Below are 72,089 nucleotides of genomic sequence, written 5' to 3' on the forward strand. Positions count from 1 at the left end.
CGGAGAGGCTTTATGCCAAATTCTCCAAGTGTGATTTCTGGTTACGAGAGGTCCGGTTCCTAGGGCACCTCGTTAACCAGAATGGGCTTTTGGTCGATCCGGCCAAGATTGAGGCAGTGATGAGTTGGGAGGTGCCGAGATCCCCCACCGAGATCAGGAGTTTCCTCGGGTTGGCCGGCTATTATAGGAGATTTATCAGGGATTTCTCCAAGATCGTCGTGCCACTCACCAGATTGACCTGGAAGGGTGTTGCTTTTTCATGGGGCCCAGAGCAGCAGGCCTCCTTCGAGACACTTCGCCAGAGACTGTGCGAAGCCCCGGTGTTAGCCCTTCCGGAGGGAATGGAGGACTTTGTGGTGTATTGTGACGCATCGATATCGGGGCTGGGAGTGGTGCTAATGCAGAGAGGGCATGTGATAGCATACGCATCGAGACAGCTGAAGCCTCACGAGGTGAGGTATCCCACCCACGATCTGGAGCTGGGGGCAGTAGTGTTCGCCCTCAAGATCTGGCGTCACTACATGTACGGGGTTCGGTGTACCATATACACGGACCATAAGAGCTTGAAGTATTTGATGGATCAGCCCAACCTGAACATGTGTCAGAGGAGATGGTTGGATGTGGTGAAGGACTATGATTGCGAGATCCTGTACCACCCGGGCAAAGCTAATGTTGTAGCTGATGCCCTGAGTCGTAGGGCGGAGAGTGCCCCGATACGAGATGTTTGTATGAGATTGACAGTGATGACTCCGGTGTTGGACACCATTCGAGGGGCGCAGGCTGAGGCCATTAGGCCGGAGAACCGGAAGAGAGAGCGGGTTATCGGACGGGTATCGGAGTTCGTTACCGATGGTCGAGGACTTATGACCTTTCAGGGTCGGATTTGGGTACCGTTCGTGGGTGGAACGCGTACCATCTTGATGGAGGAGGCGCATAGATCGAGGTTCTCGATCCATCCCGGGGCCACTAAGATGTATTTGGACCTGAAGAGAGAGTATTGGTGGCCCTGTATGAAGAGGGATGTTGCATGGTTCGTAGAGAGGTGCTTGACCTGTCGCAGAGTTAAGGCCGAGCACCAGAGACCGCATGGTAAATTGCAGCCGTTGGAGGTTCCCGAATGGAAATGGGAACAGATTACCATGGATTTTATCACCAAATTGTCGAGGACTGCTAGGGACGTCGATGCAATTTGGGTGATTGTGGACAGGTTGACGAAGAGCGCTCACTTCCTTGCTATCAGTGAGAGCTTTTCCGCTGAGAGGTTGGCAGAGTTGTACGTGAGGGAGGTGGTATCACGGCATGGAGTGCCGATCTCGATCGTCTCAGATCGAGATGTGCGTTTCACTTCCAGATTCTGGAAGAAGTTTCATGAGGAGTTGGGTACGAGGCTGCATTTTAGTACCGCATACCACCCACAGACAGACGGGCAGAGTGAGCGGACGATTCAGACGCTCGAGGACATGCTTCGGGCATGTGTATTGGACTTTGGAGGGAGTTGGGACACATATTTACCCTTGGCAGAGTTTTCCTACAACAACAGCCATCATTCGAGCATCGGTATGCCACCCTTTGAGCTGTTGTATGGGAGGAGGTGTCGGACTCCCATTTGCTTGGGTGAGGTCGGGCAACGTGTGATGGGTAGTACGGAGATTGTGCTTCAGACGACCTAGCAGATTCAGCAGGTCAGGCAGAGGTTACTGACGGCCCAGAGCCGTCAGAAGAGTTATGCGGATAGACGATGGTCCGAGCTCGAATTTCAGGTTGGTGACTTCGTCCTCCTGAAGGTATCTCCTTGGAAAGGAGTGATCCGATTTAGGAAGAGAGGCAAGTTGGGGCCTCGGTATATTGGTCCTTTCAGGGTGATCGCCAGGGTGGGCAGAGTAGCGTATTGTTTGGAACTACCTGCGGAGTTGAGTCAGATTCATGATACAATCCACGTATCTCAGTTGAGGAAGTGTATCGCCGATGAGTCGGCAGTGGTTCCCCTTGAGGACATTCAGGTGGATGCGAGCCTGAACTATGTTGAGAGGCCGATCGCGATTCGGGATAGGAGGATCAAGGTTTTGAGAAACAAGGAGGTGTCATTGGTTCAGGTCCAGTGGCAACATCGGAAGGGGTCCGAGCTGACTTCGGAGCCGGAGTTAGAGATGCGTGAACAGTACCCAGAGTTATTTGCTGAGAGAGACTTCGAGGGCGAAGTCTGATTCTAGTGGGGGAGAATTGTAACATCCGGATTTCTAGGTACTGTATTTATCTAATTATTTTTGAGTTTTGGAGAGGGACTCGACGAGTAGGCGCTTAGACTCGCCGAGTAGAGTCGCGCATTGTTGGACTTGATTAATGACTGGACTCGGCGAGTCCATACGTGGACTCGGCGAGTCCACGCTGTTTAGTGAAACCCTAATTTCTTGGGTTTGGGACCTATTTAAAGGCCCTTAGGGCCGTTACTTGCGGCTACCAAACCCCAGAGAGAAACCCTAAAAGAGCTAGAGCGTTTGTGAGAGGAAAGGAGCCATTTCTTGATCTTTGTGATTGATTCTTACAAGAAGGAGGTGATTCCAGCTTGGAGGGGACCAAGGAGGTTGTGCATCTGGGGATTTCGAGCAAAAGACTTCATCTTTGAGGTATTATGTCGCCCCTTTATCTATTTTGTTGAAGGAATCCATAGATGTAGAGTTTTTATGTCTTTTATTGGAAGGAGTTGTGAGAATATGGCCCCTATTCACTTTGAGACTTCGGATCTGGACCCATAGTGGTCTAAAGAGCTTATTCCAGCTTGCTTTATGTTGAGCTATGGAGGCAATGAGCTCAGGTTGTTGTTTTTGGGGCTAAATCACCAAGTAAAGCCTCCTAGGCGTCACATGAGTGTCAAGATCCAAGCTTTACATGATTATCAGGCTTGGGAAGGTCAGATCTATGGTTCTAAGGAACAGATCTGACCTCAGGAGGTCAATTGAGTTTGTGCATGACATGAACTCGCCGAGTCCAAGGGCAGACTCGGCGAGTAGGGTTAGGGTTTCCCGTGAATCACACAGTGAGTGACTTGCCGAATTGGGGGAATGACTCAGTGAGTCAGAAGGGGGATAGAGGACTCGAGTTCACGACTGAACTCGCCGAGTCACATTTGTGCACTCGGCGAGTCTGGTCAAGGGTTGACCGTTGACTTTTGTTGACTTTTTGGGTTTGGTCAACAATGGAACTTGTGGACTGTTTGAAGGGTAAAATAGCCTTTTAGCCTTCTTAGAGGACATGTAAGAGTCTAGTCTAGCCTAGAGAGTCGTGATTGATTGAGATGATTATGTTATGTGTATAGGCAGAGGCTAGATCAGTATATACACGGGCGGGATATTATCCGAGACATCCGAGGTGAGTCTTCTCACTATACATTACCTAGAGTGGTATTTATGTGTAGACCAGAGGGTCTTGTATGCTATGTGTATGTATGAGATTATGTGCATTGTGTTATATGTATGCTATGTTTTGTATAGACCGGACCGAAGGGTCCAACGATATAGACCGGACCGAAGGGTCCAACGAGCTATGACCGGACCAGAGGGTCCAACGAGCTACGGGACTGGAGGGTCCCGCTGAGACACATCGGACCGGAGGGTCGTATTATAGCCTCGAGTGGCGTATGTGTTGTATGTGGTATATTGGGGAACTCACTAAGCTTTTATGCTTACAGTTGTTGTGTGATGTGTTTCAGGTACTAGTGAGGATCGCGGGAAGGTGCCGGCATGATTCGTACACACGAGAGAGGATTTATTTATATGAGATCTTGGGACATGTTTTGTGATGATACAGAGATTTATTATGATTTTGTGATTTTTATGTGGTGGAAAGTATGTTTTGAAATGAAAAATTGTTTTGAAAATTTGGGTGTTACAAGTTGGTATCAGAGCCTTGGTTTGAGGGATTCGAGTGCATCTTCGGATGAATCCGAACTCAAACTGAGGAGATGAGAAAGTTTTCATAAAATAAACAATTTTTCTAAAAGAATAAAAGATTTTGAGAAAGGCAGAAGGAAGCAATGTATACGATCAGCCAGCGCCCGAACAGTGATTTCCCAAAATACCCTTACCTTATGTGTTATGAGATATTATGCATGCTAGAGTAGGCTAGGTGATCATATTAGGACTAGAGTGGCCTGATCTGTGATGCCTTAGCCTAGGAATGATTTTGCTGCTATATGATGCTTGAGAGCGAATAGGTAGCAGTGAGGAGCTGTTGGGAGGCCTACCGAAGGGTAGCCTATGCCAGTGAGATGTAGTGTACTTGTGATCTGGAATCCAAGGAGGAGGACTTAGAGTGAATGCTGATGCAGTGTGGACGGTAGTATAGGGCCCGTACTACTGAAGACACCGGAGCAGTGTGCACCATAAGTAAGAATCCATTGGGTACTAAGGAGCAAGTAGGGTTGAGTTATCGAGTGCGAGTATACTCGAGCGAGTCTCTGATATCTTGTGAGAGACATCATGGTTGGGACGCGCCACCGGCCAGGGACTAGCGAGGAGGTTGTGAGCGATGAGGAGCTCCGCCAGATGATTCATGATGAGGTGGCTGCTGCCATCCGCGCTGAGATTCCAGAGATGTTCGGGTCTATCAAGACCACGATGATGGAGGCTTTTGATGAGCGGTACGCCGCTCTTACTGATGCAGCAGTTGCTGCGGCCACCGCAGTCGTTGCTGCTGCCAGGCCGCAGGGGGGTGACTCGTTGCTGTACAGAGAGTTCAGCAACACGAAGCCACCAGAGTTTGATGGGACGCAAGATCCGATTGCTGCTATGAGATGGATTACTGATGTTGAGGGTTGTTTCTATACCTGCTCGTGTCCAGAGCATCTGAGGGTTCGGTTTGCGCTGAACCAGCTTCGCTTGGGAGCGAAGGACTGGTGGAAGTTTGTGACGGCAGACTTCACTACTGCAGAGCTGATTGCGGTGACCTGGGAGAGGTTCACCACGATGTTTTGAGATGAGTATGTTCCTCCGGTGGAGAGGGAGCGATTGGCTCAGGAGTTCTTGACCCTCAAACAGGGTACTGATTCGGTTACTGTGGTTACCCGGAAGTTTCATGAGAGGGCGATGTTCTGCCCTGAGCAGGTGTCTACTGAGCAGGCACGTATGAGCCGGTACTTGGGTGTTTTGAGGAGGGATATACGGGAGTTCGTGTCGAACTCGACTTATCGGACATTTGCTGAGCTCCAGGCAAATGCCCGGAAGAGGGAGATTGAGCTAGAGACGCAGGCCAGGGAGGAGGCCGAGTCTCAGAGGGTGGATCGGCGACCGGCACAGTCTCAGCCGGCAGCCAAGCGGGCAAAGCCTGCTGATTCGAGATCTGGGGGTCCGAAGGGCCGCACTTGTGGAAAGTGCGGCAAGAGCCACGAGGGGACATGCAGAGCCGGGGTGTGTTATAAGTGTGGGAAGGAGGGGCATTATGCGAGGGACTGCCCCAAGGGATTCACGGTTTTCTTTCATTGCAACTAGACCTGCCATCGCAAGGCCGAGTGCCCACAGCTACTGCAGACCGGACCGAAGGGTCCAACAATATAGACTGGACCGAATGGTCCAACGATATAGACCGGACCGAAGGGTCCAACGATACAGACCGGACCGAAGGGTCCAACGAGCTATGACCGGACCAGAGGGTCCAACGAGCTACGGGACTGGAGGGTCCCGCTAAGACACATCGGACCGGAGGGTCGTATTGTAGCCTCGAGTGGCGTATGTGTTGTATGTGGTATATTGGGGAACTCACTAAGCTTTTATGCTTACAGTTGTTGTGTGATGTGTTTCAGGTACTAGTGAGGATCACGGGAAGGCGTCGGCATGATTCGTACACACGAGAGAGGATTTATTTATATGAGATCTTGGGACATGTTTTGTGATGATATAGAGATTTATTATGATTTTGTGATTTTTATGTGGTGGAAAGTATGTTTTGAAATGAAAAATTGTTTTGAAAATTTGGGTGTTACAAGGGAGGAGTATATTAGCGACGGAAAAGTTGGTTCAGTTCTGGTCTTGGGAGTTTTGTGTGGTTTCAGGTGTCCATAGAGAAAGATATTGGGGTAGTATGAGATCCTTTCGGTGGTGCCTTTTGGGTTGATGATTTCATTATGTGAGTGGTTAAGGAGTGATTTCAAGGGCGAAATCTAATTCAAGTGGGGGAGAATTGTAACATCCGGATTTTCAGAGGTATTATGGTGTAGGTTAATCTTGTGATTAAAGGAGGGACTCGACGAGTTGAGGGTCCAACTCGCCGAGTCGATTCGGGTTTCTCCCGTGGATTTAATAAGTGGACTCGATGAGTCCGAGGAGAGGGACTCGCCGAGTAGGCGCTGATTAGAGAAACCCTAATTTTCGGGGTTTGAGACCTATTTAAAGGAACTTATAGCCTCATTTGCGGCTACCCTTCCTTGAGAGCAAACCCTAAACGTGTATGGAGAGCCATGAGTCTTAGAAGCTAAAACTTGGAGTAAACTAGTGCATCTCTTGAGGAGAAGAGGAGATCACCCATCAAGGGAGCTAGAGAATCAGTGGATCTGGTGTAACTTCGTGCAAGGTCTTGAGTAAGAGGTAAAAGCTTGCACCTTTCTTGTTATTTTGCTTAGATCTTGTAGATATGGAAGATTAGGGTTTCTTCCACCGTTGTTGGGACTTTGTATGCATAAGGTCTCTCATGAGGCCTAGACTTCAGATCTGGACCTTGTGAGGTCCAGAGAGTCCAAAGATTATAGCTTTAGTTAACCATAGAAAAGTTATTGTGGTTAATCGTCCTTGATAGAGTTATATTGGCATTATGAGCTTTATATGCCATGTTTAAACGTAAAGCTTGCAGCTTTACGTGACAATCGACCCTCAGGATGGTAGATCTAGTGTTTGGGGTGATGGATCTGCCTTAAATCGTCTGAATGAACATTTGGTCTGAATGAACTCGCCGAGTCGATGAGCCGACTCGACGAGTTGGTTAGGGTTTGTCCCGAAGAACTGAATCAGGCGATAGCTCGACGAGTTGAGCTGGACTGTCACGAGAATTCTGAGGAAAGTAAGTGGACTCGACGAGTCGCAAGGGTGCACTCGACGAGTCGGGTCAAACATGGACTGTTGACTCGAGTTTGACTTCTGTTGACTTTGGGGCTTTGATCAACATAAGTAGTAGGGACCATGGAGGGGTAAGATGGTCTTTTATCCACTTCAAAGAGTTAAAGAGAGGAAGAATAGCCTTCGGTCATTAGAGTTGTGATTAGGGTATCACTTAGAGATATTCATCCCTTGTGTTAGGTGGAGGCTAGTTCGAGATCCGGGAGCGGGGTCTTTACTTGCTGCTGGTCAGGTGAGTCTTCTCACTATACATTACCTAGAGTGGTATTTATGTGTAGACCAGAGGGTCTTGTATGCTATGTGTATATATATGAGTTATGTGCATTGTGTTGTATGTACGCTATGTGTTGAACAGACCGGGTCGGAGGGCCCAACGATATAGACCGGACCGAAGGGTCCAACGACACAGACTGGACCGAAGGGTCCGACGAGCTATGACCGGACCAGAGGGTCCAACGAGCTACGGGACTGGAGGGTCCCGCTGAGACACATCGACCAGAGGGTCGTATTGTAGCCTCGAGTGGCGTATGTGTTGCATGTGGTATTTTGGGGAACTCACTAAGCTTCGTGCTTACCGTGTTATGTGTTATGTGTTTCAGGTATCTCAGAGGATCGCGGGAAGGCACCGGCTTGATTGTACACACCAGAGAAAAAGTTATGTTTTGAGGATCCTGGATTTTTAATGGAGCTGTGTTTTGTAATTTGAATAAACGAGATTTCCATACAATATGTTATGAAAAGTATGCGATTTTAAAATGAAAAATCTGTTTCAAAAATTACGGTGTTACATTTGTTTTTATAAAATCATTTTCTTTAAAAACATTTCCTTTTTGAAAATTTTTACCAAATCCTCAGTTTGAGTTCAGACACACCCAGTAGTATGTCCGAATCCCTCAAATTAAGGCTCTGATACCAACTTGTAACAACCCAAAATTATGAGGTAAAAATTTTCATTTCAATTCAACCAAAACATTAAGTATCTTTAAGTCAACATTCAGTATCCGTTATCTAAATATTCAAAAGTACTTTATAAGAAAACAGTTATCAGAGTACAATCTCAAAAGCGTCATAATATGGAAACATAGGTGGATGCTCTGCGATTAAGTCGAGCCCTTCCCTTTCGAGCCGAAAGTACCTGAAACCATAACCATAAAAACCGTAAGCACAAAGCTTAGTGAGTTCCCCGAAATACCACATACCATACATATCAAACACATAATGGGCCCCTGTCCTTCATCGGTCCCCGTCCGACATCAAGTACTACCCGGCCTCGGGTCCCGCCCGGCATCGAGTCCCGCTCGGCTTACAGATCTGTCAATCATCAGGCCCCGCCTGATACACATATAAACATATAATCCTACTAACACATGCGATAATCACAAAGATAATAGCATACAATACAGTCATCGGGCCTCGCCCGGCATCAAGCCTTGCTCGGTATACATACCAACGCATACACATGCAAGACTCACGCAAACATCTAGCATCCTAACTTAATAAACCATGGGCCGACATTGGTGCCTTCGACCCGCTAAACAAAGTGAGGAAACTCGCCTTAGAATCTGAACAATAGTTGATGAGGTCCCGACTCCAAATCTCAACTCTAACCGACGCCTAACCATCAAAAAGACCAATTCTCAAACATAATCCAGAATACCCAAAATACCCCCATGGGTCAAACTAGGACAAACGGTCAAAAAGTCAAGAAGAGCCAACTCAACTGGCTGCCACGTCATGGTAGCCCTTTACCATGTCGTGGTGTCGAAAACGACAAAATAGTTGCGACCAGTCCCGCCACCACGTCATGATGGCCTTGCCACGCCGTGGTAACAGGGTTTTCAGCAGCTTAACGCATTCAACCAATTCCTTCGATTCTACAGGGCCTCCAACTTAGATCTGGTCCATAATAGGGTCTAGATGGATAAAGTTTCCAACTTTATCTAATAGAACCCTCCAAAGTGTATAGATCTCAACTTTAAGGTCCAAAACACTACATGACTTAAGCAATAATCACTCAATCCATAAGGTTACTTGTCCAAAAGCTCCAAAAGAGTCTCCAACACCAAACACATCATAAAGATCGGTGCTTTTCATACAATGCATGACCAATGCATGTCTTGAACTCTTATTAGGCCAAAATAGGGCAAAAAGGCCAAGATTCCATGCATGGCCTCAAAACTCAATCTAAATCAGATCCAAAGAGCCAAATGATCCAAATGGCCTAGAGATTCATAAAGTTGCAAGCTTTATGAGATTCAACTTTCCAAAGCAACAAGGGAAAGAGAAAATTGGACAAAATCCATAGATCTAACAACTAACTCATCAAGATAAAGACTTTATACCTCCTTGAGATGCTTGAGGAAGATAAACTCTAGAACCCACGTTGCTTTGGACTCCCAATATGATCTTCCACCACCTTCTTCCTTCATAAGCACCAAACACACACACTCTAAGGCTAAAAACTCACACAGATAGGCTATGAGAGGTTAAGGAGTTTAAATAGGGCCCAGCCCCTAAACTTTAGGGTTTTCTCCAACAGCGACGTCATGGCCAAAAATCACCATGCCGTGATGGTTCATTAAACTCTCACGGCCCAAAAGCTTATCGCCACGTCGTGGTGAGGCTCACCACACCGTGGACAAAAAGAAACCATCACAATCAGAAACAATTTCATACCTGGAATCGAGTGTTACAAATGATAATTTGGTTTATCAAGGGTATAATTTCCGTCGACGGTTCCGAATGCACAAACCTTTATTTCTACGCATTGTAACATCCGAGTTCTGACTATGTTTTTCCATCCTTAAGGTGGGGGTTTTATAGTCCAAAAGAAAGTAGAAGGATGAGGCAAAGTAAAAAACCATTAATCGTACTTGTTGAAAATCTAAAAAATCTGGAACTTATCAGAGAGGACACGACGCGGCCTTTAAAATACGCGACATGTCCAACCCATTGGGATAAACGGTTTTATTATGGTTTTGAGACTATTTAAAGGCCATTAACCCCTAGGGTTTCATCATTCTTAGCCTCCAACACCCTTAGAACTTTCCTTGAGAAACCCTAACCTCATCTCTTTTCTTTTTGAGCTTTTGGACCATTTGTAAAGCTTATTTCTTCATTTTTTTTAGTGAAGCTTGAAGATCAAGAAGTTTCTATTGTTGCATGGAAGGAAGATTCAAGTTTAGATCCAACAAAGTTGCATCATTTTTGAACCTTTGTGACTAAAAACTTATCAGATGCTCTTTGGTTCATTAGATCTTGTTACTTCTTGTTTTATGCACTTTTTGGTCCATTTTGCTTGTGTTCTTGGAGTTGAGAGAACTCCAACACCTTTTATGCACTTTGGAATGTTCCTTGGACCTTTTAAGCTAGGAAAGTTAGGACCTTTTACCTTCCCATTAAGTTATGCAAGTTATATGGTCCTTTAGGTCATGTTTTAGTATTAAAGTTTAGATCCTGCATGTTGGGAGTGTCTTAATGGATAAAGTTCGAAAATTTTATCCATTAATACATTGTTAAAAATCAGATCTAAGAAGTGGAGCCTTCACTTAATGGATTAAGTCGGATTTACCCTTTGGAAGTAGCCGAGACGCGTCGCGTCTTCTTAGGGTGTGACACGACTTTATGAAAATATGAAACGCAATTGTTTTTGGAGCTAAATCCCGACTATTTTGTCATGCAGTGGGCGCAGGGCGCCTTCTGACCAGAAGTTGGACTTTTTGACTTTTTGGATAAGTTTGACCTCGGGTTAAACTTTAGGGTTTTAGGTCATAGACTGAGTTTTGGCATTTATTCAATGATTAGATGGTTCATATAACCAGCCTTCTACATTATTTAAGCATAGATGTGATTTTCGAATTTCTGAGAGGCGAGTCTTCTTATTATACTATATAGGACACGGGGTGCCATGATATGCTTGTTGTCTCTATGACTCCTGTATGATTGTTGCGTGGGGCCGGTTATTCAGGATGGGGCCCATCATTCAAGTTGAGGCCCATATTATGTGCTATATGTGGAATTTTGGGGATCTCACTAAGCTTTGTGCTTACAGTTGTGGAATAAATGTTTTCATGTACTTATTTGGATCGTGGGGAGGTGAAGGTGCGACTGTACACACATACATCAGCATTTTGATGATTCTATGATGTTTTATTTACAACTCTTGTTTTAGATTATGTTTATGAACAAATGGTTTTATCTTGATTATGACTTATGAAAATGGGTGTTTACCTTTATTTAAATTCAAAAATTATATTAAGAAAATTAGGAAGTTAAACGTATAATCGATGATTTGACAAGAGTGAGTATTTTAGACAATTTTATGATGCAAGAGCTGCAAAAGCATTACTCCAATACAGAAACATGTGGTCATAACTCATCAATTAGCATACGGTGCGTATCTGATTCATAGGATGAGTATTTCCAAATGTTTAAATGGACCGCACAGGAAAGTCTTAAGGACTTTTACAAATATATCATTATGTTGTATGGTCCACGATATTTGTGTAAGCACTACTTCAATGATGTTCAACGGTTGTATGCTCATCATACAGACATATATGACTTTCCTTGAATGCTAGAAAGTTTGAATTGCCTCCATTGGTTATGGGGTAATTGCCTTAATGCATATTATGGTCAATATAGTTGGGTTATAAAGGACACCCGACATTAATACTTGAAGAAATAGCATCAAAAAATCTTTAGATCTGGCATGCCTACTTTGATGTTCATGGTTCAAACTTCAAACAATAACCTCAACGTTCTAAACATATCACTAGTAGTCGACAACATTTGTAACAAGACTACACCTAACTGTTCTTCTAAAGTAAACAGAATGTATACAAGTACGAGTATTATCTTGTTGATGGAATTTATTTTGTTTGTTGTTTTTGTATAATCATTGACACGGTGATGGTAAACATAAAAAATTTAAAAGAGCTCAAGAAAGAACTAGAAAATATCTAAAATGGGCATTTGGAGCTCTTAAGACTACACCATCTGGAACGACCGAGCAAGGTGGTAAAACTTACAGCCATAATGTGTATATGCATCGTATTATACAATATGACTTTAAATACAAGGGTAAAACAATATGATAATATTACGAAAACGAAAACGCTCTCCCAATTATGTCAATAGAGGTGGTACCCCACTGTATGTGGCAAGAAGAATAGAGATACATGACTCAGGAAAAACATTACGAGTTTGGCAATGACTTGGAGGAACATATTTATAGAATTAATTATATTTTTTTTATTTAGAAAGGCTAAAATATATTAAAACTAGCAAGAAATTAGAAAAGAAAACAATTACATAAAAATAGTAGCTGAAGGAGAGTTATGAAGCCAAGCAATCCACCCTATCTTAGTTTTGCCACATTTATTCGAAACCCAAAAGAAAGACTTATCTACATATCATCAAATAACAAAGCCTATTTTAGGGGTAACCTTTCCAAAAATAGTGAGATTCCTAAAATTCAAAGACCTCACGGACAATTCCAACAACAAATTTTTGGATTGAATAACTTTATTTTATTTCTATTGTAATCTTTATTTTTCCGTTGTTATTGCTTTGTTTTGAATTTTGAATTTATTGTTATGCTTTTTCAACATATTTAACGATTTTTTAAAAAAATTATCAAAATTAAATAAAAAAAATAGAAATGTGGCAAACCATTACATCATTGGTGTCATATACAAAAATAAAGTAAAGTAGAAAAATAAAGGGACACCTATATTACAAGCAATAATCATGGCAATGAGTTTCACCAATTCTTGCAATCTAATCTAAGGCTATAAGATATGTTCACATCTTTTTTACGGGTGAAAATGATTACACATCATCATCATATATTTTCACAATACATTTACTATTGTTTAAGGGTGGTGTTCACTAGTAAACAAGAGATATAAAGAGAGAAACATAATAGAGAGATACAGAGAAATGTTTTTGATTGGATGTGAGAACCCATGACCACCTTCAATCCTCACCACCACTACACCTATTGGGGGCGGTGTTCACTAGTAAACATCTCCTCCACATAAGATCCTCACCACCACTACACCTATTGGGGGCAGTGTTCACTAGTAAACATCTCCTCCATATAAGATCCACATAGGGTTTTTACGCGTTAGAAAACATCCATAACTCATGGCCTAAGGGAGGGAGTAGTGTTGCCATTGCCCAGTGTCACTTCACTTTGTGCATATATATATATATATATATATATATATATATATATATATATATATATATAGAGAGAGAGAGAGAGAGAGAGAGAGAGATTCTTTGTTATTTTTTCATGCCATAAACGTATGAAAAAAATTTGAAACTTAAATTGAATTGTTATTTTTTTCTAAAATAACTAAAAACATATTCTTACTATAATTTTATTTTATGATTAGATGGTATTTATTTATTTATTTTTATTTTGTGAACATTTTTTAAATGATATATAACTCTTTTTATACTTTTTTAAAATATAAGTAGCATGTATTTTAAACAAGTATGCTTATACGTAATTTACTTTGTGATATACTTTATTTTTTAAAAGTTTATTTTTCTAAGACAAACTTTTTTTGTTATTTATCAATTTAATTTAATTTACTTTTCTATTTTATGTATACATAACAGAGAACATGTTTCAAATGACTTGTATCTATCATCCGGAATAACCAAACATATTAATTTAGTATAAGTCTACACGGTGTCATGGGGTTTTTGGCGATGAAATGTTGATGTCGATTAGTTTGTCAGTAGCAAACACCACTCCTTGATTAGTTTTTTTTTTGCCAGTGTCAATTTGCCGCTAAAAAGTTATGATATGTAAAGATGGCACCACACCACACTTGTAGAAAGAAAAATTGTAAGAATTACAAAAGCTTATGTGACATCAAATTTTGGTGGACAAAGACATCGTCACACCCTTTAGCCTAATGATTAATTAGGCTTATCTTAGTTATTTAATTATGTCATTTGTTTTTGTTGATTATCTTTCATCATATCAAAATGATAAGTCTTGTTTTTTTTACTACATAAAAATAAAGGGTAAAAAATGAAAATGAAAATAATATTTTTAACGAAGAATCAAGTAAATTCAAGATTTGAAGCACAAAATATTACCATTATTTCAAACTTATGGAGTAAAAATGTCATGGGTGACAATTCGTCACGTATTTTTGTTTACCACAAAAAAAGTAAATTTATTTTTTTCTTAACCCGAACACGATGCTATAGCGTTTTTTTTTTTTCGTTAACATGAACGTCACCCAATAAAAACATGGAAAACACGATAGCATGACAAGAATACCAAAAAATAACCATTTGTATAATGTCAATAAATTCTTGATAAAACATTAATCTAAATACGAATAACATGACAAGAATAACATAAAATAACATAGGATGCTATTAAATATATATGGTTTTTGAACACAAACACGAACACGACATACCGCGGTGTGTTTCTTATACACGACACGAACATGAATTTGAAATTGAATTTCGTCCAAATTTCGTATTGTATCGTGTATTTATGTCATGTCGACTTTTGTCACCCCTAAAAAATGTACCTTGATCAGTATTTGTTGTTTTGCTTTTCATTTTCTAATATCAATAAGTTTAATAATAAAAAACTCATATATATATATATATATATATATATATATATATATGTTTGTAAAAATTATCTAAGGTGCTAAAAATAATGTCTTTTTTTTTCTTTTTTCATACCCTCAAACTTTTTTAAATAATTAATCAACAGATAATGTTAGTATTTGTCAAATTTGATTATTACTTTTTTTCGGATTATCATTATTAAAGGTAATCTCTGTTAAGATAAAGGCAAGGGTTGGTTTTCGTTTGCTCTTTATCACTTGGTTATTCCTCGTAAAAAGAGTTTGGAGAGGGACTTAAAAGTGTATGCACTAGACTATTAGGGAAACAACAAAAAAGCAAAACTACAGACAAAGTTAAATTTAACCTACTTGACTAACAAAGTGTATAAGATGTTTCTAACAATGAGATCATGGTTCAATCTCAGACATATAATAATTCATTCTAATGAAAATCTAAAAATATGGATTAATCGCTTATATTTTATTTTTTCCAATCAAACCATTGAACTTTCTAGATTAACTATTTTAACCTAGTTTTAAAAATCCAAATGGATAATTAGAAAAATTATAGAATAAACCTAATATATCATGGTTAATTTGGAAAATACTAACTCGTCGTTCTAAAAAAAATAGAAAAACCAATATTTTAGAAAAAAAATATGGATTAAACACTTGTCTTGTCTTTTATTTTTTCCAGGTTAACCATTTTAACCTAATATAAAAAAAATCCAAATGGATAATTAGAAAAATTATAGAATAAACCTAGCACATCATGATTAATTTGGAAACTACTAACTCGTTCTAAAAAAAACTATAGAAAAACCTATATATTTAGAAAAGTATGGATTAGCCACTTATATTTTATTTTTTCCAATCAAACCATTAAACTTTCTAGATTAACCATTTTAACCAAATTTAAAAAAAAAAAAAAAAAAAAAAAGCCAAATGGATAATTAGAAAAATCATAGAATAAACCTAATATATCATGGTTAATTTGGAAAAATATCTAAAATTACGTTTGGGTTAATTAAAAAATATATATATATTATTGGTTAAAACAAAAAAGTACCAAATATATAATGATTTATTGTAAATTGGCAAAAACAAAACAAAATAATTTTTTGTACATAATAACAATAATAATAAAAAATCTTTTTTTGTGATTGGGTCTGTAAAAGAAAGCCTGATCAGAGAGCTCAAAAATAAGCTTTGTTTTTCCCCTATATATTTCCAAAAATGCCCCAAGAACTAATGATTAATAAATAAATAAAATAAAACTAAAAATGAGCCTTACATAATACAGAATAAAGCAGGTCTACAAGCACCTGAGCTGAAACTTTTCTCTGCATCAATGTATGAAGTGGGCCCCTCTCCCTACATGGGCACAGATTTTCTAATGCTGACATGTCATATTCATCTTTCCATTTTTTTTTTTAAATTTAATTTCAAATTCATGCTCTGAATCTTTCTGCCCATGTTATCTTACTACCAATCATGAATCAACATCAAGTTATTAAAATCACACAGAAAAAGTAGGATTCATTTTCTTCACATTTCAAGATTCTCATAAAAAATTTGACCAAAAGTTTTTCTTTTTTGGAGTATTAAAAATCAGCAGTTAAATTTGAAACAGACCCCCACCCATATCTTGGGGTGGAATGACATCAATTTCATATTTCCAGAATTGCCCTTTTTCAAAAACATCACCATACAATAATACAGTGTGTGCGTTCGTGCAATGACAGCAACTTCATAACAATTTCCTATATTTCCAAAATTACCCTTTTCAAAAACATTAACATACAGTGTGTACATTGGTGCAATGACAGCAATTTCATAATAATTTCTCATATTTCCAAAATTACCCTTTTCAGAAACATCAACATACATACAGTGTGTGTGTGGGTGTGTATTGGTGTAGCATTGACATCAATTTTATAATAACTTCTCATATTTCCATAATTCCCTATTCAAAAACATCAACAACATACAGTCGATGCAATGACAGCAACTTCATGACAATTTTCTATATTTCCAAAATTACCCTTTTCAAAAACATCAACATACATACACTCTGTGCATCGGTGCAATGACAGCAAATCCATATAAATTTCTCATATTTCCATAATTGGTCTTTTTTCAGAAACATCGACACATATACAATGTATGCATTGATGCAATGAAAGCAATTTCATAATAATTTTTGATATTTCCAAATTTACCCTTTTCAAAAACATCAGCATTCAGTGAGTGTGTGCAAATAATTGCTCTGCAATGAACTGAGAAAGAAGAAAAACCAGTACCTTTTGTCTGCACAAACCATCAATGTAATTTAAAGCATTTGCAGTGATACAATAACAACCTGTTAAAAAGGAAGTTTATTTTATAGATCACAAATAAAGACTTCATTTATTTTTTCCTTCAAATCATTTTAGTGACAAGACCTAAAAAGCTAAAAAGTCATAATAATGTAAGGTTACAAATGTCTTTAATGCCCTTAATACCATGTTATAACAGTTAACAACAAAATGATGCATATAAAAATTAGAGTCAAAAAAATGTACCAAACTATTCCAGTACCATTTATTAAATGACAGCTAAATGTTTTGGGACCATTTCATAATTCAAATATACAAATTATACAAGACTTATTATCACCAGAAATTTGATTAGGCTATGGACCACATAAGTTTTTATTTTCTGTAAATTTACAGTCAAAATAGGTAGAGATATTAGTATTTAGTAGCACCCTATATTATGTGGGACATCTAGATTAAAGAAGCTTTGTATATTATATATATACATGGCTTTATTGATGTAGGACACAAAGGTAAAAGAACCCTAAGGGAAAACATATAAGCACCCCACACATCAACTCAAGATTCATGGAGAAAAAAGGTTCACACCTCATTTTGATAGAATGTGTTCCCAAATTCAAAAGCATATCAACAATAATGAACATTGAATCAATGTATGCATAGAGACTACAGAGGCGTTTCTTTACAATGGCACATTAAGATGTTTCATTGAATTCGAAATTCAGAAGATATGTAAAATCCAAAGCAGATTCAATAAGAATATATTTGAAAGCATGCTAGTGAATTTGTAGATCTGTAAGATAGAGGATTCGACAAATCACTCACGAAATTCTAACTACGAAAACTATACAACAGTAAGATGGCGACATCTTTGATATATAAATTTGTAGCAAATACGATTCGAAACAATGATTTTTTTCATATAAATTGGACATCGTAGGAAACAAAAATATCGATGACAATTATTGCGACTAAGGTAAAAAGAAAAAACTCACAATTCAGAATGTGAAAGATGAATGACGCATTAAGAACACCCAATCCAGCGATCGCAGCAACATCAAACACGAAATGTCGTCGAAGCAAACCCTAGAAGAAGGACTAGTAGTTGCCAAAGCTATAACACCATCAAATTGAAGCTCTTAACACTCTCAAATTCATCCAATTTTAAGATATCAAAATGCTTTGAATTAAATCGGATGAAATATACAATAGGGAAGAGTGAAGCAAACTCTAGAATTTTGAAACGGATTTTTTTATTTATGTTTTATATTTGTCTATTAAAATTTAAAGAATTTGACAAATCTTTCTTCGATTAAAATAAAATTATAGTTAAAACATATTGTTTTTAAATAGATAAATAAAATAATAAATTTCAAATAATATTATATAAAAAATAAATATATTTATATAAAAAATAAAAAGATAAATTTTGAAAATAATATCATATAAAAATTAAAAATAAATAAAATAATGTTTTTATACTTCAAATATTTTGTAGATAAAAAATAGAAAATGAAAAATATTTAATAATGTGTTGTAGTTTCAATATTCTATCTCGGTATTTTGCCTTTTTACTTGATTTTTGGTAATTAATACAAGGTTGCGTTTACAGAGAAATGAAATTAAAGTAGAGAATAGAAATAGAAAAAAAGAGAATTAAATTAGAAAAAAAAGAAATAATTCCCTTGTTTGGTACAATAGAGATCATGAGAGAAATATATATGAGAATCAATTCCCTTGTTTGGTTGTAGCAAGTAACAACAATAAATGAAAATGATTTTTTTACTATGTTTATCTTTTTCAAACACTTTTTTTTAATAACATCATTGTTGTTTGCGTATTAATTTATTACATTTTATATTTTATAGTTCCAATTTTTCAATTTCTGGTTTACTTTTTACCAATTAGCTTTTATAATTTTCACTCCATTTTGTATCTTGTATGATAAAAATATCTTGAACTTATGTAAGTATATCTTTTTTTTTCAATATTTTTGCAACAATCACATGAACAAACATCATTGTAATAAAAATAAAGTGTTTCGAATCTTATAAAATACGAATTACAATGACCCAATTAACAAAAAAATTGTTGAACTCAAGAGTGTATTGATGCTCCATAATTTCCACTGTTTTAAAGAAAATTGAATAAGTGTAACAAATGGTGTTGTACACATATTGTTCTTTTCATTTCAAGACCGTTTAAACTCGTCCACAGCTTCAAAACTCCATTAATGCCACCTGAAGCTATTTTCGCTACCTTCTCACCATCTAGACTCCAATCCACTGCAAAACCCTTAAACATATGCACAAAAAATAGCCCAAAATCAATTTAATCAGGTTTTTCTATAAACTATTAAAAAACTATCAAACATGTGCAGAGGATATGAAATCTTAACAAAAAGGGAATTCGGGAATTCAAAAAAGGATCAGGGAATGAATAGATAAACACAATCACATATTCACTTACATTACATAAGGAAAAAGATTCAATCTTTTATCATCTCGCAGATTGTATTACAAGCTTCAATCTTTTTTGTGTGTGAGAGATAAAATAGCAGGAACCTATCGATGTGAACATGTGTGTTAGGTATGAAGGAAGTCGACGAGAATACCTTAATCACATAATGGAGCCATTATCGATCGGAGAAGAAGCCCAAATGGATCTCGATTGGAGAAGAAAGATGTTGAAATCGCCTGTGAGAGAAGCGTAGCTGAAAGCCTGAAACCGTGACATGTGAGAGAGAGGGAGAGAACCCATTTCCGTTTTCATTTCTCCGCCTCTTTTTTCATTTCTCCGTGTCAGCTCATTTTTTCAAATTCTCGCCATTTCTCCTTAAAAATTTAGAGAATGAAATAGATGGAAAATGAAACAATTTTTTTTCTCATTTCTTTATTCCACTGATTAAACAAACAAGAGAAACGGAATTAATTCCATTTCTCTAGCTTTATTTCTCTATACCAAACACAGCCCAAGAGTTAATAGACTTTTTGTAAATTTCACAAATGATTTTTAGACAAAGTTTCATAAAATGTCAAAACCGTTCATCATCCAAAATTTTATCAACTTAAGAGATTCACATAACGAACATCTATCATGAGGATCATTGGAGTGCAAAATTTTATCAAATGGGGCCATTCATGAAAAAAAAAGTTTCATAAAGACTGTTTTGAGGACAAAATTAAAACATAAGGACCATTACTAAAATTTTGTCCAATGGGACCATTTATGTTTTGATCTCACACAATTTTTTTTTATAGTTTTTGATTTTATAAGGTTACAACGTTGTGAGGTGATTTAAATACTAGTTTCTATAAAAATTACTAAATACATAATGTGGATTATGTTATTATTATATTTATGTTTTAATATTTTTAGATTTTAAAACCACAAGAAAAACATAACGTATTATCTTCTTGATGTTCAAAAAAAACTATTATGTTATATTTTTATCCATTAAAACCGTGATATGATTGATTTTGCCTAAATAAATGTTTTGTAACCATTTTATGGCAACTTGCTTTCATTAAAACCATAATACAACAATATGTATTCATTCAAATGTCCATTAAACCAATGTAATTGAGGGTGATTTTAAAATTTATTTAATAGACCCGGACAAAATGGTCATGAAGCATTAATTTAGGCAAGATCATAACATAAAACGGTTTTATTGTACAAAGTATAACTAAAATGATCTTAAAAAATGAAAATGATAAATCGCACTATCTGAGTCTCCCACGTAAATACGTCTCAAAATCCGCGTGTGATGTCAATCATGAAACACTAGCAATATTTCAGGTGTGTCAGGTTTTAAAACATGGACCTCTTGTGTGGAATTTTGCACTTCAACCATTAAGCTCACATCGTAGGGACAAAGATATAACATGATAATTTCTTTTAGCATTAAAAGATAATGTGTTGGGTTTTTTCTAAGACTCTCCTGATATAAGTTATAAATTTGAAATGTGTTCATATCGTGATAGTTATGTAATTTCATGTAAATTTTAATCAAATTAAGTGACATCGGGAATTAATTTTAGACAAGACAAGATGGTAGCAAAAAGAAAGACGTATTTGAAGTATAAAATTGAATATAAGTCATTTATCTTGGAAAAAAATTATGTTGTGCAGAATATTCTGAAACTTAAACATTATTATTATTATTATTATTATTATGATTTGGATAAAAGGATGAATAGAAAAAGATAGAAGGATATTTAAATTTTCTTTAAAACAAACCCATGTGAAATACATATAGACTAAAAAGCAAATAGAATTCTCGTGATCTACAAAAGAAATAATAAGTTTTTAAGAATCAAACAGAAAAAATCAACTATTTGAGGTTGATGAGGTCATCATAATGATTACATTGAAATATCATTGTAATTGTCAAATTGTTAACAAATAATACAAAAAAAAAAAAAAAAAAAAAAAAGAACTAATTATGATTCAATAAGATATAAGTTAAAATTTACATTTGAAAAATATCAACTTGCACTTCAAAAACATGAAATTGCTAATTGAAAAAGTTTTTGAAAGAAATCGTCCCATTGAGAATGATAGACCTATGAATCCATCATCCCCAAAACAAATACAACATGCCAAAATATAATCAAAGACAAAGGAATGAAATGATTGAATTTTTTTTAAATTCTTTACATTTTAACATTTTAACTTCATTTGCGATTAAATTATGATTATTTTTTCTAAAAAATAAAGCCTAAAAAAGTTACAGTTGTATTTGAATTTTGGTAATTACTCGATGGATATCTAGTCATCCTCCTTATGCGGTAAGGGAAATCTTCTTTAAAATCTTTGTATTCTGTCTTCTGACCTCATATACTAGGCATGCACAAACCGGTTCATTTTTCAAACTGAACCGGTTCTTTAAACCGATTCGGTTCACTCCCTAGCCAAGCAAAACCGGTTCAGCCTCAAACCGGTTCGGTTCAAACCGGTTCACTCAAAAAATTAGTCGAACCTATCTAAACCGGTTCAATCGGTTCTAAACCGGTTCGGTTCGGTTCCATACCGGTTCCAAACCGGTTCACACGATATAAACCGGTTCTAAACCGGTTTCAACGACTAAAATCTCGAACGGGTGTAAACCGGTGGTTCGGTTCTCAAACCGGTTCGGTTCACTGTGGACCGGTTCAGCGTAAACCGGTCTACCGGTTCTTTGACCGGTTCGGATCTTGAACCGGTTTTTTTGTGCATGCCTATCATATACGATTAAGCATTGATTCTTTTTTTGAACAATAAAGCCCAAAAAAACTTGCACCGGTATTCGACTTTAAGAAATTACTCGCTTATCATGTTTCTTTCTTTCTGGTGGCATCAGTGAGATGGAGTCCAGATAGATAAGATACATGCTTAGTAAGCGTTTGTGGAGTTAAATATGAAAATAATACTAGCTTGTATCCCCAAAATGTTATTTTGAAATCAATGGTTTTGTCTTCTTCAATCACTTCAAATGTACAGAGTCTCCATGAATAAGCTTCGCAAGGTGTTAGCGTTAGGTTCAATTGTAAAGGTGATTGTGGTATGTAAACTTCTTGGACTCCAAAGAAAACCTAGGGCAAAAATTCACAGACTACCCCATTTTCATGGTAAAGCTACTCAAGTCCCCCATTTTCCATTACTTGCTTATGTTGTAGGGTATAAAAGTGGAAATCTTTGTAAATGTTATACTTTTCTATCATGTAGAATGACCCACCATTGCCTAACAAGGAGTAACCGTGCATATTTCCAAAGTCGTATACAATTGCAAGTATCTTGTGCTTTATTGTTAAAAAAGAGTTATGGCTTAATCGTAAATAAAGTTAGAATATATGGACTTTAATGAAGATTTCATTTGCCACATAAGAAAGATGACCGGGTGTCCACCAAATAACAAGATAATTACCCAAACTTGGATATAATTACAAGTTTTTTGGCTTTATTATTCAAAAAAACACAATCGCATTAGCGGCCATTAGTTTCATGTTTCATGGGTAGTTAACACTGTGACTAAGTTATAGTGATTTGAAGTGCATAACTTCACACAAGATGTCCAAAATTCAAATCTAGGCATACAAAAATATTACCTGCGATTTACTTCTACGTGATGATCTTTGGACAGGTTCAACATAGGTTTTCCCTTATTGAATTAAATAGAATTATTCCTTTTAATTATCTGACCAAAATACCCTCATTATATACATACGTACACACACATCCGTTACTGAATCACATTTTATTTTTTACCAACCAGACATACAACAATCATGATTCTTTCATATTCCAATTCATGTATTCTTTTGACATATTTCATTCATTCTACAAACCATACACCCCTTGACAACTTAGCATTAGGTTAGGGGACCAAAATTTTGATTTTTGACCCCATAGGCCATAACCAATTAAGGAAAGGACAATCTAATTACCCTACACCTCGGTTCCTTTCAACGTTTGGCTTATCAATTATCATGCATATCACAACACAACCACTATTTAGTCTCAAAATATACGTAGAAACATCAATTTCTTAACGACACTATGGACCCTTTTACAATAACTAATACAATAAACCACATTGTGATCCTAACCTCCTAATTCTAAACCAATTCATTTTGTCCAAATTATATTTTTGTTTCATTTTTGGAATAATAAACTTTACAAATCTTGGATTCCAATTATGTGAAATGTGGGGGGAAATGATAAAAAGGAAATGGACCTACAACATGCTTATGTGTTTTCATGGTCAATGTGGAGATGTGATCGTTGTATCAGAAATAAACATGGAATTTTACAACAAAAAAATAAATATATAAATAAATGAAATAAGAGACAGCATAGGACTATTTTTTGAAGAACATGCGCATGGACAGAGAAAGTGCACAGAAACTTTTAATTATGGCCATTGGATTGGATTGGATCCGATCATGGGATTGTTCTAGTGATCTTAGGTACTATTATTTACTGCACATTGGGGACATTTTTTGTAACAATGATCAAGTCTTGTTTTTTGTACTATAAAGAATATTTTAGAAACTTTTTTTTTTTTTGTTTAATAAAAGCAAAAGGGTAAAAGTGAAAAATAAAAGAAAATCGTCTATCTTTTTTTCGTGATTAAGAATCGAGCTAATTCAAGATTCGAGAAACAAGAATATTACGGTTGGTTCGTGTTTGTTGATTTCTGTTTTCATTTTTAAATTAAATAAATATTGAAGGAGAAGAAAAATCATTTTATTTTATTTATGTTCTAAAACAAGATCTGGTTACAACTAAAAAATTGTCATTTTCAATTCTAAATTAAGTTAAATGGGTTTACCCGTTTACTCATTTCAACATTTTGGATAGGATTAGCAAGTTGGATTGATTTTTGACGGCTTAAAAAAACATGTTTAAAATAAATAAATACAAAAAAAATTAATTTAAAAAAAATAAATAAACTTTTATGTTTTCGAGTTTAAATCATGTCTTTTTTCTATACCAGAAAAAAACTACAACTTTCCCAAAACAGATTTTAGTAGAAAACCACATAATAAATTTGGGTATTTTTCTCATAAAGTTAAAAAAACATTAAAAAAATATCTTTTTTTGTGATAGGTCAGGAAAATAAAGTCTGAAAGTCTGATGAGAGAACTCAAAAATAAGCTTTGTTTTTCCGCTATATGTTTCCAAAAATACCTCAAGTAATGATTAATGAATTAAATAAAATAAAATTAAAGAGCCTTACAGAATAAATAAAGCAGATATACAAGCACCTGGGCTTTAAATTTTAACCTTTTTCTCTGCATCTAATTTGTACCAAAGTGGGGCCCACAGATTTTCTAATGCTGATCTGTCATCTTCATCTCTCCATTTTTTTTAAAATAAATTTCCTGCACATCTCTTTCAAAACTGTCAGTCTAAATTAACCTCTGAATCCCTCTGCCCATGTTATATCTACCATCAATCATGAATCAACATTGAGTTATTAAAATCACACAGAAAAAGTAGATTCATTTTCTTCTAAATTTTATATATATATATATATATATATATATATATATATATATGTATATGTATATTTGGTCAAAATTTCCAGATGTGGTCCTCTTTTGCTGCAACCCAATAAAGTATAAGAAATGAAACTCATAATGATTCATTCACATTTCAAGATTTGATCAAATTTGACTAATGAATGAATGTATTCACATTTCAAGATTCTGACCAAGTTTGACCAAAATCAGTATTCAGTACTCCACTTTAAAACAGACCCCTACCCATCTCTTGGATGCAAATGACACCAATTCCATCATATTTCCGAAATTACCCTTTTCACATTAAGAGCCACAAGAAGAAAATTCAGTTATAGAACACAAGTAAAGACTGCATTTCCTTAAAAAACTTCTCACTGATAAGACTTAAAAAGTTAGAAATGTCATTAATGCCCTTACCCCTTATTATACCATGTTAAAAATGTGCCAGAAATTAAATATAAAAAAAAATCAGTGAATATAGGTAGAGAGGTTAAGGGAACCCTATGTAGGGCACAATGGTAAAAAATATGAATTAAGATTTGTAGCAAATAGGATTCTCAATGAGGTCTAAATTGCTAAGGTCTATATTTAGATAATTATGAAACTTTCTAACATTAATGGCATAGAGTGGCATAACTGAAATAAAAATAGCATTATTGCATAAAATAAATTAATAAAAAGAGAATAAATGTGCACAAGATAAGAAAAGGCCATCATATCAACTCCTATAAGTGGAAATTACATATAATAAAATTTACTTTTTTCACTACATAGAATTTTATAGACAAAGTACCCAAAGACATGCTATTAAAAAGCCTATATTGATAAAAGGGTGATATCTAAAATCATTATTAAAAGAAACATCTTATATTTATTGTAGTTGCAAATTTTTATGCAAGATAAGTGAAATTTCAGTAGACAGTTATAATTCCCAAAAGGGTACAGAAATTCAACTCAAGAGCTGCATATTTAAAGTAAATAGCTACAATTGTCAAATAGTTAACTGTTTATTGGCATCTGAAGGTAGTTGCTAATCATCAATGATCAATGTCTACATATAAATTTCTAAAGAGAAAATAATAATTTAGTAAAAAATGTGTGACACATCAACATGTAATTGGGCCATATTCTATAACTCAATCATTTACAGCTCAAAAGGCTAACAATTCTACATGGTGCATTCATATCAACATCATGGGAAGATCAAATAATGCAGAATGGCATCCACTAAGTAGACTACAATGATAGGCCTTGAGAACCCATACTGCAAATGATTGCTAATTTATAATTGAAATATATTCAAGTACTTGTCTGCAGTTGGTTATTGGTATAATGGTTTATTATAGAAATATGTCTAGATTGAGTTGAAAATTGATCAATAGCTGCTTAAAGTATTTACTGATAGATAATTTCATTATTACTGATGTGTAAGATTCCACTTTGATTCCTCATTAAAGATCATACACCATCTACTGCATCAATTCCTGAATGCAATAAGCAAATCTTTGAAAGAATGGAGATGGTTTAGTTTAATCTGAGGAAGAGTTTTTCTAAGAATGCAGTTTCCAAACATACACATTGAGCTGGTGAATTTGTAAGTTTATCATCAGTATAAGAGATAGAAAGATCAACAGAACCTGAAGATGTTGTTATCATCATGAAAGATTCAACAAATCACTCAACCAATTCAAATTACTACTACCTACGAATACTATACAACAATGAGATCTCTACAATTTTGTGATGAAAATGTAGCAAATACGATTCCAATGAATTCTCATATGAATTGTACACCATAAAAAACAGAACAGAAATTAGATTTACCACGACAATTTCCTGGAAAGGATCGAGCTAAAAAACTCACAATTCAGGAAGTGAAAGACGAATGACGCATTAAGAACACCCAATCCAGCTCCCGCAGCAACATCAAACACGAAATGCCGTCCAAGCAAAACCCTAGAAACCGACGTAGCAGTTGCCCAAGCTATTACCAACACATTTAAACGCTTAACACTCTCAAATTCATCCAATCCTAACATGCCAGACTTCAATTGAAGGAAAATACTTGGGATTAAATCAGAGGAAAGATAAAACAAGGAAGCGGTGAAGCAAACTCTAGAAGCATGGCCGCTGGGGAAGGACCAGTGGTCAACGGCAAAGGTGAGGAACATGTGTTTGTTATAGACGGGGCGGGGGCGGCGAACGAGATGTTTGATGAGACCGATAAGAATAAGATCGAGCAGAGATCCGATGAGAAGGTTAACAAGTAAGGTCAGGAGTAGCGGAGAAGCGGATCGGAGAGGAGAGAGAAGGAGGGAAAGGAGGATAGGGAAGAAGAGACGGCCGTCGCCGGAGATTTCAAGAAGTTTGAGGAAGGGACGAGGCAGGATGGGTTGAGTGAGGTTGTAGAGAGTGAGGGAAACAGCTGTATCAAAGTTGATTAGGTGGCGGAGGAGCGATGTTGACGGTGGTGGTGGCGGCCGCGATGGTTTCTCCATGGCGGATTATTCCGATCGACCGTCTAGACAACAGTTGTTGTGTCAGTTGCGGTTGCCGGCGGAAATTGGATTTTACATTTTAGCATAAACTACATTGGGCTTTAAATTTGTAGGCCCATGAGATTTTTTTAAGCCCATTAATCTCTACGTCAATCCAAATACTTTTTCAAAAACATAATAAAAAATTTAAACTTGTTCATACAATTAAGAATTCATAAAATCGCCAGGTTTATCAAACTTAACTTGTAATTAAACATATGATCAAGCTTTCAAATACATATTTATAATGTCAAGATACAGAAATCAAGCTATAAAACTAAATACTACATATTAACATACTGTTTCAAAAAAAAAAAAAAAGTAAATTACAGTTTAGGTCCTTGTGGATTACATGGATTCACATTTTTTGTTCAACCTTTGAAAAATAGATAAGACGCGTGCTTGTGGTTTCCGAATCTTCCTGTTTTGGTCCTTGATCCATATAAATAGACAATATTGCATTTCCTAATTTCTTTACTCAATTATAAATTTTGATAACAAAAATAAAAATAAAAAATATACACCACCCGCCCAACCTCAACCCCACCCTCACTCCCTCCCTACCCCCACCACAACCGATCATGTTCATCTCTCTCATTCACCACCGGAAACATCCTCAGAGCTTTAGTCTTCACCGCTGCTTCATCTCTTACCATCATCGATTGACACCTCCATGAGAAAATCGGAGCACATTTATTCCAGTTCGTCTACTCCATCTGGGCTAAAGGAGATCCAATGGCAGTGATCATGGCTAGTGATTTATTCGTTCCTTTGTCATTTGATTCGTCACCTGTAGATATCACATATCCTCCTGCTCCCTTTGATTCATCGGCTTATGATTTCATAGATCCTATGTCTCCCTTTTTAGTGTCTCATCCTCTCTCCCTCTGACGACCTGTAGACATGTCATCTCCCGCCAATTTCTATTTCTAACCCTAGTAACATACCAATGATGACAAATGGATCATCAACTCAAACTCACCTCATACAAACTCAGAAAGTATCATATCCTCGATATTGTATCAGACATGTTCTCCATCGTTGTCATCCTACTCTTCATCGTGGTTCCCCCCCCCCCCCCCACCCCTACCCCATCTTGGTGACTTCGCTGCTTCCTATAGCAACCAAACACTCATATGCTCCACTACGACCAATTTCAAACATCTACCAATACTATGATTTTATGTCAATTAGGAAGAAGAATGAAGAAATAAATATGAAGAATAAATGTGCGATAGAGCAACACTCTTGAACGGGGTGAAAGAAGAACGAGGAGGGAAGAAGAAGGGGAGAGAGACAGTGAGGTTGGGGTAGAGGGTGAGGGGAGGTGGGTGGTTGGTGTATATTTTTTATTTTTTATGATATAAAAATTTATAAGTGAGTAAAAGAAAATAGAAAAAAAGATTAGAAAGAGCAATATAGTCTATTTATATGGATTAAGGACCAAAACTTCAAGATTGGGAAACTATAGGGATACGTCTTGTCCATTTTTCCATGGTTGGACCAAAAGTGTGAATCCACGTAAACCATAGGGACCAAAACTATAATTTACAAAAAAAAAAAAAAGATTTCATTACAATACAAGGAAAAGATCATATGTTCTTACAACCAATTGAGGTTCCATATGTATCTTAGTAATCTCGATCTTGCTATGGGTCAACATCTTTGAAAGACACAAAGGACTTTATGTAGTGACGATGTGACACTGCGATCTTGCTATGGGTCAGCATCTTTGAAGATAAGTTATGTGCTCCATTAATATCTCAATGCCTTTAGTTGGATGGTCATGATTTTCATGTGACGATGAAAGGATGACATAAACGTCATAGTTCCTTTTTAAAATACGATTTTCTAGGTTATTTTTGTGGAGATGCTTTTACATTAATATAGAAAAGATGATTATAAATTATATAAACAAGGTCTAATGATTCCTTAGTTATTATATAGTAGCGAGTCAAGTAGAACTTAGGTGGATCTTAGGAGCCACCTAATTTTTAAAATTTATTTACAATTTATATAAACAAGGGCTAATGATTCCTTAGTTATTATATATTTGGGTGTGTGCGCGCTATAGGCAATAGAAGACATCATATTTGGTAGCAAGAAGAAACCAACATCCTTTTCCAAAAAGAAAGTGGTGTGGAGGATTCATTATAAATAACTGTTGCATCTTTCATATTTTAACACCATGAATTTGTTTAGGTCTAGTTTTTGACCGGCTTACTCCAAATTTATGTTGGTTTTAGTAAATAAAAGGAATGACCTTGGATTCGGTCCTCTCACCATCAGTTTTTATACATGTTGAAACTGTTTTTTTTTTCTAATTAAACTGACGTGGTTGAACCCCGTTATAGATCCACGTAGTTTTATATTTTAGATTCCTTATATATATATATATATATATATATATATATATATATATATATATATATATATATATAACCAGCATAATGGTAAAAAGATGGAAACATATACATCAACTTCTTCATTTTCTAGACAAACTATGGGATATGGTTATTAGAGAAAATGGATTTTGGCGCTACTTTGGGCTTTAAAATTATGGGTCAATGATGTCTTGAACTTTAGGCCACTAAGTTTAGGGCCCAACTGCGCTTCACCGGCCCACTTCTCTATTATACTGTCCATCGGTCTATGTATTTGTGAGCATGTTTATATTTCTGGTTACTTTTTCCATGAAAGGCTTTATTTTTTTATATATTTTCTGAACAAATTACAATGTTTTAAGTTAAACTTATAATTCTGAATTTTGATATTACCTTTTGATTTGGCAATTTTAATCTGGCGAAATTATCGAAATAACATGTTTGTTCTCATTTTTGTTAATAAATACACTATGTCTTCAAAAAAGTGTATGATCGGACCTAACCTTCAATCCTCCTTTGAATTTATGTGTGAGCAATTTGAAGCCTTGTCTATCATATTTGAATACTCTTAGCCAAACAATCTGTTGAATCATCAGTTCATGTCCTTATTCAAGAAAATTGAGTCTTTCAACTCGTCTTTTGAATCTCACTATGTCACAATCCAAGAGTTTAATACTATATATATATATATATATATATATATATATATATATATATATATATATATATATATATAGTATACGTATACATATACCAAAATAATGTAGAATAACTTGTCATCTTGATGTAACTTGAAATGTTTTCTTGCCTAAATGAAAATATTCAGAAATACAAAAAGCTAGAAATGCAAAAGTACAAAAAATCTCAAATGAGACATGCATTATTTGTTGGTTATTAGTTATAGTTTTGTCAACATAAAAATTTGAGGGATTGTTAGCCCCATAATTTGTATTAGATTTAATGATGACACTTAGTGATTAAATGTCAATTTAAAAAACTGATCTTCTATAAGTCTACAAGATTTGTCTCGTTAGCAAATCTCATGACATCTATTTTAGATTTTTTTTTATATAGTTCTTTAATTAGAATATGGGTAGTTGGTTTTCTATCACAATCTTTTTTAGTATGTCTAAGCTAATTACAAATTTGACCCTTGAAGGATATGAAGATTATTATTAATGATTTCAATATCCTAATGAAAGAGATAAAGTTAAAGCAAACATGCATGTCTCAAGGTATGGTACATTCCTTTATAAGGACTTTATAAAGTTAAAGCAAACAGACAACCGACAACCTAACAAAATCTGTAAATATCATTAAACTTCATACATTCAAGAATTATTAGTGTATCACACATATCAGTGTAATACAGTCTTTTATTGTATTGTATGTCTGTATATATTGGAGTGTTCATCTCTCAATAAGGACTTCTTTTGAAGATTAACCACATATATGTTACAACAACCAAACAACACACGCAGAGATAAGTAGATTAAAAATCGTAATTGATTGCAAAGAAAAGATGCATTAACCAATAGTGTATATGAATCCACTCATCCACCCACATAAAAAGAATCAAGTCAGAAATCGAGTTTTAGCACCAAAATTTACCACTTGATTGGGACGAAAAAGAGAGTTATGGCCCAAAGAAAGACCCCTCTAATGTACACTTTTTTTTTTTTTTTTTTTTTCCATAGTACAGGAAAGTTATGATTGTTTAGTTGGCTCAAACTGCGACTCAACAAGTACGTACAATTCCTTCCCATGCGATCTCAATCGCTCCCGACCCTACAACAATTTATTCATATTTATTTCAGTAAATTACACTTTTCGTCCCTCAGTTTAGTTAAGTTTTGCAATTTTAGTTATAGCTTATTTTTGCAATTTTGGTCTTTATTGATGTTCTTGTGACATTTTTGGTCCATATTCTAAACGAAATGACTACGTTTGGTCCCCGAATATAGTTGATTTTTGCAATTTTGGTCCCACAAATTTCTCTTGTAACGTTTTTGGTCCACGTTGCAAATAAAGTGACTATTTTTGGTCCTTTGGTATTGCTGATTTTTGCAATTTTGGTTCTGGAAAAAATTTATTACAATTTTGGTCCTTATTTGAGATTCTTGAACACTTTTGGTCCAAGTTCCAAGTAAAATGACCAATAGTTGATTTTTTTTCAATTTTGATCCCAAACTTAATAATAATTTTACTTGGAATAGGGACCAAAACAATTACTAAAAACCTGAAATAAGGACCAAAATTACAATAGAAAAACTTTTGGGCCAAAATTGAAAAAACCAGCTACACTCAAAGACCTAAAATGTAGTTATTTTATATATATTTCAAATAATCCAATTTAGATTTATAAAGTCTTGAAGTCATGTGTAGTACCTTCAAGTCTGGTACTTCAATTACACAAGCACACCCCACCACTTCAGCTTCAGCACGCTCTGTGATATTAAAAGAAAAAAAAAATCAAACATGTTCATAAGTATTATTTATTTTATATTTATATATTAAATACTAATAATTATTATCACATATAAATAAATTAATTAATTAATTACCGAGTAAGTTGATTGCAGCACAAATGGTACCACCAGTAGCAATTAAATCATCAACAACAAGAGCTCTGTCTCCAGATTTAACTGCTCCAACATGCATTTCAAGGCAATCTGATCCGTATTCTAATATATATTTTTCTGATATCACTTCACCTGTATTATTTATAAAACAAAAAAATAAAATTAATTTTTGAATTTATGTAAAAATAGAATAAAGGGAGGAATATTATTAATGTACCTGGTAACTTTTTTGGCTTCCTTAATGGAACAAACTTTGCTCCTATTGCAAGTGCAATTGGTGGACCAAATATAAAACCCCTTGCCTCAATTCCTGAAATTAATCAACCATTTTTTTTAAAAAATTTTATCACTAAAAGATGCCAAAAAAAAACAATTTTATTGTGACAAAAAATGAAGTGTAACTACTTTTATAAAAATTATTATGCGATGAAAAGACAATCTGTTTATAAATTTAATATGTGTGACATAATTTTATCGGGTTTGGTTCAAGGGCAAAACGGTCATTTTGAAAAAAAAAATGACCGGCGTCAATGAGAAGGGCTGAAGTTGGTCCAAGGAGGAAATGGTCTTTTTTTTTTTTTTTAATACTGAAGTAAATTGAAATTAATTAAGAATACAAAGGTGATGTAAAGCGGTAAAGATAATAATTATAATTATGAGTAACTGTAAAGTAGTTAGAAACAAACAAATGTAAATACTAAAGAAATTGAACTTTTATTTTTTTTTATCTTTTTATTTTTAAGTATTTAAGACTCACCCATATTAATCATATGTAACAATAAAAAATGAATGGTTAATTTAGTGGCAGGTATCTAGAAGCCCACTCACATTAAAGACAGGGTGTTTTTTTTTGATAAAATATTAGGGAACATTACACAAAAACTATTATATTCTGGGTATTTAACTATTTTTTTTTGTTTAAACGCTAATATTTTATTTTTCCATAAAAGTTTCAAATTCCTTTCCAAATTAACCATTTTGACAAGATACTCAAAATGGTTAATTTGGAAAATTACCAGTGAAATTTATATAGAAAATTTGTATGAAACTTTTCAGAAAAAAAAAATATTAGTGGTTAAACTGCAAAATTACCCAAAATTTAATGGGTTTTTTTTTTGTAGTTTGGCTTAAATATAACTTAGAAAAACTGTAGTTACCATTTTTTTTTTCCATTTTAACAACCACAAAAATTATTTTTCTGATTTAACCAATGAGATTTTGATTTTTTTTTTTTTTAAATCCACTCCATAACTCTTCGAATTCTATAAAAACCACTATTGTTTGAAATTTGTTATTTGTTCGTGTTTATGCACCCGACTTTTTTTATAACTAAACCTTAAATTGTTTTATAAAAAAAACAACTTTAGCCATAAAAATATTCTTCCAAAGATTTTTTTTTATAATTCATTATCAAGGAACACTTCCACTGTTTTTTTTAAAACAAACTCTACTAGTTAAAAAATATATTTCAGTGGTTAAACTAAGAAAACTAAACTATTGTGATTTTTATGAAATTTCGCCAATATGGTTTGAAAAATTTTGAGATGTTTGATGTACATGAGTTTAGCTTGAGGGATGGGTTGTTATTACTTATTACTACATGGGACAATTTAATAAAAGATGCAACATGGCCCATTCCTTAAAGTTAAAAAGAATACAAAAATGTCATTATATGGCAAAAGTTAAAAGAGACAACAAGTTAACAAGTGATGGTACCTAACCTAACATGGTTGTACAGTTATACATATACTTTTGTTTGCACCCAAAATCCAATTTTTTTAAATTGTTTTTATTTAGTTAGGATTTTCATTGGAATTTACAAGAAGAATTTGTAAGCCTTAAGGTTTGTCAAAAAAAAAAAAAAAAAAACTAATGTGCCAAAAGTTTATATGCATACTTTGGTTTTATCATGCATACTTTGATAGTCTCACTAGCATAAAGACATGTTTAATTAATCCCCACAAGTTAAAAAAATAAAAAGACTAAAAGCTTTACTTCAACAAAATTGAGCTTAATATCCAACTTAACAAATATCATATTGAGGACATGATTAATTGAGTAGTATAGATTTTTTTTTTATATGTTTGTGCTTTTCATACATTATTTACCTTCTTATCAAACAAATCAAAAATAAGACAATCCTTATCTCTTTTATTGAGAATCTTTATCCATTTTTTTTAATTTACTTTTAGGCATATCCTTTTGATTGACTTTCTTTTCTCTAAAAGGTTCTTTCCCTTTACTCCTTTAGCTTAGGTTCCTTGTTAATTATTAGGAAGGATTACTTTTTTTTTTAACTTTAGGTTTCCTTGTAATTCTCAAACTATGAATAGGCCTTATTATCCATTGAATAAAAGCATCTAGAATTTGGTTGATAAAATTATGAGTATTGTCAGAAATCCTAACAAAAAAAAGCCCATGCTATGCAATTTGAGGAGAAAATGAGAAATCTAACTATAAAAAAGTAGAAACCTTTGAACACCAATGATTGGTTTAAATTCAGATCAAAGTAAACAAATAATTATATATTCCTTGACCCACAAAAAATAAAGCTCCTAAATTTTCATGCTACTAGACAAGAGATGGCAGAAGTGCACACACTGAGCAACTAAACATAGTTTCAAAAATGATAAAATTTTAGTTTTTTTTTTTTTTAAGAAAACCAAACAAAGCCCAATTGATTACACTAGCCAATCCACCTTTTATAATGATCTACCCAACAATAATTGATCAACAGAATATGACACCAAGATACATACAATCATGATCCATAAAGAGAGTGTAAGCGTGTGGGGGTGAAGAGATGAGGATAAAATCAGTATATAGTATATACTATATATATGCACACACATTTAGAAAAGTGAAAAGGAATTGAGGCTCAAAATTGAAAGCATCTCATCCAAACAATGGAAAATCTTTAAAAAAATCCACAATCTGATGAAATGAAATCCAACAAAATTAAAAAGGATCTGTCCCCATATTCAAATAATCCATCATCACACCCCTATGGACCCCACTTGCCTTCCCCCTCAACAACAAGAACCACCATTATATTATCCCACCCAAAATTTGGATCTTGAAAGAGAGAGATTCACATGCTTAACAAACAAAGACCACTCTTAGCCGCTCATACACATTCATAGCAAGTAATCAATGACAAAACTCCCTCCCCTCAATTTCCCACTACCTATCAACCACTGAAATATAAATATTGAATGCTCATGTCATTTCACTCCAAAACAAAAGAAAAAAAAAAGTTTCATATAATGCCACTTGAAGATTTTGTGTTGTAGCTTAAAGGCATAAATAAAGGTATCCACAAACTTACCAAAAAACAAATTTTACAGTATATTTTGTTCTGAATCAAACTTGTTTTCATTGGTGTTAGGGATTGACCTTCCATCACGTCACGTCTAGGCAAGCTATTTTCCACTTATATCTAGTGCAAATAGTACGATATAGGTTTTGAAGATAACAAAAACAAAAACAGTAAACAGTGCACATCAAAATCCATGGCAGAGTAAGATCACAATGCATATTGCCACACAACAGAGCCTGTTATAATGTTACCCTAGGGTTTTTTGTTTGTTTTTATTTTTGTGTGTAAAGTGCAGCATTTGACCCTACCTCGAAATAAATAAACGGCGAAAAGGTTAAGCACGATGAATTTACTCGATTTCACAACGGAAGTGGACAAAATTCTAAAAATAAATAAATAATTACCTGCAATTACAGAAATGTTTTCATGTTTGTAATGCTCAACGAACAAATCAATCGTGTCTTTGAATGCCTTCGGATCAAGCAACAATGTAGTGATGTCTTGAAACATTATACCTGTAAATCATATAAACAAAAAAAAATTCCTTCACGATTCATGAATGTGTGAGTCTGTGAGATTATGTATGCTCTCACAAGTCACAAACACAACGAGAGAGAGAGAGAGAATCCACACAGAAACCAGTGAGAGACGAGTGTACCTGGTTTCGGAAAGTTAGGGATGACGCGAAGTGCGGATTTGATTCCATTGATACGTCCGTCGGAGCCTCCGTTTTCGCCTGCGGACATTCTTACTGTGATGGAGCAGTTGAAGAGAATTAATGGCGGATTTGAGGGAATATTAGAGTGGGGAAAATGAGAGGGAAACAACTGTATTTATAGGAATATGCGAGAAGGATAGAAGGGGAAAGCTTTTTCAACTTTACTGTTTAAAGGGGGTGGGTGGGCACACTGCACAAGAAGAAGGGACTTGATTGAAATTTTAAATCAACATCTCGAGAAAGATGAAAACTTTGATCAATTGGCGAATATAGTCCTTGTAGTTTTAAAATTAGCTTTTCACCTCCTTTAATCTATTTCTCAAGACAATTTGTAAATTTGGTCCCTCTCATTTGTCAAAAATTGGGACTTTGGTTCAAAAAAAATTGAGTTACACCAATGATCCAAAATAAGAATTTTATTGTAGTTTTTGTCCAAAACCTTTTGAAAATATTTCAAATAATTTTGTCTTTTCCATTTTTCTTTTATTTGTAACAATTAAATAAAAAAGATAAAATAAAATACCACATCTCTCTCTCTCTCTAAAAAAAAAATCATCTCAAAAATTAGGTTAGCATTTAACATGTTGTTTTGCTTCAAGTTAAACAAGTCAAGATGTTTCAAAGGTGAGGGATGATTGCAGGAGGTAAAATCGATTCAAATTATTCTGTGTTATGTTGGTTTTGATTGGTTGGTTTGAATGCAATCAAGCATCAGAAGAATCAAAAGCTTAGAGTGTGTTTAATTTGATATCGACAAAAGGGTATTAAATTATTATCATTAAGTCGCTGAAGAATCAGGAATCGGAAATAAGGAACATTCTTTTTATTTATCACAACGGAATATGTCGTTGTTGTTAGTGTGGGTTTGATTTGATCAGTTGTTCTTTGTTTTTTTGGTGATTTTGCGAACGAAAACCTAGTTCCATCCGTCGTCAACAACTCATTTGTGAATGCCTTATTCTCTCTAACATTGAGCCTAAACAAATCAAAGTTTGGTTTCATAATCGAAGGTACAAAACCTACAAACCTTTATCTCTTCTTCCTCTTCAACTTCAAAGCTTTTCATGTCTAGATTATTGGTAATGGTGTTCGTGTTCGTGTTTGTAACATCCCAATTTTCACGACCAAAAATTTTGTTTTTAATGAAATAATTTATAAAATTGTTTACTGAAAAACATCATCGAATCATATCAATTCATAAAACCATAGTCATATGTCTCAACCATATCATCAAAATAGTAATAATGTCATAGTACAATCTCATGGATCTCAAAATGCGGAAATCATATGTGTGCGATGCGCTGCTACCATGTCAGCTCCTTCCCCTTCGCTGAAGAGGTACCTGAAACAAAACTGAAAACTGTAAGCACGAAGCTTAGTGAGTTCCCCCATCATACCACATACCATATGTAACAACGTAAATTTCCAAAATAATTTTTCATTTTTAAAACATACTTTTATTCGTAAGATGATGTCAAACATAAGGTATCCAATATTATCATAACAAAAACATATCCCAGAATCTCAAAACATAAACTCCATGAGTGTGTACGGATCATGTCGGCGCCTTCCCGCGATCCTCGCTTGTAACGCCCGTGTTTCTAGGCTAGGCATTAATATTGAAATAATGGTCTAGGTTAACCTTTGTAACTCATTTAGAAGAAATGAAAATGAATTATGTGAATATTATGTGAATTATGTGTTTTATGCTTAATTATTAGGGCTTAATTAATTAAGAATAAAAATGAGCGTCAAAAATTAAATTTTAGATAAAGCCGATATCTATTAAGAAACTTGTAGTGGGCGTGACAAGGATTACAGATATATAAAGAATGCCGAAATCCGAGTTATAACGAAGAAGTTATGACCTGTTGAACTTTCGCGACAAACCGGCACGGTGCCGAATGTCGTAAAAAGTGAGTTTTTGATAAACTACTTTTTAGCCTTAGTAATCTAAACGAAACTCATAGTATTCGTTAAACCGAGAAGTTCGATAAAAAGAACGCCCAAATCTGACTTCGTATGAGGAAGTTATGATTTTTCGAAGTTTCAGCTTAGCAGTAGACAGCTAAAAACTCGAATTTTAGATCGAGTGATTTTTACCCGACACGACCTAAACGAGAATCGAAGGTCTCATCATTAGTAGCACAACGGTAAAAAGTCTGACGAAAACGGACATCGGATGAAGAAGTTATGAATTTTTAACGGATTTCCTGTCCCGGTCTGTTAAAAATAATAATATAAAAATTAAAGACAAAATTAGCCGACGAAGTCTAAACGAAAGTTGTAGAGCATAATTTTGCCTACGCGTGCATATAAAGAACGTCAAAAACGGAGCTCGTATGCGAAAGTTATGGATTTTAGAAGTTTTGGCACGAAAATCGAGAAAATTCGCAGTCACGTTTTTGCCACGTCATCTTCGCTGAAAGAGTGCCATGTGTCCGAAATTGGTGAGTCATGCGAAGCCACGTGTCGCCTTCCCTCGCATGAACAGTAGTTGCGTGTCGGATTCTGATTCGACCGAAGGGAGGCCCAATCCGAAGCTCGCAGTTGGACCGAGCCTCGCACCGCCTTAGCCTCCGAGCCTCGCAGATGGACCACTAGACCTCGGTCCAATCAGCAGCTGCCACCGAGGCCTTCGCACGTGCAGCCACCTGCGGACCCCACCACCAAGCCGACTTCGGACCCCTATAAATACAAGGGGTATGCGAGCCTTCCCGGTTAGATTTGGAATTTTGCCATATTTAGCCCATTTCTTCATATTTTCTTCATCTTAGCATCCCCCAAAGCCCCGGTATCAATTCTAACACCCGGAATACGCCACGAAGTGCCCGAGAAGCCCGGAAAATTTATCTTTTCGGTTTCGAAGCCCGACCCTTCGCAGAGCCCGGTTTCTCAATAAAACTCCCGGTTTTATTAGAAACGATCGTTTTAGGAAACGAATTGCTGCCCGATTTTCATTAAATCAGGTGAGTGTGTAGTTACTTTCACCTTACACATAGATATGAAGTATTTTACATAAAATACGTGTTGTGTGAATATTTATTGTTTGTTTATTTGAGTTGGATGTTGAAGGTGTGATTTATACATGTTTTTAAATAATTTAAACTGTATATATATTTTTATCTACAAAAATGTTGGGTAAAACATGGGTAGATGAAATAATGGGTGTGTGATGAAAGGTGAGTTGGATAAAGGAGATGATCAGTAATATTGATCATGAGTTGAGGGTGAGTGGTGAAATTTGAGAGAATCACTTACCCAAAATGTTGGCCCCCGTCATTCAGCAGAGTAGGGATGACAACCATGGACTATTCTAGATGGTCTGTGGAACACTAGCAGGCCCGCAACCTGTAGGTGTAATGAACTATATGTTCATTTGGAGTACTCTAAAAACCCATTGACATGTATGACATGGGTGAATACTGTCAATAATACTGTCAATAAATAAGAGCTATGAATTTAGCTCGTGTTGTATAAACCCTAGTGATGGTGTGACCTTGTGTCTATTCCTTAGGATGAATCCTTAGGAAGGAGTGATAGTTGATTCTTAGGGTAAAACCTTAAGAAATAAATAAGATAATGGGGTTGGGGTAATTTGGTTGATTGATTGATGTTTAAGTAAAATAAATTTATTTATTGTGGGTTGAAAACCCTATATGCTCACCAGACTTCCAAGCCTGACCCACTCAACTTTTTATGATTACAGGTAGTGGACCCCGAGCATAGTCGGATGATGATGATGATGAGTGATTTATGGATTATAGGCCAGTAGTTATTAATAACTGTTGTAAGGCTTATCATGTCTTGTTTATGCTTTTGATCTGTATCGGAACATGACATCTCGAGGTTTTAATATAAAAGGAAATTATATATTTCTTATAGAAAGGTTTTGATAAACTTTTATCATATGTTGTTTTGGGGACCAATTCCGCAACATCTTTTAAAAAGATTCTCTAATTTTATTTTAAAAAGCATAAATTAAATCGGTCTTTTATGGCCGAGAAATTAGGAGATGTCACAGTTGGTATCAGAGCATTAGTTTAAGCGAACTACGAAATTTGTAGGATTTCTAGACTTAAACTTAGAATGCTAAGCGATGATTGTGAGTTGAGTGTGTGTATTATATTTTAGGTAGTACACCTAAATTGACACGAGCACTAGTTTATTTTAGGAAGGATGCCTAAAATGCTTTTATGTGCTAAATGTTTTGTGTTATAGCTATAATGATGCTATTATTTGTTCGGATCTATGGTCTGTTGCCGACCGGATCTGGAAACCTTATGTGTGTAGGATTCTAAGCGTATGATTACGAGATTAGAACTAACATGTAAACGTTTCAGAGTAATAACGAAGATTTAACGCCTATCTAAAATAAATATCTAAATTCACCTACGATTGGTGTATAGATCGAAATGGCGAGTACTCAAAGTGGATTCGGAAACGATAATCCACAGCCTGAGCCAATCACGATGGTTGGGGTGCAGGCAATGGTGCGTACGATGTTGGATCAACAGATGGAAGAAACAAAACATTTACTTCAACAAAGTAAGGATGAACTTACTGTGCCAGTACGTCAGGCATCTGTTCTTGAGGCAACTATTAGGGTTGCTAAGTCTATTGAAGAAATGATCAATGACAGGACCGCCAACAAGGTTGAAGTTGGCAAGAAGAGGAAATTTGAGGGGTCTTCAAGGCCCATCAAGAGCAACATATCCTCAAGGTCTGGCAAAAGAAGAGGTAAAGGAAGATGGTGCGGAAAGTGCAAAAATAAACACTCTGGGAATTGTGACGGGAAGGTGAAGTGCTTTAGGTGTGGAGAAATAGGGCATTACGCCAATCACTGTACGATTCCCAAGAGGGTGTGTTATGTATGTAAGGAAGAAGGCCATATTTCTAAGGACTGTCCGAAGAAAAATGAAATAACAAGGCCAAGTGCACCGCCAACGGCAAGGGAAATTCAGAATATCCTTGACGAAGCAATTAATAATGCTAGGAAGTAGAAGTAAAGACTTGATACCCGAAGATCAAGTTACGAAGTGATAATGTGAATAGTAACAAGTGGTTTAGCCTATTAGAGGCATAGTATAGGGTAAACTTGAACCTTTGTGTAATCGTTTCAAGGAAATAATATAAACCCTGGTTTTGTCATCTGATGAATGGAATGGTTGGTGTAATTCTTGAAGTTGTCCCAATCGTCTGGAATTTCCATCACCAACCAAGTTGAAGCAGAATTGATGATTGAAGATACGTATGGAAGAAGTCCTAGTAGAGTCTAGGAAAATTTTATGATTAATTGGACACATTCGTATGTGTTAAATTGTTTTGTGATTTTAGGACTTGGGGACTGCGAGACAGTACTTGGGACGAGTATGAGTAGGTGTGAATAGTAGTAGAGATCTATACTACTGGAAGCACAGGACTCACACTTGGATCAGGGAAAGTCACAAGGTTACCAAGGAACTAGTAATTGATTCCGTCTTATTCTAGTCTGTCGTTACCATCGTTTCGGTAATGATTAAGAAGATGATTGTTATTCCGACCTTAGAGGTCATATCGAATCGAGTCCGACTAAGATGAGTTTATTATGTGGTTCAGAGAACCAAGTTCGATGTAGTATTTGACTTAAGCCAGAAGATTGAAGTGAGAAATGATCAAAGCGATCAATAGAAGTATCGCACTCATTGTTAAAGAAGTTGGTAGTTAGAAATGATACATGTTGAATTGTGATTGTATCACATTAGAACATGAAGGAAGGTATAGTTTGCTCTGAAATTTGTCCCTAGGAGATCTGAGTCTAAGTAGTGCAGTATACAATGAGCGATCATTAGAACATGACCCATCGGTCTGTTACAATAAATGAAGGAAAATACTTATTCTAAGAAGAAGAAGGAGTCCTCAATAAGGATTTATTTTGTAACTCGAAGGTTACGATTGAAAGTCCTATGGAGATCTGAAGCTTTTTAGGATTAGCTGGATATTATCACTAATTTATCCAAGGCTTTTCTTCGATCGCGACTCCATTGACAGCTTTGACCCATAAAGGAGCTGTCTATACTTGGAATAAGAAGCATAGGAAGCTTTGAGAAGTCAAAGAAGAAGTTGTGTGAAGCACCGATTCTTTCGTTACCTGAAGGAGTTGACGACTTCACATTTTATAGTAATGTCTCTGGAGTTGGGTTAGGTTGTGTTCTGACCCAAAGGGATAAAGTGATAGCGTATGCATCGAGGCAATTGAAAGAGCATGAAAAGAACTACCCCACTCATGGTCTGGAGTTGGCAGCGGTAGTATTCGCCTTAAAGGTATGGAGAAGGAATTGAACATGAGGCAACGACGCTGGCTAGAGTTCCTCAAGGACTACGACTTTACCACCCTGGTAAAGCAAATGTTGTTGCTAATGCTCTTAGTCGGAAGGTAAATCTTGAAAAGAAAAGGCCAAGAGCGTTGAGACTTGAAGTTGTCTCGACAGTTGTGGAAAGTATAAAGAAAGCTTAAGAGGAAGCTTTAGAGAGAAATGACCGAAAGGAGGAACATTTGGGCAAAACGTTGGTGTTTGATACAAACGGTCAAGGACTGAAGGTATTCAAAGATAGGATTTGGGTACCTAAGGCGGGAGGAGTAAGAGGTCTTTTGATGGAAGAAGCTCACAAAACCATGTACTTGATTCATCCCGGCAGTACAAAAATGTATAGGGATCTAAAAACCTATTACTAGTGGCCGACGATGAAGCTCGATGTTGCTAAGTATGTGGTCGAGTGTGTAACTTGTGCCAAGGTTAAGGCACAACATCAGAAACCGTATGGGAGTTTAGAACCTTTACCTGTACCCATGGGTAAATGGGAAGACATTACCATGGATTTTGTGACTAAACTGCCCAGAACAAGGAACGGTCACGACATGATTTAGGTGGTCGTTGATCGCTTCACTAAGAGTGCGCATTTCATAGCAGCCAAAGAGAAATGGCCTATGGATAAACTTGCGAATTCTTATGTGAAAGAAATTGTGAGGCTTCACGGTGTTCCGTTAACGATTGTATACGATCGTAACAGCCGTTTTACCTCAAGGTGTTGGAGGAGTATGTAAGAGGAATTGGGTACCAAGTTGTGTTTGAATATGGCTTACCATCCGCAAACCGATGGTCAGAGCGAATAAACGATTCAAACATTGAAGGATATGCTGAGAACATGTACCCTGGAATTCCAAGGTAACTGGGATGAACATTTGCCTTTAGTAGAATTTTTCTAGGGTAATAGTTTCCACTCAAGCATCAAGATGGCACCTTATCACGCTTTGTATGGGGAAAAGTGTTGAATGCAGTCATGGTGACTGGAAGCTGGGGAAAAGCAGCTTATGGGACTTGAAATAGTCCATCAGACTGCTGGAAAGTTGAAAGTGATTAGGGAAAGGATGTTAGCTGCTCAAAAGAGCTATGCTGACAAGAAAAGACAACCGATATCATTCAAAGTTGGAGATTCGGTTTTACTTAAAGTCTCGTCGTGGAAGGGACTTATAAGGTTTGGTAGAAGGGGAAAGTTGAGTCCAAGGTTTATTGGACCATTTAAAGTTCTACGGAGGATCGGGAATCAAGCTTACAAGCTAGAATTACCGGAAGAACTGGAGGGTATTCATAACACATTTCATGTGTGAGGAAGTTCACGGGAGGTGTGCCCGACATAATTCTCATTTCTGAATTAAGGTTGGATGAGAGCAAGAGGTTAATTGGAGAACCTGAGGCAATCGTTGACCGTAAGACTAAGAAGTTGTAACGTAAGATAGTCGATTTAGTGCTTGTGCATTAGAAACATATAAATGGGCCAAATCCCACCTGGGAAACGGAGAATGACATGGTGAGTCGCTACCCGTAGTTGTTTGTCGTTGTGTGATTCCGGGGACGGAATCATCCTAAGGGGGAGAGAGTTGTAACGCCCGTGTTTCTAGGCTAGGCATTAATATTGAAATAATGGTCTAGGTTAACCTTTGTAACTCATTTAGAAGAAATGAAAATGAATTATGTGAATATTATGTGAATTATGTGTTTTATGCTTAATTATTAGGACTTAATTAATTAAGAATAAAAATGAGCGTCAAAAATTAAATTTTAGATAAAGCCGATATCTATTAAGAAACTTGTAGTGGGTGTGACAAGGATTACAGATATATAAAGAATGCCGAAATCCGAGTTATAACGAAGAAGTTATGACCTGTTGAAGTTTAGCGACAAACCGGCACGGTGCCGAATGTCGTAAAAAGTGAGTTTTTGATAAACTACTTTTTAGCCTTAGTAATCTAAACGAAACTCGTAGTATTCGTTAAACCGAGAAGTTCGATAAAAAGAACGCCCAAATCTGACTTCGTATGAGGAAGTTATGATTTTTCGAAGTTTCAGCTTAGCAGTAGACAACTAAAAACTCGAAATTTAGATCGAGTGATTTTTAGACGACACGACCTAAACGAGAATCGAAGGTCTCGTTATTAGTAGCTTCGTGTTGCTGAACTCCCGAAACAACAACGAGTCACCTCCCTGAGGTCTGGCAGCAGCCACAACTGCAGTAGCTGCAGCAGCCGCAGCCTCAGTAACCGCTGTGTACCGCTCATCAAAGGTCTCAATCAATGTGGTCTTGATAGACCCAAATATCTCCGGAATCTCGGCTCGGATTGCCGCAGCCACCTCATCGTGGATCATCTGACGAAGCTCCTCGTCACTCGCGCCGCTCGTCTCAGGTCTGTGGCGTGTCCCAACCATGATGTCTCTAAAACACAACATAATAATATCAGAGACTCGCTCGAGCATACTCGCACTCGATAACTCAACCCTACTTGTTCCCTAGTACCCTAAGGATTCTTACTTGGACTGCACACTGATCCGGTGTCTTCAGTAGCACGGGCCCTATACTACCGTCCACACCGCATCAGTATTCACCCCAAGTCCTCCTCCTAGGATCCCAGATCACAAGTACCCTGCATCTCGCTGGCATAGGCTACCCTTCGGTAGACCTCTCATAAGCTCCTCACTGCTACCTACTCACTCTCAAGCATCTCATAGCAGCAGAAATCTTCCTAGGCTAAGGCATCACAAATCAGGCCACTCTAATCCTAATATGAATACCTAGCCTACTCTAGCATGCGTAACATATCATAACTCATAACACATAATGTAAGGGTATTTTGGGAAATCACCGTTCGGGCGCTGGCTGATCGTACACACTGCTTCCTTCTGCTTTTCTCAAATCCTTTTACTTTTTGAAAAAATGTTTATTTTATGAAGAACTTTCTCAAATCCTCAGTTTGAGTTCAAATACACCCGAAGGTGCATCCGAATCCCTCAAACCAAGGCTCTGATACCAACTTGTAACAACGTAAATTTCTAAAACAATTTTTCATTTTTAAAACATACTTTTATTCATAAGATGATGTCAAACATAAGGTATCCAATATTATCATAACAAAAACATATCCCAGAATCTCAAAACATAAACTCCATGAGTGTGTACGGATCATGCCGTCGCCTTCCCGCGATCCTCGCTAGTACCTGAAACACATAACACAACAACTGTAAGCATAAATGCTTAGTGAGTTCCCCAAAATACCACATACAACACATACGCCTTTCCAGGCCATAACTCTGTGGGACCTTCCGGTCCAAGTGTCTCAGGGGACTTCCGTCCCAAATCCCGGTAGACCTTCCGGTCCTACCCGTATCGACCTTCCGGTCCGTAACCTCCCTACCTTCCGGTCCATATCATCTTGACCTTCCGGTCCTTATCATACATAACATTCATAACACATACATATCACATAACAACATACAACACATACATCTCATAGCATATAAGACCTTCCGGTCACACATAGGTACCCTTCCAGGTACAGTATAGTAAGAAGACTCACCTCAATGAAGTCGGATAAACTCTCGTGCTCAACGTCCCGACCTAGCCTCCTCCTATTATTCAAATAACATTCGCGATCAATATTCTCTCATAGCCCCATTTCTAAAGATTGGGTAGAAGGCCATTCTACCCCTCCCTGAACTCCCTTGAATCAGTCTTGACCAAAACCCCAAGGTCAACGGAAGTCAACGATCAAACTTTGACCCGACTCGTTGAGTGCACATGGGTGACTCGGCGAGTCCATATGGGTCCTCTAAATCCTTCTAGCCTCTCTTGGCACGTCGATTCATCCCTCCACTCGACGGGTTCCTCCTGTCACGAATCGCGGGGCAACCCCGACTCGACTCGTCGAGTCCACTTATGAACTCGGTGAGTTGCTTCCATGCTCACACTCAAATGACCTTCTGAGGTCAGATCTGCTTCTCTAATCTATAGATCTGACCTTCCCAAGCATGATAAACACGTAAAGGTTCGAACTTTAGGTCCATGCATCACACTATCACCTCTATATGCCAAAATAACCCTTAATATGATAACCTAAGCCCCAAGCTCATAAAGGACTGCATAAAGCTGGAGAATAGGGACTCTCTGGACCTCTCAAGGTCCAGATCTGATGATATTGACACAAGGGGACATCACATACACTAGATCTCTTACCAAAAAGAAGAGAAAAAGCCCTAGATTCATGAAATCTATTACTCAATGAAAATGGACATGAATCCTTACCTCCCACAACAGCTCTGCACCAAATGATGGAAGATTTGAGTCCCACAAGACTGCCTAGCTCGAAATCCTCCCTTCCCTTTGCTAAAACACACCAAATAATGATGAATTAGCCCTCCTCTTGCACTACAAAAGTTCTCTCTGCTCTCTAGGGTTTCTCAGGGGTGTAATGGCCGCAAATGAAGGCCATAAAGGCCTTTAAATAGGGCACAGACCCCGAGATTTAGGGTTTCAGTCCACAGCGCGGACTCGTCGAGTCCACCCATCGACTCGTCGAGTCCCTTCATTAAACCAGTCAGCAAAACGCGTTCCTACTCGACGAGTCTAGGTGTCAACTCGTCGAGTCCCTCCCTAAAACTCAAAATAAATGAATAACATAGAATACCTAGGAATCCGGATGTTACAATTCTCCCCCACCAGAATCAGACTTCGCCCTCGAAGTCTCGCTCGGCAAACAACTCTGGATGCTGCTCCCGCATCTCTAACTCCAGCTCCCAAGTCAGCTCAGACCCTCTCCTATGCTGCCACTGGACCTGAACCAGGGGCACCTCCTTGTTCCTCATAACCTTGATCTTCCGATCTAGGATCGCGATCGGTCTCTCAACGTAATTCAATCTCGCATCCACCTGAACATCCTCCAACGACACTACCGCCGACTCGTCGGCTATACACTTCCTCAACTGAGACACGTGGAAGGTATCATGAATCTGGCTCAACTCCGCAGGTAGCTCCAAACGATACGCTACCCTGCCCACCCTCGCGGTCACTCTAAACGGACCGATGTACCGGGGCCCCAGCTTGCCCCTCTTCCTGAATCGGATCACTCCTTTCCAAGGAGACACCTTCAGGAGTACGAAGTCTCCCACCTGAAACTCAAGCTCGGATCGTCGCCTATCCGCATAACTCTTCTGGCGACTCTGAGCTGTCAACAACCTCTGCCTGACCTGCTGTATCTGCTCAATCGTCTGAAGCACTATCTCAGTGCTACCCATCACGCGCTGTCCTACCTCTCCCCAACAAATGGGAGTCCGACATCTCCTACCATACAACAACTCGAACGGAGGCATACCAATACTCGAATGGTGGTTGTTGTTATAGGAGAACTTAGCCAACGGCAAATACGTGTCCCAACTTCCCCCGAAGTCCAACACACATGCTCGGAGCATGTCCTCGAGCGTCTGAATCGTCCACTCACTCTGTCCGTCCGTCTGTGGGTGGTAAGAGGTACTGAAATGCAGCTTCGTACCCAACTCCTCATGGAACTTCTTCCAGAACCTGGAAGTGAAACGTACATCTTGATATGATACAATCGAGATTGGTACTCCATGCCGCGATACCACCTCCCTTACATACAACTCTGCCAGTCTCTCTGCAGAAGAGCTCTCACTGATAGCAAGGAAGTGAGCGCTCTTCGTCAGCCGGTCGACAATCACCCAAATTGCATCGACACCCCTCGTGGTCCTTGGTAATTTGGTGATAAAATCCATGGAAATCTGTTCCCACTTCCACTGGGGAGCCTCAAGTGGTTGCAACTTGCCGTGCGGACGCTGGTGCTCAGCCTTAACCCTGCGACAGGTCAAGCACCTCTCAACAAACCATGCAACATCCCTCTTCATAAAGTGCCACCAATAATCTTTCTTCAGATCCAAATACATCTTAGTGGCCCCGGGATGGATCGAGAACCTCAATATGTGCGCCTCCTCCATCAGAATGGTACGTGCCCCGCCTGCATACGACACCCAAATCCGACCTTGAAAGGTCATCAGCCCTCGGTTATCGGCAACAGACTCAGACACATGCCCGATCACCTGCTCCCTCTTGCGGTTCTTCGGTATCACGGCCTCTGCCTGGGCCTCCTGAATGGTGTCCAACACCGGAGTCATCACCGTCAATCGCATACAAGTGTCTCGAATCGGGGCACTCTCTGCCCTTCAGCTCAGAGCATCAGCTACAACATTAGCTTTGCCCGGGTGGTATAGGATCTCACAATCGTAATCCTTCACCACATCCAACCATCTTCTCTGGCGCATATTCAAGTTGGGCTGATCCATCAAATACTTCAAACTCTTGTGGTCCGTGTATATGGTACATCGAACCCCATACAGATAGTGACGCCAGATCTTGAGAGCGAACACCACTGCCCCTAACTCTAGATCGTGGGTGGGATACCTCGTCTCATGAGGCTTCAGCTGCCTCGATGCATACGCTATCACATGCCCTCTCCGCATAAGCACCGCACCCACTCCCGATATCGATGCATTGCAGTACATCACAAAATCCTCCATTCCCTCTGGAAGGGATAACATCGGGGCTTCGCACAACCTCTGGCGAAGAGTCTCAAACGAGGTCTGCTGCTCTGGACCCCATGAAAAAGCAACGCCCTTCCGGGTCAACTTGGTGAGGGGCACGAAAATATTGGAGAAATCCTTGATAAATCTCCGATAGTAGCCGACCAACCCTAGAAAACTCCTGATCTCGGTGGGGGATCTTGGCACTTCCCAGCTCATCACAGCCTCAATCTTGGCCGGATCGACCAATATCCCATTCTGGTTAACGAGATGCCCCAAGAACTGGACCTCCCGTAACCAGAACTCGCACTTGGAGAATTTGGCATAGAGCCTCTCCGATATCAAAACTCCGAGAATCTCTCTCAGATGCTCCTCATGCTGCTTTCTAGATCTCGAATATACCAGAATATCGTCGATGAATACAATCACCGACCGATCCAACATCGGTCTGCACACCCTGTTCATGAGATCCATGAACGCTGCTGGTGCGTTGGTGAGCCCAAAAGGCATCACTACGAATTGGTAATGACCATAACGAGCTCTGAACGCTGTCTTCTGAATATCCTCATCACGCACCCTCATTTGATGATATCCAGACCTCAAATCAATCTTGGAGAACCAAGACGCTCCCTGCAACAGATCGAACAGATCATCGATCCTCGGTAATGGGTAACGGTTCTTGACCGTCAGCTTGTTCAACTCCCGGTAATCAATGCACATCCGGTGTGAACCATCTTTTTTCTTGACAAAAAGGATCGGCTCTCCCCAAGGTGAGCTACTCGGCCTGATAAATCCTTTCCCCAACAGCTCCTGAAGCTGTGAGGATAACTCCTGCATCTCTGGTGGCGCAAGGAGATAGGGCGCCTTGGCGATAGGCGCCGCTCCCGGAACCAAATCAATGCGAAACTCCACTTGCCTCTCGGGAGGCACACCCGACAACTCCTCGGGGAAAACATCCGGGAACTCACGCACTATCGGAACATCATCAACCGAACTCGGCCTTTCCGCGGCCACTCATGTATCCATCACATAAGCTACAAACCCGCTGCATCCCTGCTGTAGGCTCTGCCTTGCTCTAGCTGCCGAACAGAACGCTGACCCAGATCGGGTACCCTCACCGTACACCGTAAGTACTCCCCCACTAGGGTCTCGTATCGTCACCAACTGTCGCTCGCAGTCTATAACAGTCCCAAATCGGCTTAACCAATCCATGCCCACTATGACACACACGTCCCCCATCGCAATCGGGACTAGATCTATCGGGAATTCAACCCCGAAGATCTCGAGTACACATCCTCGAATCACATCCGTAGCATACACCGCTCGCTCGTCAGCTATGGAAACTCGTAGAGGTCGACTCAACGCCTCCAGCTGAATACTGATGTGCTGACTAAAGGCTAAAGACACAAATGACCGACTCACACCCGAGTCAAATAACACCAAAGCAGGTACAGAATTCACAAGAAAAGTACGTACGCATATCATAATATAAGCACAATATCTCAAACTCAGCATAAATAAATGAAGAATACATACCAGCCACGACATCGGGCGCTGCGCGGACCTCCTCCGCTGTCAACTGGAAAGCTCTCCCGCGGGCCTTCGGTGCCTCGGCCTTCACCGGCCGAACCTCAGTAGCTCGCACGGCTGCAGGGGCAGATTCCTGCGGTGCTCCCTATGCTGTCCCCCGCAGCTGCGGACACTCGGCCTTCCGGTGTCCGGTTTGGTTGAATGAAAGCAAACCATGAACCCCTTGGTGCAATCCTTGGCTATGTGCCCCTCCTTGCCACATTTGTAGCAAGCACCTGATCGACAAACCCCATCATGTCCCTTGCCGCACTTTCCATAGGTGCGACCCTTCTGGCCTCCAGATCTCGAATCGGCGGGCTTTGCCTGCTTGGCTGCCGGCTGAGACTGGCCAGGCAAATGCCCGGAAGAGGGAGATTGAGTTGGAGACTCATGCCTCCTCCCTGGCCTGAGTCTCCAACTCAATCTCCCTCTTCCAGGCATTTGCCTGGAGCTCAGCAAATGTCCGGTAAGTCGAGTTTGATACGGACTCCCGAATATCCCTCCTCAGAACGCTCAAATACCGGGTCATGCGTACCTGCTCGGTAGACACCTGCTCAGGGCAGAACATCGCCCTCTCATGAAACTTCCTGGTGATCACAGTAACAGAATCAGTGCCCTGCTTGAGGGACAAGAACTCCTGAGCCAGCCGCTCCCTCTCCACCGGGGGAACATACTCGTCTCTGAACATGGTGGTGAACCTCTCCCAGGTCACCTCTGAAATCTCTGCAAGAGTGAAGCTTGCCGTCACGAAGTTCCACCATTCCTTCGCTCCCAAGCGAAGCTGGTTCAGCGCGAACCGTACCCTCAGATGCTCCGGACATGAACACGTGTAGAAGCATCCCTCGATATCAGAAATCCATCTCATCGCAGCGATCGGATCCTGCGTCCCGTCAAACTCTGGTGGCTTCGTGTTGCTGAACTCCCGAAACAACAACGAGTCACCTCCCTGAGGTCTGGCAGCAGCCACAGCTGCAGCCGCCGCAGCCTCAGTAACTGCTGCGTACCGCTCATCAAAGGTCTCAATCAATGTGGTCTTGATAGACCCAAATATCTCCGGAATCTCGGCTCGGATTGCCGCAACCACCTCATCGTGGATCATCTGACGAAGCTCCTCGTCACTCGCGCCGCTCGTCTCAGGTCTGTGGCGTGTCCCAACCATGATGTATCTGAAACACAACATAATAATATTAGAGACTCGCTCGAGCATACTCGCACTCGATAACTCAACCCTACTTGTTCCCTAGTACCTTAAGGATTCTTACTTGGACTGCGCACTGATCCGGTGTCTTCAGTAGTACGGGCCCTATACTACCGTCCACACCGCATCAGTATTCACCCCAAGTCCTCCTCCTAGGATCCCAGATCACAAGTACCCTGCATCTCGCTGGCATAGGCTACCCTTCGGTAGACCTCTCATAAGCTCCTCACTGCTACCTACTCACTCTCAAGCATCTCATAGCAGCAGAAATCTTCCTAGGCTAAGGCATCACAAATCAGGTCACTCTAGTCCTAATATGAATACCTAGCCTACTCTAGCATGCGTAACATATCATAACTCATAACACATAATGTAAGGGTATTTTGGGAAATCACCGTTCGGGCGCTGGCTGATCGTACACACTGCTTCCTTCTGCTTTTCTCAAATCCTTTTACTTTTTGAAAAATTGTTTATTTTATGAAGAACTTTCTCAAATCCTCAGTTTGAGTTCAAATACACCCGAAGGTGCATCCGAATCCCTCAAACCAAGTCTCTGATACCAACTTGTAACTGTTGGGTTATGAGCATTCTAACACTCCTAAGTGTACATGCAACCCTAAATACCTTGGATCTATGTTTTCTCTATTATACATACAATTATGAACATCCAAGGTATTATCCTAATCTAGCATACCAAATAATAAATATAACAAGATAGAATACATACCTCTTTGATGTAGAATGTCTTAATGAAGCTTGAGTGCCTAGTGCCCCAAGTGTGACACCTCAAATGGTTCACACAACACCAAATACACTTGGAATAACTTGAGAGAAACTTGAACACTCCTTAAAATCGTCTAGCCCTCACACTCACACATTAGTGCACGATTTCTTGAGCCATGAGATTCTTTTATATGGTGGCTATTAGGGTTACACCATGTAACTCATAACTTTACCCATTCCTTATGCTCCATGGATTTTAACCTCCATGGAGTATCCATGGGTCACCCCATGGACTTAGTCCAACATAAGGAATCTTGGATCACAAGCCCACATATATAAGAATGAATGATTTACACAATCAACCCATATATTTAATTAGTCTCCTTTTGATCACTTAATTAATTCCAAATTAATTCTTGATCAATACTAATTAAATAACCTTATTAATATATTAGAACTTATAATATATTAACCAACCTTAAGTGTTATTTCTCTCATTATAGTCTATCCAAATGCATGATGCCATGCAACCCAAATGGACCATGCCGGGTCGGGTCAAGTCTTACCAATTATAGTTATGGACTTAGAAATTAATCCAACAGTAACAACGTAAATTTCCAAAACAATTTTTCATTTTTAAAACATACTTTTATTCATAAGATGATGTCAAACATAAGGTATCCAATATTATCATAACAAAAACATATCCCAGAATCTCAAAACATAAACTCCATGAGTGTGTACGGATCATGCAGGCGCCCTCCTGCGATCCTCGCTAGTACCTGAAACACATAACACAACAACTGTAAGCATAAATGCTTAGTGAGTTCCCCAAAATACCACATACAACACATACGCCTTTCCAGGCCATAACTCTGTGGGACCTTCCGGTCCAAGTGTCTCAGGGGACTTCCGTCCCAAATCCCGGTAGACCTTCCGGTCCTACCTGTATCGACCTTCCGGTCCGTAACCTCCCGACCTTCCGGTCCATATCATCTTGACCTTCCGGTCCTTATCATACATAACATTCATAGCACATACATATCACATAACAACATACAACACATACATCTCATAGCATATAAGACCTTCCGGTCACACATAGGTACCCTTCTAGGTACAGTATAATGAGAAGACTCACCTCAATGAAGTCGGATAAACTCTCGTGCTCAACGTCCCGACCTAGCCTCCTCCTATTATTCAAATAACATTCGCGATCAATATTCTCTCATAGCCCCATTTTTAAAGATTGGGTAGAAGGTCATTCTACCCCTCCCTGAACTCCCTTGAATCAGTCTCGACCAAAACCCCAAGGTCAACGGAAGTCAACGATCAAACTTTGACCCGAATCGTCGAGTGCACATGGGCGACTCGGCGAGTCCATGCGGGTCCTCTAAATCCTTCTAGCCTCTCTTGCCACGTCGATTCATCCCTCCACTCGACGGGTTCCTCCTGTCACGAATCGCGGGGCAACCCCGACTCGACTCGTCGAGTCCACTTATGAACTCGGCGAGTTGCTTCCATGCTCACACTCAAATGACCTTCTGAGGTCAGATCTGCTTCTCTAATCTATAGATCTGACCTTCCCAAGCATGATAAACACGTAAAGGTTCGAACTTTAGGTCCATGCATCACACTATCACCTCTATATGCCAAAATAACCCTTAATATGATAACCTAAGCCCCAAGCTCATAAAGGACTGCATAAAGCTGGAGAATAGGGACTCTCTGGACCTCTCAAGGTCCAGATCTGATGATATTGACACAAGGGGACATCACATACACTAGATCTCTTACCAAAAAGAAGAGAAAAAGCCCTAGATTCATGAAATCTATTACTCAATGAAAATGGACATGAATCCTTACCTCCCACAACAGCTCTGCACCAAATGATGGAAGATTTGAGTCCCACAAGACTGCCTAGCTCGAAATCCTCCCTTCCCTTTGCTAAAAACACACCAAATAATGATGAATTAGCCCTCCTCTTGCACTACAAACGTTCTCTCTGCTCTCTAGGGTTTCTCAGGGGTGTAATGGCCGCAAATGAAGGCCATAAAGACCTTTAAATAGGGCACAGACCCCGAGATTTAGGGTTTCAGTCCACAGCGCGGACTCGTCGAGTCCACCCATCTACTCATCGAGTCCCTTCATTAAACCAGTCAGCAAAACGCGTTCCTACTCGACGAGTCTAGGCGTCAACTCGTCGAGTCCCTCCCTAAAACTCAAAATAAGTGAATAACATAGAATACCTGGGAATCCGGATGTTACACCATAAACATATACTGCCTATCCCTCGGTATCTTTCAACCGGTATCCAACTGGCATAATCGGAAGCTGGACTTCCCTTCGGTGTCTTTCAACCGGTAACCGGGAGCTGATCTCCCCTTCGGTATCTTTCAACCGGTAACCGGGAGCTGATCTCCCCTTCGGTATCTTTCAACCGGTAACCGGGAACTAATCTCCCCTTCGGTATCTTTCAACCGGTAACCGGGAGCTGACCTCCCCTTCGGTATCTTTCAACCGGTAACCGGTGACTATCTCACCCCTACCACTACCATATAATAACATATCATGAACATATTGCTAGGCATGCATGGGTGTTGTCTACCCCTTCGGTATCTTTCAACCGGTATCCGGGGGCTATTCCACCCCACCTACTACTAATAAATATCACAGAGCATCCTAGCACATAAAGCATATCAGATAGTGGCAACCCAGACAATTATCACAAAGACAATCATCTAATCAAACAACTCCTACTAGCGGGCTGACATTGTGGCCGTAGACCCACTTCTACTGGAAGGTAACTCACCTCAATGATGTGAAGTGTCCGAACTGTCTTCGATGCTGGGATCAACTCCTCTCAAACTCCTACACATAACAACCTTCCTTAATTACCATTTCATACTCTTAACCCTTTAAAGGGTCAACTCAAGTCAAGTCAAAGTCAAGGTCAACACCCTGGTCAAAGTCAACTTTTGGTCAAAGTCAACATCTGGTTGACTCAACTCGCCGAGTTAGTCCACCAACTCGTCGAGTTCCATATTCCACTAACATCCTGGAACTTCGCTCCTACTCGTCGAGCCTTTCAAGAACTCGTTGATTTCTCCTTCATACAGAATCGGGACCTTTTGCCTATGACTCGCCGAGTTCATCCTTGAACTCGTCGAGTCCTTCTTCATGCAAGTTGGAATGTTAGTCCTTGACTCGCCAAGTCTTTCCTTGACTCGTCGAGTTCTTATTCATATACCTTGGGACATTGCCTTGAACTCGCCGAGTTCATCCTTGAACTCGCCGAGTTCATCCTTGAACTCGTCGAGTTCTTCGATCTTCAAGTCCATCTTGTTGAGTCCTTTTTATACTTAAACAGATCGATCAGAAACAGAAAAGGTTGGGGAACCATAACCCGACTCGCCGAGTCCCCCAAAGTCCAAGTCTACCAAGTCGATTTCAATCGGGCTTAATGCATCCAGAACGTAGATCTGACCTCCTAGGGTCGATATAACACGTAAAGTCACGAACTTTACGTCCATGCATGGGTCTTCAAGCTCAAAAGGCCCAAAAATGAAGTCTACAAGATGCATGGGGCTCTCATGGCCATAAAGTTGGCACCTTTATGCCATGAGAACCCTCCAAGGTTCAAGATCTGAAGTCATCACTCTACTATACACTCTACACCCGAATGTGACTTAGAAATGCCCCAAAAATGACAAGATTCAAGCCCTAAAGAAGATCTAACAAATGGGAAGTCAAGGTTGAAGCTTTTTACCTCAAACAAGCTGGAAATGCAACCAAGACTCTGGATCTACTGCCTTCTTCTTGAACCTCCAAGCATTTCCTTCCTTTTCCAAGCTTAAAATCACAAAAATGGCACCAAAATAGCTCAAGAACACTCACAACTTATTAGGGTTTCGAGAATGGGGTATGAGGGTAATAGAGGCTGGAGTGGAGGCCAGTTAAAGTGTTTAAATAGGGTGCAAACCCTCAAATTTATGGTTTCATCTAGACAGGTCTACTCATCGAGTCGGGCCTTCCGACTCGGCGAGTAGATACTTCCACCCGCGTCCAATCACTCGCACCTACTCGACGAGTTGGGCCTCCAACTCGTCGAGTCCCTGTGTAAATATGCAAAAACTTGTAATAAAAATATGTACCGGGAACCAGACGTTACAGTTCTATTTTTCATTCCTCTTGTATTGTACTATAGATATAGAAAAAAAAACATGGAAGAGAAGCTTCACGGCTTCAAGGCGTGAATCATAAACTATCAGCAAGGAACAAACTCCTCATGGAAGAAAACGATCGATTAATGAAGCAAGTGTCGCATCTGGTGTATGAAAATGGCTTTTTCGCCACCATACTCCTCATAATGTAAACATTTTTCATTGAAACGATTCACATTACCATTTTTAAGTTCTATATAATTGAATTATCGAGCTTTTTCATATTGCAGACGACCCATCCTTTAAAAGATACGAGTTGCGAGTCGGTGATGACGAGTCATTTGACTCAGAATCCACCATATGATGCTAGTCCTGCTAGGTTAGTCACGATTCATTCATTTTTTTTCTTCGTTTTCTTATACAATCAAACAACACGTTATGCATTTATTTTTGTTAATTTTGTAAACAGAATACTGGATTGAAGTAATGAAGATCCATTTTTTGAGATGTGTTTTTTTAGAGAGAGAAAGAAGGTGGGAGGGAGAGAGAGAGAGAGAAATAGGGAGAGAGAGAGAGAAAGGGTGGTTTTAGCTTTTTTATTTAATTGTTACAAATAAAAGAAAATGAAAAAACAAAATTAAAATGGTAAATCCGTCATTTGAAATATTTTCAAAAAGTTATGCATCAAACCTGCAATAAAATTCTTATTTTGGACAATCGGTGCATCTTCAAAACTTTTTGGACTAAAATCGCAATTTTTGACAAACCACAAGGACCAAATTTATAATTTTGTCATTTCTTTATGTATGATCGAAGGATTAACTTGTCTTTTCATAGACTTGAATTTTGATCTATTTATTATTTTGTTACTATATATTTTCATTCATTATATGCATGCCTTCTTTATATTTTATATTTTACGAAAGTTCCTTTTTTTATTAGTATTGATATGATATTACAAGAGCATGTACTATGAGTAAATAAAATATCAATGGATTTGCTTGTTTGTTAGTTATACCTTACTCAAGTTCTTTATGTATAAATGAAGGATTAGTTTGTATATACATACCTTAAATCTTGATCGCTTTATTACTACGTATTCTCATTCATTATATTATATCCATACCTTCTTTATATTACACAATATTCGTTTTTATTCGTATTGATGTGATGATAAAAGAGTCGATGTTATGATGTTATGAGTATAGAGTATGAACTTATAGTTGCAAATTATAAAATATTTAAATTAAAAGTTTTTACATTGAGGTGGAAGACAAACAAGTAACAAGTTGCGTCGCTATCCATTTATGGATAACAAAATTAATATTTTGAAAACTACATCTATAGATCTTGGATCATAACATTACCACACATGACTCGTTGATTTATTGAGAAACCCTATAGCTTCTAGTACAAGGAAGCCAAAAGTATCAAACACGAATGATACAAACGCATGTTGATTTTTCATGCACTTTTTCTTGTGTTTTGTGACTTTGCATGATGTAACTTTTAAAACAACTTGTCTCACACTAAAACCCCCACTCCTTAAATCTACGGAAGGGGAAACCTTTGTAAGATCCACAAATATGTGTTTCCCTCTAACACATCCGAAAATTAAAACGTCGGTAGGTATGAGTGCTGACCTTCCTTCCAACAAGTCAATCAAATAGTTTACATGTGCTTCTTTTTAACGAAAACTCGACACACCTAAATACATCAAAGAGAATATCCATGACCATATCGTGTCAGTACTTAAAACCGATGAGCTCTCTACAACGTACGATATGCACCCCCAAGGAATCCAAGCATGCCTTACGACAAATGGAGAATATGTCATCAACCAAAAATAGAGGAATCGTGAGACAATACTTAAGGATAGTTTGCTAATTGCCCCGGTGACACATGTTAGCGAAGACCATCTATAAGGATAATCAGGAGAAAATTATGAGCATGTGGTGTGCAAGTTTACTAAAAATGGCATTCGCCAATGCATTTTGGCATTTGGAGGGGGGGGGGGGGGGAGTGTCCTTATTAGTGAAACCATTAAAATCGAAAATTGGAATCGTATCACGAAGATAAGCCAAAACACAAACATGTCATAGTGTACTTCCATGTCCTATACAAGTTTACTAAAAATAGCACTCGCCAATGCATTTTGGGCTTTAGGGGGGAGGGGTGTCCTTATTAATGAAACCATTCAATCGAATATTGGAATCGTATCACGAAGATAAGCCAAAACACAAACATAATCAGAATCCATATCACATATATCATTGTCTCATAAGATGTGGTCTTGTAACACATAAGATTGGATAAGATTGGACGAGTAAGACGACAAAGGCATGGATTTATGGTACTCTTTAAAACACATGTATAGTAGCTTCGATGTTTAATCTTGAGTGTATTTGTTTTCTCTAAGTGGGCAATAAAAATATACATGTTAATACAATCGAATAAATAATTTACAAGCTATCACTTGGTCACTTATACAGTTATACCCCATGTGCTTTGTAATTAATAATCTTTCAACAATAAATACATTCATGAAAACAGATGAAATTTATTTATTTCACCATTAAGTTTTCCGACCATAATAACGTTAGAAAAAAGCAATATCGTAGCGTAAGATCTTATATGTATAAGATGAAACAAAAAATATAACTTTTTGGTTTTTGGTTGTTTGCCAACAAGATACATCACCTTGGTTGGATGATAAAACAAGACAAAAAGAGAGATAAATGGTGTAAAGGACAAATAAATTTATGTTAATGTTGACCATTCTTAAGCTTATACTGTTCATTGGACCACATTAGTTAGTGCATGGACCGGACTTTTCTATCAAGGTTTTTAAATTGAAGGGCTGTATTTCTATTTTACTTATAGTTAGTGTCATTATTATAAAATTTTCAAAGAAAGGAAGATGAAAATGGCCGAAGGGTATCACGAGGCTCACCCCTCGCGATTGCGGTTTCGCGCGTTCTTTCTGTAAATTCCGAAAATACCCCTACTGTAAAAAAGGACAACACAACGCCTTCTTTAACTCATGGACTATGTTTTCTATTTTCTGTTAATCTCCACAATATTTATGTGTATATAACAAAGGCAAGGGTTGATTTATACAAGCTCTTTTGTAAGATATGAGCTTTAGTAAGAGATGGGCGATTTTAATTATATGTCTGGGGAGTTCAAAAAAATTAACATATTAAAAACACTAATTATTATTATTTTTTATTAAAAAAAAAACCCACCGTTCTATTAATTATTCTGATATAATATTATTTATACAAGCTCTTTTGTAAGATATGAGCTTTAGTAAGAGATGGGACACGATTTTAATTATATGTTTGGGGTCTGGGGAGTTAAAAAAAAAATTAAAATATTAAAAACACTAATTATTATTAATTTTTTTTAAAACCCACCGTTCTATTAATTATTCTGATATAATATTATTTATAAAAATATAATACGTTTTATCACAATATTTTAATATATAAAATTTTAAAATCTCTTAATAATCTTTATATATATATATATATATATATATATATATATATAATATTTTTATAAATAACATTCTATCAAAATAATTAATTAAAACTGTGATTGTTTTAGAATATATCATTATAGATGATTTTTTTATTTTTTCTTATTTAATAATTTTGAAAATAAAATGTGATGGAAAATACCTATATATATATATATATATATATATATATATAGAGAGAGAGAGAGAGAAGAGGTTCACTTGAGGAAAAAAAAAAGGTTGAGAACGAAATAATAAATATGGATCACTCGTTTCAAATTTGCAGCTTAAGCGCGCGCTCCAACGTATTTGGCCGATAGAACAAATCATATTCATATATGAATACGTATATCAATATATATATTCATATATGAATAAGTATAGCGGAACTGATTATTCATATATGAATATGGCGGTGGTGGGTGGTGGCGGTTGTTGGTGGTGGTTAGTTGTGGAGATGGTGGTGGCGATGGTTGGTAGTGGTGGTAGTGATGGTTAGTAGCGGAGGGGAGGTGGTGTTATGAATACACTTATATTTATATTCATATATGAATATTATTTATCCTTCGTCGGTCCGTTACACTGGAACGTTTCGTTATTTAAACTCCAGAAACATTATTTTATTCGTGCAACACTAAATAATAATAAAAATAAATTTAAAATATAAATATGAATAATTAACATTATACCAAAAGGTCATATGTCTTTTCGTTATTTTTTTGAAAATATTAAGTTGTTGGATATGACAAAACGATAACCTATCATAATGTCTTCTTAAAAAGGACGTAAAAATTTTATAAACTATAAAGCATAATAATAATAACAAAATTATTTTCTTTCGTGAAATTTACCTTAACATTCATCTTGTGAGTTTCTATGAATTTATTTAAATTAATTTTCAAAATATTCAAGTTACACGGATTGGCCGAGTGTCATAATATTAAGAAAAGAATATTTATGTTATAGGCCCCCCAAGAAAAATTATATACGTTATAGGTCCACCCTCAAGTACTCTTTGGCACACCCTCACATCCCTCCAACACAGCCCCTCCTCCGAGCGTACCCTCATTGCACCACATGCACGACACAAGTACGAGTTCCTCTTACACCATATGGGTAGCTTCAACAAAAAAAAAAAAAATCAAAATTTGATGATTATTCGAACGAATTATTATTTGATTGTTACCACTTTAAACAGTGGAAACACATCCACACATCTTTTCTGACAAGATATTTTATTATAGTTGATAATTTGATTGTCGTAAGTCGTAACTTTCTACCACCATCATTATCAAGGGAACATGCTAAGAGGGGGCATATATGTTGGCAGTTTAGCATTTACACGATGTACAAAACTGTTTTTATAGATAAAGTCTGACATGTGAAACGAAAACCAACGATGACACAAATACAATATAAGTAAGAGTGAAAAACACCTACAAGCTAAATGAAAGCAAGAAAAATGTCACAAATACGGAGGCAATACAATCATATGGTAGAGACAAGCAAAAGTAAACAAAAGCATATCATGCTATACGAGGGGAGTAACTAGTAACTAGATGGGGAAAGGTAGAAAAGAGTAAATATGTATATATTGTACGCAATAAGCTATCAAAAAGAGAGGGAAATAAGGACCTAGAGTTGTAACATCCTAAATTTTCAACCAAAAACATCATGAAAGTACATATCATCTTATTGTTTTCAAAAGTCATAAAACATATTTTTCAAAATAAAGCCATAACATAAATCAGCGGAAGTCTCAAATCATAATCATAGCATCGATGCGAGTGTACAGTTACGTCACACTCTTCTCTTTCTCACTTGAACAACCTCAAAAACATTTAACTTTAAGACTTAAGCACATAATTTAGTGAGTTCCATAATATACCATACATTCCATTGCATATACATTTGTTATGGTCCAACCATAGTCTCACATACAACCATTATAGTCCAACTATAATCTCACATACATTTGCTATAGTAAAACTATAGTCTTACATACCATTGTTATAGCCCAACTGTAGTCTCACATACATTTGATATAGTCCAACTATAGTCTCACATATAATTGTTATAGTCAAATTATAGTATAACATACAATTGCTATAGTCCAACCATAGTCTCACAAGAGTTATGCAAACATGATATCATACAAAGACATCTAATGTCATACATAATATAATGAGAAACTCACATGAATCTAGCAACCACAATCTCTAAAGAAACCTCCTCAATGAACAGCTAGAACGAACCACCTAATACCAAATAGAGGTCCAACCTCAGTCTAATACTCGTATCCATCAAAGGTTAACCAAAAGTCAAACTAGTCAAAAAGTCAACGGCCAACGGTCAAACGCGTGGTGGCCAACACCAAAAACGTCGTGTCCACTACATAACAAAATAATTACGACTAAACCCTAATCGACGCGCCACGTTTACTGGCTTAACAACCTATTTCGATAAGGTCTTAATCCATCAAGCCAAAGGCTTTAACCTTCCAGAAGCCTTCCAATAAGGCTCTTAATGAATAAAGTTTCCAACTTTATCCAGATCCAAGTCTCTAATAAGTCTAACCCTAACCTAGTTCCAAAATGGCTTGATCTTCTTACATATAGCAAAGAGAGCTCATGCATGCACTCTTTACTCCACAAAATGACCAAAAATCCACATCAAACAAATCTATTAACCTGGAGTTTCCTAAACTCCAAGAACATCTTGAAAGAGGGATCAAAATGACTAAAGACTCTTCTAAATACTAGATCTATGAATGAAACACATAAAGCTTGAAACTTTATCACTTACAATAGTCCAGAAATATGATGAGAAGGCTAAAACTCGGATCAAGATTCTCTTCACACCAAATGACTAGCTTCCTCTTCAAGTTACACCAAATGCACCAAAACTTCAAGATCTCAAGGAAGGAGGCTAGGGTTTTCTTGCATAGGGTTTTGGGCTAATTATGGCGATGCGTTGTGCCCAAATAAAGAAGAGTTGCCCCCAGCACGCTTCCAACGGGTCGCTACCCTCAAAGATACACATCGTGTTCAAGCCAAAACCCAATTCTCTAAAACTTTAAAATTAAATAGCTTGGAAAATAAACATACAGGGAAACAAGTGTTACTACTCTCCCTCACTTAGTTCGATTTTTTCCTCCTAATCTACCTCTACAAATAGCTCCAGATAGTGTCTATGCATATCCACCTCGAGTTCCCAAGTTCATTGGAACCTTTCCGGTGTTGCCATTGCACCTTTACCAACCTGATCACCTTGTTGTGTAAGGTCTTCGCCTTTTTCTCCAAAACAACAACTAGTCTTTCTACATAATTAAGTCGATCATCCACACGGATATCCTCCAATGGTACTACTAACGAGTCCTCTATACACTTCCTAAACTGGAAAACATGAAAAGTGTTGTGAATCTGACTAAGCTCCTATGATAACTCTAAACGATATGTCACCTTCTCAATGTGTGTTATGACCCGAAAGGGTCCAATATACCTTGGGGCCAACTTGTCTCGCTTTCAAAACCGGATAACCCATTTCCAAGGTTACACCTTCAGAAGAACATAAATCCCCAACTCGTAACTCCAAGTCGGACCGTTATCTATCATCATAGCCCTTTTTCCAGCTTTGTGAAGTTTATAGTCTCCTACAAACTCTCTATATAAGCTCAATGGTCTTGAGCATAATATCATTGCTCCTTATAACTCGCTAACTCGCCTCTCCTCAACAAATCGGGGTCTTGAACTTCCTCTCATCAAAATGGAGGCATAACAATAGTCAATTGATAAATGTTCTTATAGCAGAACTCTACTAATGGAAGATACGAATCTCAACTCCCATCGAAGTCAATGGCACACTCCTTGAACATATCCTCTAATGTATGTATCATCTTTTCGTTCTTATCGTCTGTCTGAGGATGATATGTCATATTAAAATGTAGCTGAGCACCCAAATCTTCATGAAATCTCTTCCAAAACCTAAAAGTAAACCTGACGTACCTTTTTGAAATCATCGAAATGGTACATTGTGACGGGCAATCACCTCTCTACATAAATTTCAGTTAGCTTTTTCGACGAGGAACTCTCCTGAATCACTATAAAATGAGTATTGTTGGTCAATCTATACATGATAACCTAGATAAAATCCACATTCCTGGGAGTCTTCGGTAACTTGGTGATCAGATCAATGGTAATACGCTCCAACTTCTATACCAGGATCTCCGATGGCTAAAGCTTTCCATGAAGCTTCTGATGTCCAGCCTTGACCTTCTTGTTGGAAAACACAGGTTACAAAACAATGCTCTAAGCGGAAAAACATTTAACAATTAAATGATTAGGGCACATGCAACCTAAAGAGGATCTATGTCTTTCACATAAAGGCAACATACTATGAACTATCACACTACAAAAACCCTAATGAATTCAGAATTTATAAAGGAAGATTACATACCTCTTGATTTGTTATAGCAAACAAATATTAAATCCTTCTTCAAAGCTTTTCGAAGCGAGCACCAGAAATCTCGTGCATCTGATGGTTCACGCCCCACCCTAGCAACTAAAAAACTTGAAGAGAGAGGAAAGGGATGATAAAATTTTCGTCCATGGCTCTCAAGAATGAAGTGGCCGAAAATTGAAGCCTAAGGGTTTCTTATACCATGCAACTTGGAACCCCTAGATAACCCTGAAATTAACACAAATAATATTTATTCAAATTAATAATTATCCAGCTTCCTATTTATCTGTAAGGAATATTCCATATGCTCTGTAATATCCTATAATTCGTCCACCCCTTCCAAAGAAGGTTCTGGACTCTGTCTTGTTCAACTATTGAACAATTGCACTTTAACCGTTGCACTTTTAATTAATCCAATTAATCCTAAAATTAATTCTAATTAATTTATGATTAATTCTTAATTAAATATTACTATTTCTAATTAATATATTATTTTCATAATATATTAACAAATTCATTTATTGCTATTTATTAATCATATAATAAATCAATAAATCAGTCTCTCTCTCTCCCCCTCTCTCTCTCTCTCTCTATATATATATATATATATATATATATATATATATATATATATATATATATATATATATATATATATATATATATATAAGTCATCCTATTCAATTACTAGGTTTGAGGGCAACCTAAAAGGACTCTGCTAATAATTCAGGTATATATTAATTCAGTTATTGGCTTAGACACCTAATCTAACAGTCTCCCACTTGGACAAGTCTATAACTGCAATTACCAGTATAACTTCTAAATTAGACAGCAAAGAGTGCTTCCATAGCAACTGCCGAACTCTGAACTAAACAGACATTGATCTTAAGATAAGTGATCAAATATTCCTCCGTTCTACTAGATATCGTACGAACATGAAACATGGATTATAATCAATCTCATTGTCCAAGCTTTGTTTCCTGATTTCCTGATTTGTGATGACGCCAATGACTTCAAATTGAACACATCTTTTGAGTCCTGGCTGGGCCCAACACTAAGTTAACACCAAATCATTGAGGGGCCCAAAGATGTCGCTATTCCTGTTAGGTCAAAAGGAACGAACAAACTTTGACTTATATGCTTGTGTCCTTTACTCACCAAATCATACATGATACTACATTTTATAACATCATATTATTGATGCTTTTTTGCAATACCAATGTACAACGGACTTGTAAATTACAACTCATATATCTTCGTTTCAAGAATATAAGATATTATCGTCTCAGAATTACTCTTGATATACTCCATGAAGTAATTCTCTAAGCGTGAGTTTATCCAATACTTAAATCTCCATTTCTAAGTACTCATAAATGTTGTAGCAATACAATTGTTATGTCTAACCTCTTTATACAATTTAAAATCCATTTCATGACAGTCTTAATTCACTACTTACTTCCCAAAGTATGAGCGACTGTGGAATTTGAATAATTAAATTATTCGGGAAGTAAAACATGCAAAACGAAACACAAGAATAAATAATTGACAAAGACAGTAAACAAACTCATAAATAATCTCTATTATTTGATCACCTCCTTTACATTTATTTTGTTACAAGTTTCAAAATAATCATTTAACTACTAAAACTAATATCAACTCTCAATCCAATGCTTCTAACATGCTGATTGTGTTTAACCCTACTCAGAGCCTTCGTCAAAGGATCTGCAGGATTCTCTTCTGATGATACACTCTTGATAATGAGGTGCCTTCGTGTAACATCTCAAAAATCACAACATTTTTAAACTTTTTTTAACAACCCATAATCATAAAATGTTTACAAAATCATTGTTTCCAAAGTGTTTAACAATATCAGAGTATCCCAAAATCATAAGGACATAAAGCAGGAGGATGTGTACGGTCATGTCTTCGCCTTCCCGCGATCATCAGAAATACCTGAAAGAATAAACTAAAACCGTAAGCCAATGCTTAGTGAGTTCCCCAAAGTACCACCACATAATCATAACAAACAACAACATGCATAAATGAGCCTTCAACCTGACCGGACCGCCTCGCAGGGCCTACAACCTATCTGGACTGCTCCCGAGCCTTCGACATGACTGGACCGCCTCGCAGGGACTACAGTCTATCCGGACCGCTCGTCGGGCCTTCGGCCTAATTGGACCGCCTTGTAGGGCCTACATCCTATCCAGACCGCCCTGAGTATCTTGGCCTTTAGCACAAAGCAGGACCGCCTCAACCCAACCAACCATAACATGTCGACATACACATAATAGATAAACATATAACCAGGCATCAGACAAATAGGCAGATTTACAGATCACTACCGCATGCTATCATCCTACATACCAGGATACAGATCTAACAGATCTCTACCGCATAATCACATACTATCATATAGCAGGATGTCCATTCCATGGGCCGGCCTTGGTTCCTTCGACCCGAAAGTACAGTGAGGAAAACTCACTTCTCAATCTGAACAATAGCTAATGAGGTCCCGAATCCGAATCTCAGCTCTATCTGTTACCTATCGCACCAACTGACCAATTCTCAAACACAATCCAAAATACCCAAAATACCCCTAAGTCAAACTTGGTCAAAGTCAAAGTCAACATCTAGCCGAGTCAACCCAGCCGAGCCAACCCGACCGAGTCGACTTAGCCGAGTACGTTGGGCATACCCTTCTGTACGCGGGGCGTACTCGATGTTGACCAACTTACGGGGCACCGACTGTGTATGCACAATGTACCACTTGGTACACCCGGCGTACGCACCCTGTTCAACCCTTTTTCCATTAAGAGCTTAATGCTCCAAATATCCACGTCCAAAATCAGATCCAAGCCTAAAATATCATTATGAGTCATAAAGTTTCCAACTTTATTACTTTGCATGGACCATAAGTGCTTAAAACACAAGCCCTCAACATATTAATGCATTAAGACCCTCTAAAGCCTGCATGGAGTGACACTAACCCTCAAGAGCACATTTTTATGACTTAAGACCCCTCCTAAGGTCTGAAAGGATGACTTATTGGGTCAAGAACATGTCATGCTCAAGAATCACCATTTTTGGGACAAAAAGTGTTTTAAAGGAGGAAATTCCTAGATCTACAAGATGGAGTGATCAAGATGAGAACTGTTTACCTCCTGGAGGTTGCTATCAAGAGAGAAATCTTAGATCCAAGGTGCTTCAAGCTCCAAGCTCCTCTCACCACATTCTTTTTTTCAAGAACACCTCCAAACACTTTAAAAGGGCTAAAAATTGCACTTTTCTCACTTAGGGTTGCTTGGGATCGTTTATCACAGAGGGAGGCTGAAGGGAAGTGAGGAAATGAAGAGTTAAGGATGCTTTTATATGAACCAAACCCTAAAATTTTGGGTTTGCATCTTCCTCACACACGCCCCGCCTACGAGGTGTACGCCCAGCGTACTTGGGCGCGCCCTAGTACGCCTAGCATACACAACGTACGCTTAGCGTACTAAACTTGGTCGAAATTACCATAATGCCACAATGGGCCAATTTACAATCCATTTCAATCCCAAGGGCTAAAATACAATAATATTCAAACATAAGGGTTGAAATTGAAATTACCTTGACATCGGGATGTTACACTTCTTCTACTATATGTCTGATATAATGGTACTTTCTGTCGACATGTCTTGATTTTCCATGATCTCTTAGTTCTTTAGTCAAAGCAACCGCACCTTTGTTATCGTAGAAAAGTTCCATTGGTTCCTGAATGGTTAGAACTAATCCAAGGTCTCCAATGAAGTTCTTCAACCAAGCTGCTTCCTTTGATGCTTCACTTGCTGCTATGTACTCTGATTCACAAGTAGAATCAACCACTGTGTCTTGTTTGTGCCACAACCCCAAACCGGAACGACGGAAACATTCGGGGGCGGAGGACGTCATGTGCAGTATCACAACAATTGTATAATAGTAATCAAAGAAACAACAACCATTGTATCGATAATATAGTATTTACATTGTATTCGAATCATTTTATATTTGACTCCAAAAGTATGTAGCAAAAACTAAGACGTGACGCTATTATGCTCCGTCTTCTCGAAACCTGTGTGTGTACTTGTCTACTGGTTTCCTGAGAATACAAGTGGTTTTGAAAGTGTATCAACATTTAAGTTGGTGAGTTCATAAGTATTTTGTTATGAAAAGGGTGTGTTCTTTGTTCCTTGAAAGTATTAGTGTGTTCCTCCAGAAAATCCAATATTTTCTTAGTAAATGAAATGCAAGTAATGTGACCCATACTAGTTCCTTCTACGATTAATTAGGGTATACAAGTTATACATAATTCAGATCAAATGGACAGTTGAATATGTGCATCTGCCCTAAGCCCACAACCAAACAAGGAACCGAAAATAAGGCGGAAATCACACATTCCACTGCCTATCTGGCCTTCATTGTATATAACCCTGACGTATTCACTAAGTAATTATAGAGTTAACGATAATGGTACTTTCAGAAAAGTAAGTTGTATTGTACTAGAAAAGTAGTTGTATTTGTACGTATGTTCCCTGAAATACTAATCGTACCGTATTAGTAAGTAGTATAATGTATTACTTGTGGTATAACAGTGTGTACTTCTAGTAATCCCATAGTTTTCTTCTATAATCCCTTAGTGTATACAAGTTATATAAAATCAAGATTTAATAGGCCGTAGAATATAATGGGTCTGCCCTAAGCCCACAACCAAACAAGGAACATGATCTAAGGCGGACCCACCAATTCTAAGTCGATCGGGCCTTAATTTTATATAACCCTGGCATATACACTAAGCGATCATAGACGAAAATATGATTATTTGTTTTCCTAACCGATATGTATGAATATTGTACTTGAAAATAGTATGATATAGTTTTATTATTCGAATAAAACCATCGAAGTTTATGTTTGTCCCGTAAACCATATGTTTTAGTTAATGTTCAATGAAACTGTCTGAAAATATATTACTCCGTAAATGTGTCGTTGTTTTCTCCATGTGAGTTCTTATAACCATACTATGACCTAAGATGACATGAACATGACGTTCTTCAGGCGTCGGAAACGTTAACGACATTTGTTACCCTAGGCCTGCCGGCCTAAGTGTAGCTAACAGTTGAGGTGCGAGATTGTCAGTCCCGAATAGATCTATACAAAAATATCTCGCTCTCCCTACAAGAAACTCTGGTTATAAGTCAGGACTTCCGTGGGCACTTAAATAAGTACTTCAAGGCGTCTTACAAATTGCTTCAACGAGTTTACGAGTAATAAACTGAAAACCCTTTTAGTAAATGAAATGTAATACCCTTTAGTAAATGAAAATTTAACTTTGTACTAAATAAACTGTATGTGTGTTTCATAAACTATACATATTATAGTTTATATGTTTGTTCTTGTATTGTTATATGCCTTAGTAAAATAGTATGTAAGTTTCCCAAAATATACCTATGATAGTTTATATGTTTGTTCTGTATGTAATGAAAATCCTTGTAATATAACATTTTGTATAAACAACACTTAAATATTTGAGAAATATACCCTTTTGCTCAACATGTTACAAAAGGGTTAAAGTTTTATTTAAATAAGTTTTATACTCATATATATATATATATATATATATATATATATATATATATATATATATATATATATAATTTAGATTGAAAAGGCAGTCGGACAAGTGATTCTTCCTTAAACCCACAACCAAACAAGGAACATGAGTTAAGGCGGAAACACCAGTCCTAAGTCTGTTAAATCTTAATTATATATATATATATATATATATATATATATATATATATATATATATATATATATATCTAAGGTTCCTTCATTGGTTAACTCTTGAATCTCTTCAAGGTCAATTGTACTCCCATTGTCCTCTTTGCATATGAGTTCTCTCTCGCGAAAGAATCATCTTCGTGCTACAAAGACCACGTTTTCACTAGGCTTGTAGAACAATTATCCAAAGGACTTTTATGGGTAGCCAATGAAAATGCATCTCACACTTCTGGCTTCTAGCTTGTCGTGAGTCTTTCGTCTAATACAAGCTTCACAACCCCATACTTTGATATGTGCTAACGAGGGAAATTTCCTTGTCCACATCTCGTGAGGTGTTTTGGAAACCTTTTTGGTAGGAAGAAGATTTAGGATATGGGCGGCTGTCTCTAAGGCATACCCCCATAAGGAAACGGGAAGAATGGCTTGACTCATCATGGAATGAACCATATCTAACAAGTTCAATTGCGCCTCTCAGCCACACCATTAAGTTGTGGTGTCCTAGGAGGATTCAATTGTGAAACTATTCCACATTCCTTAAGGTAGTCGTGGAACTCGATACTAAGATACTCTCCTCCTCTATCAGATCGAAGCATCTTTATCTTCCTGCCTAATTGATTCTCGACTTCATGTTTAAACTCTTTGAACTTTCCAAAGGTTTATGACTTATGTTTGATCAAGTAAATTTAACCATATCTACTATAATCATCCATAAATGTTACATAAAATCGATTAGCATCTCTTGTGGTGGATACGAAGGGCCCACACACATCTGTGTGTATGTGGTCCAACAAACCGTCACCTCTTTCACAAAATCCAGTGAAAGGTGATTTTGTCATCTTGTAAAAAAGACAAGATTCACATTCATCATTTGGCCTTAGGTCAAATGATTTCAAGACTCCATCATTTTGGAGTTGGGCGATGCGTTTCTTGTTAATGTGCCAAGACGAAAATGCAACAAGCATGCATTGTATAAACCATTAGACGAATCAATGTGAAATACACTATTGCCTAAGCTATCAACACAAGTCACAATTTCATACACACCATTGCAAGGTAAAGCTTCAAATATAAAAACACCATTTTTATAAACCAGAATTGAACCATTCAAATCATTAAAAGAGTAGCGAATACCCTTGTCTAAATAATGCATGAAATGAAATAATATTTTGTGTCATTT

General features: G+C 37.6%; 2 protein-coding genes and 2 long non-coding RNA genes across 4 annotated transcripts; all 4 read right to left on the minus strand.

Annotated features, from left to right (window-relative positions):
• Positions 1-14,490: 14,490 nt before the first annotated feature.
• Positions 14,491-18,262, minus strand: LOC145120849 (uncharacterized). Its single transcript, XR_013714398.1, has 3 exons — positions 18,030-18,262; positions 16,011-17,078; positions 14,491-14,658 (listed from the first exon to the last, which is right to left on the minus strand). It is a non-coding gene; the product is annotated as an uncharacterized LOC145120849 (long non-coding RNA).
• A 779-nt stretch (positions 18,263-19,041) lies between these two features.
• Positions 19,042-19,938, minus strand: LOC145121259 (uncharacterized). The gene is made up of 2 exons (XR_013714568.1): positions 19,649-19,938; positions 19,042-19,329 (listed from the first exon to the last, which is right to left on the minus strand). It is a non-coding gene; the product is annotated as an uncharacterized LOC145121259 (long non-coding RNA).
• Positions 19,939-26,668: 6,730 nt separating this feature from the next.
• On the minus strand, positions 26,669-27,604 carry LPPBETA (Phosphatidic acid phosphatase (PAP2) family protein). The gene has a single exon (XM_079054296.1). It carries the CDS (start codon positions 27,539-27,541, stop codon positions 26,864-26,866), a length of 678 nt encoding a protein of 225 aa, XP_078910422.1. The 5' UTR covers positions 27,542-27,604; the 3' UTR covers positions 26,669-26,863.
• A 3,865-nt stretch (positions 27,605-31,469) lies between these two features.
• On the minus strand, positions 31,470-36,696 carry APT3 (adenine phosphoribosyl transferase 3). The gene is made up of 6 exons (XM_079056466.1): positions 36,524-36,696; positions 36,270-36,380; positions 32,764-32,856; positions 32,529-32,678; positions 32,353-32,411; positions 31,470-31,752 (listed from the first exon to the last, which is right to left on the minus strand). The coding sequence occupies exons 1-6, from the start codon at positions 36,609-36,611 to the stop codon at positions 31,672-31,674; spliced, it is 582 nt and encodes a 193-aa protein (XP_078912592.1). The 5' UTR covers positions 36,612-36,696; the 3' UTR covers positions 31,470-31,671.
• Positions 36,697-72,089: the final 35,393 nt, after the last annotated feature.

The sequence above is a fragment of the Lactuca virosa genome, chromosome 6 (genome assembly GCF_052849685.1).
Source record: "Lactuca virosa cultivar CGN04683 chromosome 6, Lactuca_virosa_CGN04683_v6, whole genome shotgun sequence".
NCBI lineage: Eukaryota > Viridiplantae > Streptophyta > Magnoliopsida > Asterales > Asteraceae > Lactuca > Lactuca virosa.

What these genes read in the sequence shown, in the direction of transcription:
- LPPBETA (XM_079054296.1), bottom strand. Translation starts at nt 27,541, where the DNA reads ATGGAGAAACCATCGCGGCCGCCACCACCACCGTCAACATCGCTCCTC.
- APT3 (XM_079056466.1), bottom strand. Translation starts at nt 36,611, where the DNA reads ATGTCCGCAGGCGAAAACGGAGGCTCCGACGGACGTATCAATGGAATC. An exon ending in CCCTAACTTTCCGAAACCAG is followed by an intron (nt 36,381 to 36,523) that starts GTACACTCGTCT and finishes TATGATTTACAG; the next exon opens with GTATAATGTTTCAAGACATC. An exon ending in GAAGCCAAAAAAGTTACCAG is followed by an intron (nt 32,679 to 32,763) that starts GTACATTAATAA and finishes TAAATAATACAG; the next exon opens with GTGAAGTGATATCAGAAAAA.